The 72,089-nt window shown below is 43.3% G+C and overlaps 3 protein-coding genes across 3 annotated transcripts in view; 1 reads left to right on the top strand and 2 right to left on the bottom strand.

Moving 5' to 3' along the window:
• Window positions 1-927, top strand: part of LOC311008293 (disintegrin and metalloproteinase domain-containing protein 8-like) — a 14,534-nt gene extending 13,607 nt beyond the window's left edge. The window contains exon 23 of the mRNA XM_084001833.1: window positions 1-927. This exon is cut by the window's left edge and continues 753 nt beyond it. The gene's annotated coding sequence lies outside the window, so the exon portion shown is untranslated.
• Window positions 928-2,900: 1,973 nt separating this feature from the next.
• Window positions 2,901-17,525, bottom strand: LOC311032772 (inhibitor of nuclear factor kappa-B kinase subunit alpha-like). The gene is made up of 22 exons (XM_084039788.1): window positions 17,405-17,525; window positions 16,764-16,882; window positions 16,459-16,553; window positions 15,908-16,025; window positions 14,397-14,466; window positions 14,210-14,298; window positions 14,033-14,122; window positions 13,805-13,929; window positions 12,659-12,766; window positions 12,428-12,563; window positions 11,393-11,587; window positions 8,786-8,888; window positions 8,549-8,672; window positions 7,836-7,987; window positions 7,649-7,710; window positions 7,443-7,552; window positions 6,761-6,810; window positions 6,518-6,623; window positions 6,215-6,362; window positions 5,921-6,057; window positions 5,157-5,256; window positions 2,901-4,695 (listed from the first exon to the last, which is right to left on the bottom strand). Exons 2-22 carry the CDS (start codon window positions 16,866-16,868, stop codon window positions 4,630-4,632), a joined length of 2,289 nt encoding a protein of 762 aa, XP_083895914.1. The 5' UTR covers window positions 16,869-16,882; window positions 17,405-17,525; the 3' UTR covers window positions 2,901-4,629.
• A 3,274-nt stretch (window positions 17,526-20,799) lies between these two features.
• LOC311032770 (uncharacterized protein) lies at window positions 20,800-67,428 on the bottom strand. Its single transcript, XM_084039784.1, has 16 exons — window positions 65,392-67,428; window positions 64,937-65,054; window positions 61,388-61,925; window positions 60,676-61,143; window positions 54,155-54,349; window positions 51,895-51,975; window positions 50,914-51,026; window positions 50,628-50,686; window positions 49,806-49,895; window positions 34,618-34,661; window positions 28,225-28,430; window positions 27,405-27,475; window positions 26,620-26,777; window positions 24,884-25,028; window positions 23,542-23,685; window positions 20,800-23,462 (listed from the first exon to the last, which is right to left on the bottom strand). Exons 1-16 carry the CDS (start codon window positions 67,216-67,218, stop codon window positions 23,184-23,186), a joined length of 4,536 nt encoding a protein of 1,511 aa, XP_083895910.1. The 5' UTR covers window positions 67,219-67,428; the 3' UTR covers window positions 20,800-23,183.
• Between the last annotated feature and the right edge of the window lie 4,661 nt (window positions 67,429-72,089).

The following is a 72,089-nucleotide window of genomic DNA, read 5'->3' as shown; positions in this document are numbered from 1 at the left end:
CTCTGATTGTATGAGAAAATGACTCTACTTCTCTCTTGATTTAATATCTCAGTAAACATTGTAAACATGAGTTTATGGTCTCAATCTCTAGTTTCAAGTCTTCTTCAATCCAGCATGATGTTCATTTAGTACATTATGGTCCATTTAGAGTCCAACAGACCAGAAAGCAGGGGATGCTTTAGGGGCGGGGCTACCTGCTGATTGACAAGTCGCTACCAATGACTTTAACACTTAGCTGTGAAGTTGACCTTGAACTATGAAATTAAATTTGTTAGCAGCTTAACACCAGAATACACATGGATCCAGATCCAGTAAAGTTGCTACTCGGGGTGTGTTCATCAGATCCACTCGTCGCTCCTCCACAGTCCAAATATGGTCATATCACCATGACACGGTCCACTTCATAGTCCATAGTGGAGCCTCAGTTGTCCTCCCCACACTGATCCCTCTCATACGGTCCCTGAACTGTGTCCAAAGCCAGTCTGCCTTCTACAGGGTTCACATGTCCCCCTTCTGCTGTACTTGAAACTCTTAATGGTCCACACAGAGTTCAGATGACCTGTGGTTGAAACATTTACATGCTCCTTTGTTTGTTTCTGGTCCCGTGGGGAGGTGTGTGTTTCTGTGTGTGTGTGTGTTTTATGTGTGTGTGTGTGTGTGTGTGTGTGTGTATGTGTGTGTGTGTTTCTGTGTGTGTGTGTGCCTTGAGGAACAGTTGTTTTTCTTAACTGCAGTCACGGGGTTTTAAGTTAACAGTATATCCGTTTTGAAATCAAAGATACAGTCGCTGTGATCACATTCCGTCACGTCGGATCAATTGAATGTAAAAAACCCAAAGTGCACTTTAATCACAAAAGTGTTGCTGCATCGAAAGATTACACAAATTATCTGTTGTGTTTATTGTGAATTAAATGTTTTCTCAATGAAGTCGTTCTCTCTTTTTTTCCATCGTCGTTCCCAGAAAACTCATCTGTTAACGGTTCGTTTTACATTCATGGGTCTCCAGCGAGCAGCTGGAGGAAGCCGGTCTGAGGAGTTGGGGGTCTCACGGGGGTAGGGGGTTCCCGTCATCTGGACTTCCTGCTCAGGTTTCTCACACAGTCCGAGGGGTTAACACAGACAAACCAACAGTTTTATAAGCGAATCGGCAGCCTCACATTCGTCATCCTCAGAGGACGAACCCCACGATGTCGCTGAGCCTCTGACTCTTCCTCCGGCGCCACCGTGAGGTCGACTTTTGTGGTTTTGTGTAAAAATGTCTCGCCAACAATTGGATGGATTGACGTTCATGCTCCCCTCAGGATGAATTGTAGCCAACAGAGCATTTTAGTGTCTTTCAGCTCATTGTTTTACAGTTTAGATTCATTCCCACAGCTTGATTTGAGGACAAATACATCCTTGTGACGAAACATTTCTTTCTTCAAACGTGCAGCAGACTTCTTCTTTTCTGCTACTCGAATCCTAAAACGCCTGATAAATCCTGAGTCACAGTGTTTAATGTCAGACATCCAAATCGACCAGTGAATGGAGGGAAGGTCTGATTGGAGGGGGAGGAGGCTCTGATTCACTGTGATTCACCGTCGGAACAGCTCATAAAACAATGTTTACAATGCGGACGGCTTGTTCTGCAGCAAAGCCTCGTCTCGGCTTGTTGGTTTATTCAGCAGGAGGCGATACGAGGTGACGACGTCCGTCTTCAGAGGGATCAGGGCCTTCAGTCAGCCATCTGTGCTCTGATTCACAGTTTCAGAACAATCCACAAGACGACGGCAGTAAAACCCATTCATTTAACTTCTCTTGGCGATTTTCAGATGGATTCAAGGATCATTTATCACAACTTGAATGCACAGTGAAAAAGCAGTTTGCTACACAAAAAAAACACGACAAAAGAAGACAAAAACAATAGTGCATTTAAAAAAAGCATTAGCATGAGAAGGAATGTAAAATGGGAGCAAGAAAAATACGTGATATATAATGTTTAACTCCCCAACGACCTTCAGTAACATAACTTCGTGCTGAGAACAAATCGTTGCCACGTGTTCGTCCTCAGCTGAACCAGAAAACACTTAAAGGTGGTCGAGAAGAAAGGAGGATAATGACTCACTGGTGAAACACATTATCTCCTTTGTTTCCAGCTTCTGCTCCGATCACATGACGACGGACCAAAACCCTACTTTGTCTTCCATTATTACACAATTTGAGAAACATTCAATGTTTGACTTCTTTAATAACACGTAGTGCAGAAAGTTGCTGCTCTCTTTATACATTTTATTTCAGAGAGAGAAGATAAACGGTCTTCTGTCTGAGCAGCAAGTATTTAGACCTTTTTGAAGAGTAAAAGAAGTAATACCACGGAGTAGAAATACACGGTTACAGTGTAGGTTACAGGAAGTATTAGTGTCAAAATACACTTAAAAGTACCAAAAGTAAAAGGACACATAATGCAGAATGGACCGTTCCTGAATCATGTATATCTTATACTACTGGATCATAATAAGGATAAGAAGTGATGATATCCAGTATATATATATATATATATGTAATATGTATGTATATATACACACACACACGTATGTATGATGGCTTAACCTACAAAACTAATAACAGAACTTTAGTTTTTCAATATTTAGTATTAATATCTGAAACTGTAAAGTAAAGGTGTCAAATTAAAAATAAAATCTGAGTTTTAATCCCACAAAATGACTTCAATGCTAACATTTGCTAATTGGAAGGAAATACAGCTGTCCAAGTATTTGGACTTGAATATGGAGTGAGAGGAAAAGTTGAGGCATCAACCAGTGATAGAACATAAATATCTGAACTGCATGTAAATGATTATCATTATTATCATTATTATTTTTATTATTATAATCTGGCCTCAAAGAACAAAGTGAGCAGAATCATGCCAAAGTCATTTTATTTCATTACCAGGCGAAACATTTGATGTTTTTACAGGACATATCCAGAACTTAAACATTCAGAGACACATTTAAACCGTCGATGGAAACGAACAAGGAAAGAAAAGTGATGAATCATGTGACTTAAATACAAAAACAAATCATCTTCATCCTTTTCACTTCGACTTCATAAATACAACTTGGAGGGTAAACTTCTCTCTGCAGCACATTGAACCATCCTGGTTTCCGATCGCTCACATTGATCCGACTGATCGACGGCTGGAGACTCAGACGGCACCGCAACGTTTTATGGAAATGTAGAACGTTCATGTCATAGACGTTTGTCATCGTCGATCGATTCTTAACTCTGATTGACTGATTGATTGCTCCAGTGATTTTTCAATCAAAATTCAAAAAGAACACTTCCTGGTTGCAGCTTCTCCAATGTAATGATTTCCATGTTTTATGTAACAGGAAGTTGTACATCTTGAGGTTTCACACTGTTTATCTGAGCATACAGGAAATACCATGACATTTTATACACAAAATAATAAACCGAATTGTAGAAAAAGCCATCCGCCTCCACGCCGAGCGTTCCTACGACAATGCATCATCAAACAAAGAGCAAACTTTGATTTCAGACAATCAGGAAGAACGTCATCTACCTTCTGTACAAGATGAGCTCGACTCTGATTGGTTGACGGATGGACGTCATGATATCATTGGTTGGGACCAGCTGATGTAAGCACGTTTATTTTGTTTTCCAGGAAGAAAACAATGTTGGGTTTTGAATAAATAGATTTTTTTTGGCTCATTATTAAATGTGTGATCAATATGACCGCTATGTGAATTAAAAGGGTTAAAAGGCTTTTTTTCGTTTCAGCTCGACTTCAAACACGTAATCCAGGCTAAAATCAACACAGCTGGAAAAAATCTGGATTGAAACTTGACTGAATCACCTGAAATCCATGAACGCAGCATGAAATCAAAAACATAAATGAGGCGACAAGATGAAAAGTTTAGACGTTGTATAAACAAGATGGCCGACCGCATCCGTTACTTTATATCAGGACAAAAGACTTCTGCCTATGATACATAACTCTTTATTAAAAAAACAAACTTAAATCATTTACATATACATAGGATCTAAACCCCCGACGGTGTTTATTCAAATATATATCAAACTAATTATGAGCGACAACAACAGTTTAACTGTAAATCGGTAAATTCTGCGACAGTTTTTTGGCAGCATGGAAACGTCTCGTGTCTTTACAGAGAGGATACGTGGGAGTATCAAAGTGCTGTTTGCTTGATTGTAATTTCCTCTTTGCCCCGCCCCCATCCCCCCTCCACTTCCTGCGTTTCCCTTTATGTCTCACGGTTGAACTCGTTCCCATGTTTCTGTCCAACACTCGTCATGTGATCAATCCCAGTCAAACCTCCAATCTGGTGCTACAGTCTGCTCAGTGAAGATGAACATCCTCAGATATATTTATGGTTTTCATGTATTATTGTGCAGCAAAAGGAGAGAAAAAAGAAAGTAGAGTGACCCAGCTTCATTGTTTTCTCATATAAAAACTAGAATATTGATCCAGCGGGAGTGGACGCCACGGAGCGAATGTGAGAAGAGAAGATCCGAGTCCAGTACAACGTTTATCTGACTGTGGTGTCAGCAGCTCAGTCTTTAGTGTTACTCGGAGCGCCGGCGGGGAGGAGGGACGCGACCACAAGCTTACGCGTTCCTCTTCTTTAATTTTGTTGTCAAAGTTTCGTATTTGGTCCAGCTCCAGTCTTGGTCCTTGAGAGAGGGAGACCACCAGTGGTTAAGAGTCGATAAACCAGAACGAAACTAAAATCTTTAAATGTTTCAACATAAACACAAAAAGAAGCAACCAGATCTGTGAAAATACTATTTATGTCCTAAAAAGAAGCACTCGTATCTTGGAAGAAGACGTTTTTTGGTGAACTGTCACATGACAACATCGATCTTTAATAACTGATCCGAGAAGAGCTTTCTTATCTTAACTATATGTAAATAATGCTAATAATTAATGCTGTGGTGGGTTTAAATGGCATGGCCACTTTAGTTATATTGCTGTTTTGTTTGGCTGTTTTGTTCTAATAAATAATTGTAAAAAGTAAAGTATAAATAAAGTTATTATTATAATCAATCTAAAGGGGTGTTCACACCAAATGCAAAGTGAATTTTTTCGGTACATTAAAAAGGGTCCAGGACGAGTTAGAGACAAGTGAACTCACCACGATGCTTTTGGCCTGATCACCAGCCGCCTCCTGCATCAGGCTGGTCAGCTGACTGAGGTACTTCTGGTTCTCCTGCAGCAGGCGCGGGGCAGCATCACTGGACACACACACACACATGCGCACACACACACACACACACACACACACATACATAATCACGAGACCTGCATCACTCGTACAATGGGTTCCCTATTTTAGCAGCTACAGAAAAATGGCCCGTAGGGAGAACACACACTGACCCCCGTACGGCTGTTACGGCTGCGTACGGCTGCGTACGTAAATTAAACGCTCATTCTCACCTCACCAAACTTTGCAGTTTAATATCCACAAGTTGATTTTACAAATATTAATTATCAGTCACTTTTCTGACATGAACAACTCTTCACATCAGCATAAACTAGACAACAGAGCAGTTATAAACATTTAAAGCTGGTTGACGGCCGTCATACTAATCTAGTATATAGCAGGATGTTTTTAGTTTTGTTTAACATGAAACAGCACTTCCTGCAAACGTCCTGGAGAACAATGAGCATGTGTTGTATCTGTGATACCCAGAACTAATCATTACTACTTCCACTAAATACTGACTCCAGAGGGGCTGGACATTTAAGCAAACAATTATTATACTGTGATCAATATGTGGAGATTTTACACAGATCATTATGAATAAGGGTGGTAATTCCTTCCTTCCTTTACTGGTATCAACGGAGCACCACCAGTCACAAGCTGGTTGTGAGGGAAGCGATGAACGGGTGGTTTACCTGTCGTTGGGCCCAGGCAGGGAGGTGAGGGGATGCGGGGAGCTGACGGGTTGGGCCGACTGGGACCACTGAGAGACCTGAAGCAGGTTGGAGGACTCGGGACTCGCCGCCATTGAGCTTCGTGTGGAGTTTTGAGCCTGGAGGAGACGGGGAGAGAGATCGTTGTGATAAACGTTGTCGAGGCCGGTCGATTTCATTCATCAGTTCATTGAGAGACGTTGAAACACATAAACATGAACACCGCTGTACGTCTGTACGACTAAAGTCCATAAAAAGGGGATAAATGTCACTTACACAGGCGATCTTCAATAAATGCCAGAACTCTCGTTGCCTCTTGATCTGCATCTGCATCACCGTGTTGTCGGCGTCCTTGATGCTCTCCTGGGTTTTCTCGATTCGTGGGAACAAGTCAATGATCTTCTGTTTGCTGATCAGAATCTTACTGTGGGAGGAAGTCAGGCAGACGTTAATATTGTGGCTCTGCCAACGTATTAATAATGGTGACGAAGGAGACAAAAAGAAGTGGAAAGTGAATTTGGAGCCGTCTGGGTTTTAAAAAGACACTGAAGGTCTGTCTGAGGGGTGTCAGACTCTGACCTGAGGTGGGTGTACAGGTCTTTGAGGACCTTGTCTTGGTTCTGGACGGTCTGGATGATGGCCTTCACCATCTCGGAGCTGTCGCTGCTCACATCGGGCTCGGGTGCTGAGAGGAAAGCATCGGATTATCTACTGAACACACGTTTCAACGCCAACAAATGTCTTTTTTTTTTTTGCTACTTGAGGAACATTTCACTCGTGTAACATTTCTGAATGAATAACTTTGATTAAGACGTCTCTTACTTTTGCATTTCATCTTCAGCTGCTTGTAGAGCTCAATCGCCTTGTCTTCCCTGCAATTAAATGAATTAATCACCTTTAAACATTTATTATAGACAGTGGCCTAAACATCATAAATAACTGTGCAAATCGGTTTATCTGTGGTTAATTCCCAGATTTGGAGAAAGCAGCGTGACTTGTAAACCTTCCATGACTGTCTGGAGGGAAGTCTCATATGAAGATGGACGCGGTCGTTTAGGATATTTCTTGCCAATCTGCGTATTCGATTTTATATTGCCCATTCTTTGGACACTACAGCTTTAAGGCGTCCACATGGTATCTCTGTAGCCTCGACACTAGTTCAGTTTTGAGGATTAGTCTCAATAAACCTGGTACCTGGTCTCAGGTTCCAGGTGGTAGACCAGGATGCTTTGGTTCCTTCTAAATCAAACATTTCATGTGTAAAAGAGGCTATTTTGACCCAATAATGGTGCTTGATGAAAAGTATGTAGAAGCAGATGATTTAGCTGGGCTAATCATCTGTACACATTCTTCTTATTATTATTATTATTATTATTATTATAATATAACAAAAGAACTTCAGGCTTTACCTATATCATCACTTCTGTCTTTCAAATCAACAAACCATGTAGATGACATATTGTAGTGTGGCATCTGCTAAGGCCAGACCATAATTAACACTCACAGCTGCTCCATCTTGTCTCCTTGGCGACGAGCGTACGGGCTCCTCTGAAGTTCCACTATCTCCGAGTGCAGCGCCATGATCTCATCGTCCAAATGGCTCACTTCAGCCACCTGCAGGACAAACCAGGAGTCAAAACACCAGAAACATTTGTACTGAGACGTTTTGTTGCTTTTTACATTTTTTATATTTTTGAAAACATGCATTACCTGTGCAAAAGCAGCAGCTCGTTCCTCGTTCTCCTGCCAGGCTTTCAGCATCTTTTCAGAGGCTTTAAACAAACACACACAGCTCGTCAGAGACAAACATCTCACTGCCGTTTAAATGTTCCCACGTGTAAATGTTCTCCATTAAAGGGTCAAGTATCAAACCATCAGCTGCCAGAGAAACACTCACATATGCCGTAGTGCATCTGGTCGCTGTATTTCTCCAGGTCGTACTGGATGCTGCTTTTGAAGAAGTCCAGTTTGGCCTTCAGCTGCTGAGAGAAGCCGAACATGCTGTTCTTACACCTGGTCAGGTTGGTGTTGTAGCGCAGGAGGCTCAACCTGGAGGGCAGGAGGGAGACAGTTCAGGGTCAGGGAGGTTTGGAGGGAAGAATTATAATAGCATCATAAGCATTATAATAGAGGCTTGGGTTCAATTCCCTGGGTGCCATCCTTCTGGTGTGGCTGGTTGCCCCATCGAGCAGAACTGGGAGGGAAAGTAAGCAAAAGAAAAAAACAGAAAGCTTTCGCCGGGCTAGGCTTGCTGTGGTAATTCAGGGACGATTACATTACTTCCCCTTCATACACCAACAGAGACGCAGGAGTCAGATTATCAGGTGACGAGTAATAAATAACCTTAGTGAGGCAATCTGGAGGTAAACTATTATGAAGCTGTACGGAGGATGGAACAAACCCGGTTGGGAAACCTGGAGAGGCCGATTAAAAGAGCAAACTAAGCGCTCTACACATCTCGATTGAGCGTCATCATCTTTTCTTGTAAAAGGTCTGGTGTAATCGGTTTTGTCACAAGTTTATTAAGCCATGGGAAAGTTTCCATCTCCTACATGATTATTACAACACTTCTGGGTTGAGAAAAACACAGAAGTCTGTCATGTGACTCACATAGCGGCCCTCTGTCCTTGGAAAAGCCGGCTGTAGTCATCCTTCAGCCCGCAGATGTAGCTCACCGCCTCGCCCCAAACCTTCTTCAGCACCACCAGGGGCAGCTGCGTCTTGGCCTCTTGCACTGCAGAGTTACAACCAGACCCATGAGAGCTGCACGATTTGGTGCCGGACAAAAGTCATTTAAGAGTTTGCTTCATCCTCTCGTGATCGGCAGAGCCGCTATTAGACACTCACCTATAGTGTTGACTTTGTCGGGCAGCTGTCTGGCACTGAGGGGACCCGAGTACTTGGTGATGCTCTTGTCAAACAGGTAGACGATGTAGCTGTCCCACCCTCTCTACGCGGAGACACGAGGGAGAAAAGCACCACTTATACAGCCTGCAAGATATCCTGATTACTGATTACATGCAGCATGTATGTGGGTGTGTGTGGACCATGATACCTGCAGGAGGAGCGTGTTTTTAGTTTTTTACATGCATATTTTCAACTTCCTAGAGGTTCCAATGGGTGATACTACATCGTTTTGCTTTATTAGCAGTAAGCAACAGTGAAACGACAGTCGCCAGTGCATGATTGGTGTCTTAAACCCCTCAAACCCCAGTAAACGCCCTGATGAACTCCAACTGGAGTCATTAACAGAACATTTATGGTTTGAAATGATGCTTTCTTTCATGCAAACTAGGGATCAACCGATTTATCGGCTGACCGATACTATCGGCCGATTTTTACATATTTTGAACGTAGAAATGCAGACTGCTGTTTTGGCCGATCGTTTTTCCCCGGCATTTACAGTCAGGCGCCGCAGTCAGCTGCGTGTTGCTTGGTAGCGCTGACACGAGCCTGGACATTCCCCTCCCCCGCAGTAGTGAGAGCATGGTCTTCAAAACAACGGTGAGTTTTAAACTTTCTTTAACTGTTTAGCTGAGCTGAAATGTTGCCTTGTGCTTTGAAAGTGGAAACACTAAATGTTAAAAACATGCTCCGTTTCGCTTGAAACTATAGGGCTCTCAAGTGTTTTACTGAGTTCAGAGGGAGATTTTGGCTGAGGCTGCGGCGTAGGCGGGAAGGAGGGGGTGTTTGGCGAGTGATCGGGATCGGGACGTACTGCAGTCGGGGTGAGAGAGAAATCCGACCTGCACCCGCTGCATTTACACCGTGTCATCATTCATGGCCGTAATAAACACTGTTACTGCTTTGTACATGTTGTGGAAGTCCCGGACACACCGGGACACTAAACGCCGTCCTGCCTGAGTTTACCTTTACCGGAGCGGGACGTTTCATTCATTGTCTCTGTAAGAAGCCGTGTAATGTCGTCGCGGCGAGTTTCGAGAGACGCCGCCTCCTCCCGCAAGCTCTCGAAAAGCTTTTAAACTGAGCGTTGTCGATCTAAAATAAAGACAGATTCAGCAACTGCATAGCTTATTTCTCACCTAAAATGTTTTCAGAAACATATTTCGGGAACTATTTTCGTAAAATAAAATACACACGTCTCACAGCCATATGCGCTGACTGAAGGAGAGCTTTACCTTTGAGAGAATGTTTTTATACTTTGTTGAATATGTATCCATGTTATAAGAATTTTGTGATGACTACACAGACAAGGACTACGTGACGATGACTACTGTTAAGAATTTTGTATAACCTTGTCTTAGGTATGAATAACCTCATGTCTTAGGTATGCCTAACTGTTGTCAGGGACCTTGTGCACATGATGTCTTGGTCTACATGAAGATTCTCTGTCAATGACGCGTTATCTCCTGTGCCTTTAAAAGACTCAGGTCACAACAGTGATTTGAACAATTCCTCTGTAGCATCCTCACACGTTGTTGCATTGTAACTGCTCCTCTTGTACAAGATTACAGTCAGACGTCGACTTTACTCATGTCTCTGATCTCCTCCTTGGGTGAATTTATTCGTTTACGGGAAAATTCTTTTAACAATCCATGTTAACGTTGTGCAGTGTAGAACAGAAACAGTTTGTTGTTAATGACATCAAGTTACTTTCCTCTGCTACTTAATGTTCTGAGGTTGCTGGCAGCTTTTTTTTTGTTGCATTGTCGTTCAGACCTATTAGTGTGTTGTCTCTGCATACTAGGTGTTGCCTAGTAGCCTTAGACATGCTCATTTTATTTTGTTTGGAAAAAAAAAAACATGGCATTCTTAAATGACAAATCAAGCATTTTATTTTGATGGCTATCTTTCAGGTTTATTGTTTTCATAAACTATTAAAATGATATAAATAAAAGTCATTTAGTGATCTGATTATATCTGTTTCATAATATGTCAGCAAGCAATGCATCAAGACTGTGTTGTAGATGTGGAAGCCTTTCCTCCCTTGCAAAGTTAACCATATCCACCTTTCATATGATGCAAACATAATGTGGGTGATATGAATGTAAGATGATTGCACCAGAGATTGACACTGATATGTGCTTTTGTTTATTTTTTTTTAAGAAATGGCAGAGACTCAGAAAACCAATCCAGTGTGGCAGCATTTCAGCGAGACGACTCCTGCAGCACTGGCTGACACTTTTTCAGCACTTTACTTGTTCTACCTCACCTGTTGTTAATATTTGTTAAATATTGTTAATCTACTACTTGTTCTTGTTCTACCTCACCTTTTTTAAGTTCAATAAATGTTCCTTTTTAAATTTAGACTCGTAACATTTGTTATCAGTGTAATTTTTAACATGTAAATTGAGGGAGCAAAAGTAATATCGGCTCCAAATATCGGTCATCGGCCAAGACTGATGATCAGAAAATCGGCATCGGCCCTAAAAAATCCATATCGGTCGATCCCTAATGCAAACACTGAGCAAAGCTGCACAAGAGTGAACGTACCACGCCGTCTAGGACACACTGTGCGGCGGGCTTCCTGGGGTCCAGCGACACCCCCGTCTCCTGCAGCAGCTCCTGGTTCCCCACCTCGATCTTGGTCTCGGCCTCGATGCGCTTTTGCAGACTGTGGAGGCTTTCCTCCGGAGTCAGCTGGAAGGAGTGGACCTGAGCTGTGGTCATGTTCAGGATGTGGACGACCTGGAGAGACACAGGAGGAAAATCGGTTTGGTACAAAGTATTTGTCATCGCTCACTGAAGCGTTTGGTGTGCTTCAGGCCAAAACCCATGAAAGGAGTTTCTATTTGTTCTGCTTTAACTGATATTTCTGCAAGGTTGCAGATAAAGATCAGGCTACACTAAAATGATTAGTATGCTGTTTGTTGAATTTGATTCCACTGGAGGATTGTTCCCGACCCTGAGATCCAAGAGTCCAAAAGTCAACATTTATCAGGAAAAAAAGAAGATAAGATTGAATAAATTCGGGAAAATTCACAATATGTTTTTATCTCCTGAAGTATTCTGCCACGAACCATATTTGTTGTTGTTTAGCCTTTCATAATCATTTTCACAGCGGTTAAAAAAACTGTCTGCACACAAAGGATGCTTTTGTATTAACGGGTGGTGCAGCAGGAACAACAAGTTACATTAATTAAAGTTGATTTAATACAAAGGTTTAGGGTGATATAAAAAAAAATATGATGACAAACGTCTCATCCGAAAACCTCAACAAAGGCTTTTAATGTGCAAAAAAAAAAAGAGGTGCTAGCCTACAGCTGAAATAACGTTACAAGTTGCTCTTTTTGGAGTGAGGGATTTCAGTGGAGCGGTGAAAGCTGAGTAGAGTGCGGACCGAGTTTGAGCGGAGCGACCTGCAGCTGTTTCGAGTGAGTGGAGGGAAAAATTTGTGAGCGCTGAGCGGATATTCTCAGTTCTGGTAATAACAAGCTGGTACAAACCAAATCCAAACAAGAAAAAACACACATGTGAAATAAGCAAACGCCGTAAAGACTTTTAGAAAAACCTCTGGCGGCTGCTCACCTTCATACTGAGGATCTGCTCCAGGACTTCGAAGCACATGGGTCTCCTGGAGTCGGGGTTGACTTTGCCTCCTCTCTGGACAGGATCCCACTTTAACATCAGCTGCAGCAGAGCTTCCATCGGCTCCAACAACGCCCTAAATAATAACAGCCATATAAAAAAAAAAAAACCTTGGAACACGGAGCCACTGAAGAGGATTTGAAGTGATCTGGGTTTAGACGGGGTCCTGACCTGCTGAGGTTGTTCGGGTAGGGCAGTTGTGTGGAGAACCTCACTTCTCCATTCAGTTCCTCCACAGCCATGATGTCTTTTGGACCTTTATTCCTCACTTTGCTGGCCCTGTGGATGAGCAGAAAAGATGATAACGATGGATGGTTTGTTCCATCTTAAAATCAGACCCTTTTTATTTTCTACACAAAGCAGACAAGTGTAGCAGTAGCATTTTAAATTTGAGTTCTTTAAACCTGGGAGATGCATTTATCAGTTATTCCCAGGAAACACTGAACATTTGTAGAACCTCCAGATCTGGTTAAACTTGCTTTGTGAGTGAGAAAAAGGTTTTGAGCTGTAATAAGACAGGAATGATCGTTGAGCAACACAGCAGCTGCATCACTCGTGTTTGGTTCAACACGGTAAGCAAAGTGGGTTGTTTAAGTTGCTGTTGCCAGGCCAGATAGTTGATATGATGAGCTTGTTTTTGCACTTTGTGTCGTTTGGCTCCACCTGCTGGCCTTCTTGATTCTGCTGCTCGCCTCAGTTTTTTAAAGTCATATTACTCAAGTTTGTATTTAATTAAAAAACCCTGTTAATATCAAGAACTTCTACAAATAACACTCTCACACACAGATGACTAAATGGAGACGATCCCGTTATCAAAACAACTGACAAGAAATAAATTATGATTTATAGCTGGAGGGAAATCAAATACAGATCCCTTAATTTGGGTGTTGTACAAAGGAAATATAATGTTGCCACTGGAGCTTAGTTTTTGTTTTCTTGTTAAACCTATATTTGTTAAAATTTGGGCAAACAGGCAGCATTAAAAGTAAACCTAATTAGCTATTAGCCTGTTTTCAATGTAGCCTTAAATCAACAGATAACAATAACTTTAGCCCTCTTTGCATGAAATGTAGGTGAATTCATGTAAAATCACCCGAAAGCTGCAACTGCTGACTGTGTTGGTCAACGGCCAAATCTGCAAATATGAGAAGCATTTGGTTGTTTTCAGCAACCTTTGCCAGGTTTCACTAAACCTCTGCTTCAAACCGACAGTTAATCAAAAAACGTCTTTTTCTTTATGAGCCGACTTCAGTCAGTATGTTTTCATCTATCTGGTAAAAACAGCGTTGTGATGTTTTGCCCGTCAGGCCAACTCACCACTGCACGGGCTGAAGGTTGTGCAGGAACGGACGGAAACCACAACTGCATTCGAACACCATGGTGCCGAAGCTCCAGTAATCCACAGTAACAGTGTACGGTTTATTCTCAAACAGCTCAGGTGCCTGCAGTGAAAAAGGTGATGCAGCTATGTAATGTAGCAGAGTCATGGATTACATGAAGCTAGGTGCATCTGAGGAGGAAGAAAGAATTCCACGTTTTGCTTACCAGGTACTGAAGTGTGCCAACGAAGGAGGTACACAGACTGCCCTGGTCCAGGTCTTTAGCGTAGCCCAAGTCAATGATTTTGTGAACCAGCTGCAGGAGAATGACATATAATAATGAGAGGGTTTTCTTCAAGACATAAAATGAAAACTGAACAAAAACCACAAAGTGTCAGTTCACCTTTCCGTTGATATCCTGCAGCACTATGTTCTCGGGTTTAAGGTCTCTGTGTATGATCTTGTTTTCATGCAGATACTGGATACCAGAACCTGAAGCAGAAAACACAGTGGTTTACCCTGAAAGACGAGGCTCTCAAGAAGATGCTTCAGAGTCAAACAGGCTGCACACAGAGAAACGCTGGACGTACCGACATCGTTGAGTAACGAAAGCACTTCGCTCTCTTTCAACCCGCAGCAGTTTTCAGGTTTGCTCAGCATCTGTAACCCACACAAATGTGCAGAAAATGTACACTACATGATAGAAAGGATGGAAAATCAGCCTCACAACAACATACTACGATTGTGTGTATCTAGTATGTGATGCTGCGCTGTGATTAGTGTTCAAGACCACAGCTACAGCGCGGTACATTTAAAAGTTGAGGATACGTCCACACCAAAACACCCTAAACAATAAGAACATCTTACATCTCTTCTTCTTCAAACAAACTTGTGCATCACAGCCAACGTCTGGAGGAGACAGACGTATTGTAAGTCGCTGTGGATAAAAGCGTCTGCTAAATGCCCTAAATGTCTCCTCATGCTCTCTTGTAATTAGTTTTTAATAGAACCCAAACTCACAATTTAGTTGTTCTTATTTACATATTTTTCTGTTCCTGTAAGACACCTAACGGAGCATCGCATTTGATGACATCTATTACTATTGAGTGAATGCAGAGAGGGAGCAGCATTGGTGAGATCCAAGCAGTCAGCAGTTATGTTGCAGAGCACAAATAAACACATCCACACCCCCTCGCAGACCTGCAGGAAGGTGCCGCATCACCAGCGAATGGGCATCGTCACCCTGGTGTGCACCGGTAAAGAGACACACAGCAGAGGAGAGAGAGGAGGTGTGTGTGCGATGTAATAACCCCTTCTCATCTGTCACATGCGGTCAAAATAAATGGCAGGGTCAACAGACACCACCACACAAGTCTAGTGGATCACTGGGACTGAAAGGGATTACTTTTGTACTAGTCCACATAGTTTTCTATTCATTTCATGCATATAAAAAACACCCAGATGAACATTAACATTATTTTTGTTTTTGCTGTGTCATTGTACACAGAGAAGTGCAGGAGCAACAGCAACTTTACAACCGACTGAACCACAAAGTTTGATGGGAGTAGAGAGGCATAACGCACACGTGGAGCAGCGTGACTCATGACGGCTCTGGTGACGACCGTCAGTGAAGTCAGCTAAACTCCTCTCCTGCCGTCAGCAGTCCAACAGGACAGAGCCTCCGCGGTGCACTTGGATTTCATGACCAAGCTTTGACCAGACCTGACGTGCACTTTCACTTTCTCAGCCTGAGAGATGCTTTCACATTCCAGATAACAAGCAATGATAATAAAACAGGTAAAAAGAAAGTAGGCTGATAGAGGGGGAGTGGATAATATCATTATTGTAAATGAGTTGTATTCAAGAAAATACATCACTAAAGCTTTTTTTTTCATCTACACTAAGATGTGAGGTGGGTGTTTTTTGATCCATCCACTCAAAGAGTTTTCCAGTTAAAAAGCTCAAAATTAGGTGCAAAAAAAAATGTCTCTCTAAGTGTGAATGGACAGCCAAAAACCAGAAGGGGGGTGGAAGATGCATTTTCATATATAGCTGTCTTAATGTGAATATATTCGAAGCTTCCTTTGCAGGAGTGCCTCACCTTCCTCAGGTCTCCCCTGGAGCAGTACTCCATTGCCAACAGGGGAAGATCATTTAAGGCTATGTGCCACATTTCCTCCGGGACATCTCGGGCCGTCACAACGTTGATGTGATTCAACCTGAGTGAGACAGAGGAAGGAGTCAATACTTCGTCACTGTTTAATGATGCAGCCACTGACACTGCAGTTTCCTTTAGACAGAGATGGGAAGTAATGAGGTACAAATACGTCTGTACTTAAGTAGAATTTTCAGGTGTCTGTACTTTACTTTTACTCCTTACATTTTAAAACACACATTTGTGTACTTTCTATTCCTCACATTTCCAAAACAGGGTGGTTACTTTAGTTTTTAAATGCATTTGAGGGAATTATCGATTCCCAGAATAATCAAGCCGGTAGAAATGTCCCTCGGAGGGGTACTTTTTACTTTGACACCTCTGCCTTTAGATAATTACAATATTTGTGGTCAGGTCATCCCTGTTTAATCTAATAAAGTCTTCAAACCAACATTTAAATATACTGCAGGAGGAAAGTATATAAAAATAAGTCAAACTTTTTCATGATCTGGATTTCTCTGCTCCATCTGTCCTTATTCCTTGGTGTGAGCTCCAGACGGCACATTTTCACAGCTAGTTTTTCATTTGTTTCCTACAAAAACAGTAAACAAACAGAAATCCCACGTTTATACTCAGTGCACACAAAAAAACACACCCAGAAATATCAGTTAGTGTCCATCTATGCCCCTCATGTCTTCATTAAACATTACTTATGTGATAGCATCACATGATGACACTAGTTGTTTTACGATGCCAGTGTTTGGTGTAACATGTCTGCAGTGTCTGGGTGATCTGAACTCACATGATGCTGGTACAGGTAAACATGGGCAAACCCGCCCATCCCCAGCCTCTCTTTCAGCTCCCAGGCTCCGCAGTTCTGGTTCTGCCTGAAGGGAGGTTTCTCCATTGTTGTCACGCGAGCTGGAAGTGTAGAAATGACGTTTATGTGACTGTGAATCATGTCTGTGAGTCACGTCATCATTACATCCCCTACTTTTTACTTTGAAAGGCAATTTTAGTGGTCTCAGAACCGACTGCGACGTTTGTATTCATAGCTAGCTTGCCAAATAAATCAAACCGAGGGACTAGACTACATCCTGGAACACCTGCCCAACGCTAATGTCAGATTACATTGCACAACACCGACGTCAAAGTGACGTTTTGAGGTGATTACGGCACAAGTGGTCTTGCTCGACTGAAGATAGCAACTGAGAAAAAAACACAACTTCCAAGGCAATTTATTGGTTTATGTTGCCTATATTAGCTAACTGGCGGAGGGATGGCTAACAGGCACATCAGATTAGCCAAAACAACGGCAGCCCCGTTTACATTCCGGAAAATAGACGGCGCCATTTCGCTAGCATTAGGAAATGAAGGCTTCGACGCCAGTTACGTGACGTTTAAATGGATGTTTCTGTTGCCAAAGCGACTCTTGAGACTTACTTCGGGTTTCTATGAAAGTGTCATGGGCCGTGTTTTCGGTACAACTGCGTGCTGTCCAGTTGTTTTCCTCTCGGGTCAAGGCAGCAGCACCGTGAGAATTGTGTACTTTCCTGCGTGACGTCACCAGAATCCCCGGCTGTTTCTTGAAAACGAAACGAGGACGCGTTCAAGGACGCAAACACCTGCTGCGTTCAACAGAAGCTAAAATCGGTGATGCCACTTTGTATATAATAATATACATTTTAATCGTATTACGTACGTGTAGGTGAGTATTTCAATTGTATGCTTCGTTATACTTATAATGTACATTCCTCTTTGTGTTGTACTTTGACATAACTAAGACTATAGACGTGTAAAATAAAATACAATTAGCCACACCAGTAAATCCAATCACATTCCGAAATGGGAAAAAAGCTGCCAAATGAGCACTTTAACTTTTGGTACTCTAAGTAATTATATTAATATACTCTAAGTATATTTTGATGCTAATACTTTCATACTGTTACTCAAATATGTCAAAGGTACAGACGTTCTCTACTCAAGTACAGGTATGTGTACTCGTGTTCAAAAATACTCTGGTAAAACTATAAGTACTGATCCAACTTCTTTACTCAAGTAAAAGTGAAAAAGTACAGGCTCTGAAATGAAAGTAGAAAGTAAAAAGTATCCCTATGAAGCACATTTCTATTAGCTGTTATTTTAATAGTCATAAAAAAAAAACAATAATCAATAATCCCCCTTAAATACAATAACACTAAACTGTTAGAAAGTACAGCTATTTATTTTCTACTGTTGTACAGTATTTGTACCTTGTTACTTCCCACCTTTGTATTTACTACACTATATGCATAGCCTTCTTTTTCATTTTGAGGGTCCCAAAAGTCCCAAACCATTACCTTGTTGTTTTGTTGTGGACACAAACAGGCTGGATTACCAACCAGGCAGAACAGGAAGCTGACCTGGGGCCAAAGATCCCCCAGGGGCCCATCAAATCCACAGGCTCAAACAGTGCATCACTCGGCTTTCGATCATTTGATCACTCACAAGTTTGTAAATAAATATGTAATGTAAATGTAAATGTAAATAAAGTGCAATTTAACAAAGATAGATCCTACATCACACCGCTATTTTATTCTACTATTTCATGGGGTGTTCCAACAGGAATTTCGTTCTTTTTATAGATTAAATCTGGCCAAATTTCACATAAAATGTTAGCTTAAGACATAAGGGGTCTGGTATAGTAAGTAGAGTAGCAATACCACAGTATATGAATACTTCATTAGAAATCAAAATGAAAGTATCTTAAATGTTCATTATGCGGCAGCAGTTATATTATATATGTTATATTACATAATCGTTAGTGATATACTTTCATGTGATCAACAATTTACTGTTTAAGTAAGACTGTATAACAAAACAGTGTGTTATTTGTAAGTAAACTGTCAAAAAATATGCCTTCAACATGTGGATTGGAACTATTGGAAGTACCTTCAGAAATGTACATTCCACACAATGATGTTGGGACACAGTTAACCTTTCAAAACACTTTTATTTTCACCTTCCAGGCCTCCCAAAAGAGAAGCTCACAAACGACACGTCCTTGGTGAGTTGACAAGGCAGCGACACGTGTGTGAAGCGTTTAAATGAATGTTGTCTAAACAAAAACAAACACTTGGATAGATCAGACCAGACCTCTACATGTAAAAAAAAGGTTTGTATGAGCCAGCTCCATTCTTTAAAACACAACAGCATACAACAGCGTTAAATATGGCCGTTTCCTTCATTCACATCGAGAGAAAAAAACACACAAAAAAAAACACATGACCATGAGCTCAAGGACAGGAGAGAAAAAAAAGTTGACCTACCTTAAATATTAACCCTTCATTTAAATACTCTCACCATAATATAAATGGAAACAGGCCATAATATGTCATGCTTTATTTACACGTCACATTCAGAAATGAGGCGTTCATGGGTAGAAAATAAAAAAAGTTGGTTTTAAAACAGGGTTCACCCTGCTGCTCTATCAGAGGTATTGTACTGCTGTTACTGCGGTGAAGCAGGGCGACGGAGCCGTCACCAGGGCAACCGGCTAACCGAGGCCCTGCTGCTGCTCTCTTTGATGTGACTGGTGACAACGCAGGGAGAGCGAGGAGGCGGGGAGGAGGACCTTGGAGAGTCCGTCAAGGTGGGAGGCTCTGAAGAGCTGCCTTTCTTACCGCATCCATCCAGAGGAGCTACACCGCCGCTACGGTAATAACGTGCACTTAAACCAGAACCGTAAAACCAGCAGCAATTAAACGATGTTACCATAATAGCAGAAATAGTTCTGCCGTATTTATTCTGGTGAAATTCTGTCAACCACAGCAAAAATGATCTGCATTGTCTGTTTTTGTATCTCAGTCTCCAGTTAACCATTATCACTGGCTGAAAATCCTTTTCTCCTATAATATATGTCTTTGTCAGTTCAGTGTCAGTTGACAAAGTCCCAAAATGATCTTTGTGATTATTTTTTTATTATTGCCGATTATTTTCTCAATCGTTTAGTCTGTGAAAATGTTCAGAAATAGTGACAAAATTAATTAAATTCTGAAAGCTGAATCCGACATCTTTTGCCCGACGCTCCAAAAATCCAAATAGATTTAATTGACTTTGTCAAAGAAAAGCAGCAAATCTTCACATTTGACAGAGTTGCAGATGAGTTGATCAACTGAAAGTTTCTCATGTTCATTCTTGAACTTGGAAACAACAAAACAATAAAAAAGGGAAAGTTAACTCTGCATCCTGAGGAAGATCGCGTGATCCGATCAAAAGCTCTGGAATAGCTACTAGAATGTCGCTGAATGTTTGAGTTGTAACATATGGCACAGTTAGGGAGGCTCCACGTGTAACATCACATGATCATAATGTACACAAAGGTTACTTTCAGTCGGAAATTAATGTAAATGATAAAAACTGAAGTTTGGAATAAAAATATATATATAAAGATTCTGAGAAGTGCCTTTAAAATGATGAATTATTGGTATTTATCTGGTAACCAAATTAATCGCAACTCGCCGTCGTTCCCTGAATGGCACTCGACATGAATTATTATAAGCGGTCGAGTCAAACGCTATTAATAAATGCTGAGCTGTAACGTTATATAACTGGTGAAAGGTACAAAATGTCGCTATGGCAACAATATCCACATAAACCTTTAAAAACCACCTGACAGAAAAAGATATCAGTGAGATGATGAGGACAAGAGGAGGTGTAGATGAAAAACAAAAACAAGCAAACTTGTGATCCTTTTCATTAACGATTAATCGTTTGGTCAACAACATATCAGAAAGTACTTTTACCAAAGTACTATCACACAAAACAAAGAAAAGGAGGAAATACTCATAATCAAGCTGAAACTTTGAAACATTTATACTTTTTTGCTTGACAAACCACTAATGTAACTTCCTGTCAATCGACTAATCGTCTCTGCTCTGAAACCGCAGGCAGAACGTGACTGAGAGGCCAAACGCTTAAAATACGTGAAAATCAACTCATATGTTCCAAAAACAATTTCACATTCAGAGCGAACGACATGGTGGCCGACGCTGGTCGGAACAAGAAGAAGAAGTGCCAGACGACATTCGCAACCGGCAGTCGCAGCATGCACACGCCGACATCCACCGACAAGACGCACACTCCAACAGACTCCACATCACAGTTAATACAAACGGGTGTTGTGTCATTTTCAGCCCTGTTACCCCCCCCCCCCCCCCCCCCCTCCCGGTGGGTGATGTCATGCATATTCACTGCAGGTGCAGCAGGTGTGATTATGGCTCTAAAAACAAAACAGCGACAGCTCTCCCTGCTGGTTGGATGCCGGCACTGCAGCCACTTCAGATGTCATTTAAAAGCCTGAGTAGAGAATGGCTCTGATGCTATGAGGCGTTTATGGTGACCAAAACTTGCTGCCCATCACCCTCCGTCCCTTCTATTTAATACATTCTCCACTTTGATTCATGCATCTCCAACAACGACCCCGGTACCTTTAAAATCATGCTATTAGCTCATAGCCGACCATGCGCTGTCTTTGGACGACCTCCCACGGCAGCTGAACGCCTCACACATGTGTGTGTTTAATCCCGTCACTAAACACCCTCTGATCACTTACTAATCATTGATAGGTACATAGACATCACTATAATACTCATATTGTGCTGAATTATTATCATCGTGTCAGAAAAAAACCCAAACGTGATTATCGTGTAGCGCTGCTAGGACTTGAGAAACTCTGATTGCACCTAATGCGTAATCACAATAGTGAATATATTGTAAATATACCGTCATATATCCTACAATATAAGCTGATGGTGCGTTGTGTGTGTGCGTATATATATATATATATATATATATACATATATACATATATACATACACACACATATATGTGTGTGTGCGTATATATATATATATATATATATATATATACATATATACATACACACACATATATGTGTATATACACAACGCATCCTGTATGTTTACAAAGAGTGCGGATAGCATATTTTACCTATTACATTTTTCAATATCATATACACTTGACATACACAGGAGGAATAGGTTCAACATCAACAAACGACTGTAAAATATTGTAAAAATATTGAAAAAACAAGAACATTCAGGGTCTGCCCGGTGAGTGTTAAAATAGGGTTTATAAATGAGAGGCTATAAGTACAGACGGAGGTAACACATGTCGGGTATGGCACTAGCATGAGGAGAAAAGACCTAAATGACCCCGGAGAACAACGTTTTGCTGCCCTCAATTTAGTAAAAGGCCTAAAAAGAAGCAGTGCTGGATGCAGGCATGCAGATCACTGAAGAAAACGACATTCAGCCAAGAAGTAGAAAGAGAACAGAAGCGCACCACGGGACAGAAGCCAAAGCAACTGGGGAAAAGATCTCCTGTTCAAGTAAAGCAAAAACAAACAAACAAACAAACAAACAGAAAAGACTTCTCTAGATGCAGTTGCTGCACGTCAGCAGCATTGCAAAGTCCTGCTGGCGTCGCCGCCGCTCGCCAGCAGCGAGAGAAAAGAGGAGCTGCACCATGACGTGCTGCAGCCTCAACACTTCACTACTGTGCCTCGAGAAACGGTCCGTAGGTTCATCTCGACGCCACCTTCAGAGAAACAGTAGCTAAAAGCTGCGACGTCCAGCCCCCCATGTGGAATGTGAACGCACCACGGCGGAAAACAAGGAGCTGGAATGCACACGGCTCCGTGACACCCGGTGAGAGGTCCACCAGGCCTAAAACGTGATGCTTTAGAAAGTTTGGTCCCAAACCGGTTTGAGAGAACAAAGCTGGGAGAAGGTGGCCGTGGAGGTGTTTCAAACTAAAGGGGAGAAAAGCAAAGGATGCTGGATGATCGTCTGTCACTGCATGTTCGATCTATAAGTGCTTCTCTTGATCTCATGGTTCAGTGTGCTGCGGCGCCCAGCCTACGTTCTCAAAGTCCCCTCCTCTCTGCAGACCTGTGACCTCCCAGACCTCCTGCACAAACACCCCGCTGGTGTTTCTCAGCCATGCTGCCAGTCACAGTATCTGCACCTCCTCTGTTCGATGAGAAGGTTGGGGTGCCGGGGAGGGCGTCATGGTTTGGGGGAGGGCGGACCCTCACTCCTGCTCCCCCTTCAAGCAGAGCTCCAAACCCTCCTGGATCTCAAATAAAAACCTATGCAGGGAGACAGCCTAAAGCTGGCAGTGCAACGCTGTGCCGCTCCCGGCGCCCCCCGCCCCGTCTCACTTTTTGACAGCCTGCCGGTAGCTGTGTCTCTGGCCTTCCTGCCGTGGCTTGCTGCTGCTGCTGCAGCCGCTGGCTTTGCTGCTGTTGCCACCGTCCCTGGTGCTGCTGGACTGGCTGATCTGGCTGATCTGGCTGGCGTCCTGCAGCGTGGGGCTGGAGTGAGCCCTCTGCAGCCCGTTGTCCTCCAGGAGCTGGGACTCGAACAGAGACAGGTCCTCCTCACCGCTCCGGATTTTAGCTCGCAGCAGCATGACGTAAGTCCCGTACCGTGTTTTCTGTAGACAGAGAGAGAGGGAGTTACAGTACTGTACTAATGATGTGATGCTTCACTGCCTTTCTCTGAGTCCAGCTCACCTCAAACTCCAGATACTCGTCTCGCTGCCGGTACTCTTCCAGCTCGCGCCCTTTGACCTTGCGGTCGGGCGGGTAGGAGCGCAGCTCAGCCAGTTCGGTGGAGAGGGCTCTGAATCGGGCTTCATGGGACCGGATCTGCTCCTCCTGTAAGACCAAGGTCAACGCTGACATCAGGAGGGAGTTGAAGGAGAACATGAACACATGCCTTCTTTAACTGACGGTTTTCCCACCAGATAAGTGTCGACTTGTGTTTTCTATGTTAGGGACCCAGTTCCTTCTATCTAAGAGACCCAATTTACAGAAAGGCAAAGGAGTAATGGTCTAAATGGGATGCATACGTCACTGACAAATTATAGAAAATAAACTACATTAAATGCAAATGTTATTAGCATGTTATATATGAATGTGCTATTTTGCCACTAATGACTCCAGACTTAGACTTTCCAATCTAAGCGTTGGAGGACCAGATCCTGCTCTTATTAAAAATACTTTGATAAGTTAATACAAGGCTTCAAAGGTCGGACTGAAGTTATCGTCTTTAGCACCAAACTCCCTCTTCGTGCTGCTATCTCGGCTCCGAAGTGCAGCACAGAAACACAAAGACGAGATTTGGGAGACTAAAAGACCAAAAAAACGTTCAGCTCGTTGTTCTAATTCAGACTTCCAAAGCCTCAAATTAACTTCAGATGAACTTTGTTTTTTCCCCACAGTACAGAGACTTTGGATTCACACTGGAAGCATGTTAGGAAGTGATCATTTCATGTCCAGTATTCACAGGAAGGAACAATCACATGAGGCAAAGACAGGTTTTTTCCCTCTCATGTCAAGGTTTCAGTGCCACTGTGACAATAAATAACAGCATTCAATTATAACAAGACACATTTGGGACATTTGGCCTTCATTCAAAGTTGGACTGCAGCGAGGCGGCTGGGAATGACATGCAATAAACTTCCCCTGCAGGACGCGTCGATTACAGTACGCGGCATACGTCTTAAGCACAGGGCCACCGTGACACGCCATCAATAATCTCCTCCTGAGAAGAAAGATGTCAAACTCGGGCTGTGAAACATCTCGAACGGATCGACCGAATGAAAATTGCGACGACTGATTAATTACGTCTGCGTTGAGCAGCGTGTTTATTCATGAACATTTAATTCTAATTACTATTAGCCAATAGGTTGTGAAAAATCACTCATCAACTCCTTTTGAAAATCGCCTCACAGAGCCGGTCATTATTCTACCATTGAAAGATTTGCATGGGCTTTGGGCTGATTTACAGGATCCTGGTCCCGACTCAGGTACGGTCCCCCTCTGCAGGACTAGAAACAGCCCTTCACATTACCTCGGAGAACTTCGACGTCGTCCCCGGCAGTAGCGGCCGGCTGAACTTCTTCTGGGAGCCGATGGCTGCTGGGAAAGGAGGCGCCGAGAACATGGCGGCCACCGTGTTGATGCGCGTGATCCAGGACTGCATCTGCTCCGCGTTCCTGCCACGGAACAATTACAAACAGATCTGAGACACGAGGTAGGAACCTACTTATCAGCTCCTCTCCGTGCTCCCTTCAGCATGTGGCCGGCTTACAGCATCAAAGGGATAATTATCGGAGAGCGAGCAGCCTCGCTGTTGACAAAGAAATTATTTTGGAGCCAATTAATGCACGAGAGAAAAAGGGCCTGTTTTACACTAACAGACCCATTAGGGGCCCATGAGAAATATCAGATCGAATCAGACAGCCTGGCTTAAATCCCCCAGGAGGGAGGGAGAGAGAGAGAGAGAGAGAGAGAGAGAGAGAGAGAGAGAGAGAGAGAGAGAGAGAGGGGTAGAGTATCTGGGACAAATGCGAGCTGCAACTGGAGCACAGAGCGAGTCCTCCTGGGGGCCGAAACATGTGGCCACTCATGTGCCACTTCCTGGATCCTGATAACACACACATGCACACCTCCACCTGTCCTCTTAACATCCGTATAAATATAAATATGTACATCTATATGTGTGTGTGTGTTTCATCAGACCGCGTGCTCTCTGCATGTGGGCTGCTCACCATATGCACCATGTGCACAGCTGGCACCGCATGTCGTTAGCCGAGGTTGGGCGCTCAGCTGTGATTAGCCAGCCGCAGCCATAATGCACGGGAGGAAGTATGTGGACGGCACAGTGTTACACCCACATGTGGCCATGAGCCAGAATTTTAGTTTACCACATTAAAAAAATGGGTTCTGTGTACATTTTGTTGATGGGATTAAATAAAAAGAAAAGTGGCAGAAATGGGAATATGTTTTTATTTTGCCACATGCTCGTCTCCCGGCAGGTCTTCTCGTGGAGGGGTCGATGCAACAAACACACAAGTGCTTTTCCCCCTCCGTTTCTGCCACTTTGGATTGAATCCATAAACAAAACACACATGGACCGCACCTCCTCCAGTTAGTGGCAGAGCAAACACAAAGATGGCAGAAGAAGATCAAACATTTCTTTATGGAGCCGGCTTTGTGCTTCATTGTCTAATGAAACAGGAGATGATCTTCATCAAATTGGTGCCACAAAGCTGAAAAAACACTGTTGTTTAAAAGTGTGGCTACATGCACTTCAGTGCTACCTGATTCATTAATCTACATGGAAACATAAGACTGGACTACGGTTTTGACGGCATTTTGGCCTTCGCCATGTTGTATTTTTGCAACCAAGGAAGTGACCATATTTGGACTGTGGAGGAGCGACGGGTGGATCTGATGAACACAAGCAGCAGAGCAGCAACCTTACTGGATCTGGATCCATGTGGATTCTGGTGTGAAGCTGCAAACAAAATTAACCTTAATGATTCAAGGTCAACTTTACAGCTAAGTGTTAAAGTCATCTTAGTAGCTAACTGCATTGGTAGCGTGATAGCGACCTGTCAATCAGCGTGTAGCCCCGCCCCTAAAGCATCACCTGCTTTCTGGTCTGTTGGACTCTAAATGGATTATAATGAAGAATCGAAGAAAATAGAAACACTTCTATCCAAAGTCTGATTAAAAGGGAGCTCATACACAATTGTGGTGACGTTATTGCAGCTCAGCGAGGAAGCATAAAACAGGACTCACGGCGCCTGGAAGAGGTACACCCTCCAGTCGGCGGTACGCAGGTAGAAGACGTTGGGCCTCTTGCTGTAGTCCGAAGCCTTCATGGCCAGAGAGTGGTGGATGGACACAGCGTTTTTTAGGTCGTCCTCAGACAGCTGTTTATCAGGCCTGTACTCCCCCTGGCACGGCAGTAACAAATAAGCAATGAAAACTGTGATTAACACCAAGGGGTCCCAACCCTTATTAAAGTTGGGAGAGCTGACGAGGAACATATTTGCATTTGAGGAGCGGTGAGAGAGCACAAAGGGCTATTAAAGGTGTCTGCACCAAAACAACACATTTCCTGATACCGTCATCGATGTTGAAAAATGTAAGCATTAAAAAAAAGTTGCTTTCATGATTCGCAATAACACAATTCATTTTTCAAACTTTACTTTAAACAATATATGTTGTTTTATTTAACAAAAGAAGACACTAAAAAAACAGAGATTTGATACGGTGCTACAGACGCAGTTTGGTCTGTCCAACGCAGGAAACAGGTTTAGTAAAGTGGCTTCATTTGAATGTGAAGCGCTTTGGTTGATTTGTGGACTGTAAGCAGGTGACATGATGCACAAAAAGAACATTATGGATCTCCACCGTGAGAATAAGATTCACCTCCGGTTAAATGTACTGCTGCCGTGAAAGTAAAACCGGATGTTCAAAAGTTGAATAATGAATATAAAGTAGCAGCTGTTAAAAATGGCTTCATTTACTGACACAAAGTAGTATATATACATAAAATATACTGTGTGATAATGACTTACTTTTTGCAGATAGAGAATGAGCCCTTTGAGGATGGCATAGAAGGTCTTCCAGCCTCTCTTCCCTCTCGGTGCTGTGAGGAACAGAAACATGTTAATATTTCACCTGGAGTTACGGTTTAAAGCCGCAGGATCTTTCCTCAGGGACCAGGAACCGTACAGGAACCAGTAGAAGAGGAGCGTTTCTATTAAAGTCTAAATTACGTTCTGGGGACATTTTACCCCCGCACAATTTGAAGTGTATTTAATGTACTTTTATGTGCAAAACTTGAACAACTTCAAGTATACTTAGTACACTTAAGCACATGGCTGTGTATGTACAAATATACACCCATGATCAATGAAATTAAAGTTTGCTTTGTTTGTGTTATGACTACCTTAAAATGCATTTAATGTCTTGATAATATATAAGCATGTACCATTAATATATTCTTATTTCTGGCATATTCCAATTAATTCATGAATTTTTAAAATGCTTACAGTGCATTGGTACAATAATCACTTTGAGCATACATTTAAAAACATATTTAACAACCAAGTTGACATAAGTACACTTTAGTAATATTTTTTTCTATATATATATTATTGTACTATAGTGCAATTATTTTAAAGCATGTTAGAAGTAGTATTATGAAGATTTCCAGATATTTCATTGTTAATATATTTGCAATACAGTCTTGGAAATGTAAATATATTTGAAATATATTATTTTCCACCTGGGTGCTCTTAGTTTGCTGATTACTTTCCCGTTTTTTAGGACTCATCCCTTCGGCTCTCTTTGTGCATCGTGAAACGTAACAGAAAAGGGTCTGAGGCCTCGTACTTCTCTTGCCGTCCGAGTCGGCGTGGACTTTGCGGACCAGGAAACCGTTCTTGTACAGCAGCGATCTGGACGGATGCGTCTCGTCCGCCAGGGGCTTCTCGCCTCCGCCACCTCCGCCGCCCTCCCCCTTCACCGATCTGGAGGCGGTGGAGTCACACAGGCTGTCCCCGAGCTCCGAAAACGACTTCCGCAGCTCTTCCTCGTCGCTATGGAGACAAAGATAAATAAATAAATAACAGATCTCCGTGGTGATCGACACTTATGTGTCACGTCTCGTTAGCGGCGCAGATCAACACATCTTTCGCTCTGTGCTCATTACAGCAGAGGACTAGCAGGTCCAGAGATCTCACACACTCAGCGGGAAACTTTCCCTTTCAACCAGAACACAGTAACATCCAACAGCCACTGCTGGTGACTTGGAAGAGCTGTTTGTTGCACAAGTCACTGACGAAGCCTTGTGTATCTCGGGGGGGAAGCTGAGTGAATGAGGCTGCCTTCAAAGCAGTAACTGTGTGTTTCCTGCTGCGGTTCTCCTGAGAAGAGGAAGAGGAGGAAGTAGAAGAGGAAGAAGAAGAAGAAGAAGAGGAAGTCTCCACTCTCCTTGATCACTGAGCACCGCGGCCAAATAGTGACAACAGCTTTCTTGTTCCAGCTTTGAGGTGAAACTCTTCCTCCTCTTGAAGAGGTGAGTAAGAGTTTTCAGAGGCTTTACAGTCTTATAAACTCTTAAGCTCTGAACCAACGTGGATGAGAAGTCATTAAAAACATTGCCTCCATCCGGGGAGGAAGACTGTGATGTCATCAAAAGCCTCACAATAATATTAACAACATATCATAAGTAATCTATTAGATCTGCCTCATTTGTAGTTATTTTTCTCGTTTATATTCTCAATATTTTACTGTTTACTTTTGTGTTTTTTAATGTTTTTGTATTACAATTCAAATGCATCAAGATATTGTTGTACAGCTGACCTAAATACATAGTAGGTTAGTCCCATGGTTTTGGACTAGGATCATATTGTTATATTTTGGATGGGGTTTGTTTGGTCTGTGATATTCTGTTAACTTTGAACCCCATTTTATGACTTTTTTATATAGTTATTTTAATTCTGTTGTAATTGCGTTTGCTTACTATTCCCTGGTTTTCTTACATCCACTTCCCACAGCTTCTTTACATGCTCCTACATATTATGTAAAAGAATAACCACCGTTAAATAATAAAAATGCTATACCTGCCAAGGTAATTAGTAAGTTACCTAAAGTGTTTGTCCAATAAACTACTTAAAGTGACAGTGTCATAAGTTACATTGACAAAGCTAAAGAACTGACACATACTTTAATTGTAACTAATTGTTTTGAACATATTACCGTGGGAACCGGTCTCAGAGTACAGTATAATATATCAGACTCTGATCCTTATTGAAGCGTGTTTTCATGCTGAGAGTTGTTGCTGCTGGATGTGAAGTTTCTGTGCACGTCGCTCATTAGAAACGGGCCTCGAGGAGCCGTCTCCGAAATGAGTTCTGGCCGACTGCAGCTTAGTTTCTGTCTAACAACTCTCGTGTGAGTGTGTGTTTGTGTAGTTTTCCTGCAAAACAAGTCTCTTTATGTTCGTCTCGACTCTGTTCTTCTTCTTCTTTATGTTTTTGTTTAGATGATGAAATATTTTTGTTGTAATCAGGGTTTGTTACCCAATTTAATTATGATTTTTTAATAGAAATTATTGTCTAATAGCTCCTTTTTATTTTTGTATTACTTTCATTAACATTACTTTAGAAAATGTGGTCCATTTAAAAAAAAAAATCTTAATTCATATTCTTGTCATGTGGTCCTTCTTTCATTTCTTATGTGTATTATTTAATCTTTTACTGTTTAATTACAATTTTAAAACATTTTAAAATATGTTTTTGTTTTTATATTGCTGCTCCACTAGCCTATTTTTGAATCAATTACTGTTTTAGAACCATTTTTGACTGCAGCACTGCTAATCCCGCTCTCCTTTAGATAACCCGTCACAACGTGCCGTGTTTTTAAAGGGATTTGTCACATTAGGACATAATACATGCTTTAGGCGACAACGCCGAGTGTCTCTGCGTCCACCCAGTGAGGTAACACCACCGCAATTCCACTTGTTACCTCACCAGGCGGCACCCATGTAAAAGTTCAGCCCGAAAATAGAAAAATATAGACCCCCCCCACGAGACTACACTATGAGTAACCAACAGTACATAACAGCAGTTAACCCCGTGAAGGAGCCGGAGAAAAGAGAGGCAGGGACAGAGCCAATGAGCATCTAGCCTGTTGCCTGGTAACTGCTGGCCTGCCTGAATCCCATTCTACACAGAGACAAAGTGAGAGGAGATGGAGAAGAGAGGGGGGAGGATGGAGGAGAGATAGAGGGGTGAGGAGACAGAGACAAAGCTGATCCCTCTCTCATGGCAGAACATCATCACACAATAATAGGAGTGAGGAGACGAGACAGGGAAGGAAATAAGAGATTAAGACAAGAAAAGACAAAGAAAGTAAAGAGAAATGAAAAGATGAAGAAGAACAGAAGGAAGGAAATGAAGATGTAGAAAGAACAAGTGGAAGAAAAAAAACAAATAAAAGGGAGAGGGGGAGGAGAGTACATGAGAAAAAATGAAAGGAAATAAGAGAAGAGGAAAAGATGGAAAGAAAAAGAAAGGAAAGGAAGAAGTAGAAGAAGAAAGATAAGAAAAGGGGAGAGATGAAAACACACACAGGAATGAATTCAACAAATTAAATAAAAAGAAACACAAAACACAATAGGAGAGGTAAAGAGAAATGTAAAGAAAGAGAGGGGGGCTGAGGAAAAGAAAAGGAAACAAAGGAAACAAAAGAAAAGGAATGGAAAACACGATAAAGGAAAGGAAAGAAAGGAGAGGAAGCAAAAGAAAAGAACAGAGAAAGGACAGACGAGCAAATTGAGGTGAACTAAAACTGAAAAGAAGAGAGAAAACAGGAAATAAAAGGTTTGTTGATGCGACGCCAAAAAATGACGGCTGAACGAGTCGACCGGTTGTTGTAACAGTATTTTTACAGTTTTACTGTATTAATACTTTGACTTCTTTAAATCAATTAACACAGTAGTGACGTTTACTGTGACACGAAGAGAAAAGACGGACACGCATCCTGCAGCCACCGAACAGGGATTAGCAGAATGAAAGGAATAACAGAGCAGATTGGGTCTTGTCTGTTCCGCTCCCTGTCGCCCATTTCCTATTTGGTTCGCCACGCTGCACTCATCGACCGCTGCTGAAAGTTATGTGGTATAATAATGACAAGTGCAACAAGTGAGAAAATCCTCTAAAAAGGTGGACGGGAGCAGTGGTGAATGAGTCAATCAATCACAGGACTTTCAGAGAGGAGACAGCTGTTCAAGTCCCGTGTGAGACCGAAAGTGAACCTTGACTTTATGCTTGTTAAGTAAAGGTATAACAGAGCATTTCCTACTTTGTTGTCCACGCTGCACTCGTTATATCATATGGTCATATTCTGCCATTTACACCCTGTTTCTATCCACGTCCCAGCGTCTCCCACTTGTTGCGTCTCTTTCAGTGCATGATGTGTTGTACAGGTCTGAGTTTGTGTGCGAGCGAGGACCGTCCAACTGCAGCGTTCACAGAGTGGCCGTGTCTTTTCTCTGCGGGGGCGTGAAAATAACATCCATCGCCGTGTTTTGTGTTTGTGTTAAAATACCGCGTGCCCACACAAAGACACCTGTGGTGAGATGGACACGTAGATTTATGAAATATACAATTTGTATTCATGTGATAACACCTCGATAACAGGAGGCCTGTACTGGAGAGGGTTTTTTAAAGCACGATCTATATATAGAATGGAAAGTATTTCTGGTTATGTAATGTTACACTGGCGAAACACTTTGTAAACACAATTCTGATTTCATTTTTATTCCATTTTGGATTGTTTACATTCTATTTTATTTAAATATTTTAATATATGTAAGCCAGGAAAACATCTGGGCATTATTTAACGTATTCCAGTGACAGGTGATGGATGAGTCAAACTATCACATGACTTTCACCAAGGAGACCACTGTCCAAGTCCTGTCAAGCTACATTGTTAGGCTACGATAACAGACTACGATGTCAGGCTACGATGTCAGGCTACGATGTCAGGCTATTATTAAGCTACTTTATGACTCTATATGACGCTACATTATGTCAGTATGACATTACATTGGTTGATCAGTTATGTTGTAGCATTACTATTATAACACAAACCATGACTTTTTTCAAAAAGTTTGAACCAATCGTGTCACAGCATTAGCCACTTGCGTTTCTACAAGCATGACGTGAGGCTTACATATTTAAAACATTTATTTTTGGTTGATACGTTCAACATGTCCTGTGGTTTGCAGAGAAATACCAACATTTCCATAACTGCATTTCATTGTATGATTCTGTATTGTATTGTATGTATGACGACTGTGGATATTGTTCTATATCCATGATGATGAAATCCATTCTATTTTAACAGAATATTCTGACATAATCTATATTATATTTTTGATTCTTGACTTTTGCAGTATGCACGTGATTACAGTCTGCAAATTGCAAACGCACAAAACCAACATTTCCTGACATAAGGTGCACAAGGACAAAGACAAGCAGCGTTTGCAGCCACAGAAAGAATCCACATAAGGAGTCTGTCCTTGATCTTGGTCACAGTCGACGAGTTAGCAAGTGAAAAAATGTCCCTCTGTGCGATGAAAGATGCGTCAACTAAACAAGTAGTGTGTGAAGCGGGTGGCAAAAGTGACACCGTGCTCAGCTCCCCAAAAGCAGAGCCAGAATACACTCTATGATCTCGGCCAGCTGAAATATCAAAAAATAAAAAAAATACACTCTCGGCTGGCAAAATCCGTGAAAGCTCAGACTGCTGTGGGCCGAATCTCTCAATCTGTAATTTGGTTATTTGTTTGGAGGTGGATTGTCTTTGCTCGGCGGTGTTTACGCGTGTCTAAAAATGACATCTCTTCTGTCCCCCGCTTGGTCTGTGCTGCGGTGGCCGTGTTTAAATAGCCAACTATATGTCAGCGGAGATGTTTGAACTGGATTGCCTGGCTCTCTGTGGATCTCCTACTCGATGCTCCTCTGACCACTTTTTTTTGCCTGGCTGCTTCGGGAGCTGCTGCAGCTATTTTTGGAGAGGTGGTGGGAGGCTGTGGTCACACCTTTGTACAGGATGCAGGTAAAGAGCCATTCAAAATGAGTCTCACTCTCTCTTAGTCAATGTCCCTGTTTTTGTTTTTTCCTCACAGTCACATGTACCGAAGATAACACACATACAAATACATTTCCTGTGTATATTTGTGCATACAGTACAATCCATCTGTTCCCGAGTGTGTGTGTTTGCGGCTGAGAGAACACAGGGAGGAAAGAGCATTGCGGTAGCTATGGAGTCGTATCCATGGTCCCGTAACTATGGCAACAAAGCTTGGAAAGCTAGTGACTTAATTGGCATCTCTGAGGCGCTCTGGAACTGTGATCCAGAATAGCAACCCTTGACACACTAATGTTTCCTTCACATGCCAAGACGAGACTCACGTCATTAATGAGGATGCTAACAAGTTAATCAATATCCCTGATTGTTTCCTGCCCTTCAGGACAATGTGTGTGTGTGTGTGTGTGTGTATTTCAGTTCATACATGACGGCTTAAAGGACAGAAAAAAGTCATAGAGGAGGAGAAAATGATATGAATGCTGTTTAAGGAGAGACACTTCAAGAAACATTACATGCACTGGATAAATTTGAGAGCTTTCATTTAGACGATTGTAAAGAAAAACATCCAAAATAAACATTATTATACTACTTTGTCTATTTGCGTCCGTACAATTGTCCTAAATTCACCAAAGGTTACCATTAGATAATGCCTCATTTGTATATTTAAAACAGAAAACTTGAAAATAGAATTGTCTAAATTGGGGAAGATTCATGCTGATATCTATTATTGAATCTAGTTTGTTGTGCCTTTATCATTCATAGCCTGATTTATACAACATTTTAATACTAAATGGCTGTTGACAGTATAATAGGGTGATAAAAGAGATATTCCCTCGGTATAAACCTCATGTCAACAAGGATTTTGAGCCTGGCTTCATCCGATGTTCAGATCTCTGATCCGGAGAAGTGTGCAAATGAACACATATTAAATAAGAAAAAAGCTGTCTTATTGTAAGTAATCAACTGCGTGGCAGCTTCATGAAGAGATTTTCACCTGCAGTGCGTCTCCTAAATGTGAATTTGGTTAATCGCTGACGAGCAAAAGGACAGAAACTGAGTCACAGTGGAGGAGAAAATCTGAATAAATGCAGTTTAAGGTGAATAACATCGAAGTGAATGACTTACAGCGTCCACTGCAGCTTCTGGTTCTTGATTGAGTTGTAGAGAGCCTGCAGAGAAACACAAGAAAATCACATTTTCAGACAAACATGACGAGCTGCATCTACGCTCCAATCGTTTGATCAAATGTTACAGAGGCAGGTGTGGTTTCTGTGAAAGCCGCACACTAAGCAAACCGGCTTCATTCAATAAATTGTACTCGGAGAAATGTCATCCCTTTTCACTGCTGCTCAAACTGCCCTTTGCCTGAGCTTATCTCATTTTCTTTTTGCCAAACAATCCATCAATCATCCAATGAGTCAACCGCCGCAACCGCCATTACACGGCGAGGGCCCAGCGCGGCGATGGATGGACGAGACAATCAATGGGCCCGATAAATAATTTAGACTCCGATGCATCAACCGGCGTGAAACTAAAATTAAGTTACAGCTTAGGAACATGAACAAACACACACACAACAAATCGAAACGTTAAACGAAAACCTGAGTGAAAACACAGCTTCCTTTTACAAGTGACCCGACCTCGCCCGATGCAGCCATTCGACCCGGCCGCGAAAATGAATAAAGACAAAATGATACCCGACCCGCTTTCACGCACTGACTGTGTCCGTTCTCTACTCACGCAGGTATCTGTGGTCAGATTAGAGTCATTCTGCCAATGATGTTTTAGAAAAGAATTATTACCTAAATATTTATATGAAGCTTTAGGTAATATTTGACTAATGCATACATTTAATTTGAAATTACCTGCCTGCAAATTACCCGAATATCATTAAAAATAATTTTTGTTTGGCTTGTAACTGCAGGTGATGTTGTAGAGCTAGTCAATCAGTTGATTAATTAACTAGTCAAGAAGAAGAAGAAGAAGAAGAGATCAATTCAAGATTTGCTGTTTTCCCTCAGTTTCATGTTAGTTGTTAATGGAGTGTTAATGGAGTGCAAGTAAGTTAAAAAAAAGACACTTTATTGATCAATTAATCGATGGATTAATCAATTAGATGTAGCTAGGAGCAGCACTGCAGGATCTGTTACTTCAGTAAAAGCAATAATATGTTGTAAAAATACTGGAGAAAAAAATGTTTATCGAGGTTATCAAGACGTTTCCGTCCCGTTTGTGATCGGACTCTCTGTCACTTCTTTGCAGCAGGGTCATTTTCCTCCACTTTTGACTTTCTTTCACTTTCATTATCATCACAATTCATCAACACAAAAACAAAATAGAAGCAAGGAGAATAAAACAGAGTCTACTGAGGGAGCCGGTCTGAGAGGCTTCGGAAAAATGCAACACATTTGGCTTCAACTTCCTTAAAAATCAGTAGCAACGATGAAGACGTGCGGATGGTTTCCAGCATGAAGCCATCACACCATCAGGAAGCAGCTGATGGACAGCAGTGACAGCAGAGGTGATGGAGAGGACACTCAAAGGCACTCCATCACACCTCGTTCACCTCTGAATTCCTCGTAGACCAGCAACAACCAGCACCATAATTGCCATGTGAGAGGGGATGGGGGGGTAAAATCGATAATTTCCCATTACATTGCTTTGATTAAAGAGCTGCTGCTAACGGTCCTCCCTTGGATTCTGCTTGTTTTAGACTTCCAACCTATTAATAATAAGATTTTGTTGCATTGTGACTTTTATTCAAATGAAATTGGATTTATAATGGGGGCAGTTTGATTCGACGTGCCTACTTAGGTTATTCCCAGAGTTTTCTAATCAGGAATACGTCCATGAATATTAACGACCATCCAGCCTGGATTTAGTTCTAGCTTCCAACTCACGCTCCACGTTAAGATTCTTAGCATTTACAATAAAACGTGCTCATACATTTTAATAATCACACAGACTGAGAAATACGGCCGAGCATCCCAGAGTCGACCCGTTTTAAAGTGGAAGACAAACTGCTTCTGTGGCACAAATCTGGGCAACATCAAATATTAATGGTGACTTTGTAAGCTGTAAAAAGTTTTAACAGCAACATACATTCTGTCTACGGAAGTTATTTATGTGTAAGAGAACTAACTTCAGAGTTTATAAAATGTTCAGTAGAGAAAATTGCCTAAAAGGTGACGCTATGAAACTGCTCTTTCACAATGTCCCTCTTGGGCTTCTTCACCCATCTGCGTCATTATTAGATGGTCACAGCAACCGAGAATGAGCCTTTATGTCCATGTGGGACAGGAGGAGAGGATGGGCTTCCTGTTAATGTGGTAGTTTAGTTGTTCCAGAGATCTTTTCCTTCCTCTGTTCAAGTGAATGAGCCTGAGAAGGAGGCCAGGCGGAGGGCGGGGCTAAAGGAAAAGCTAGTGCGCTTGCTCTATGGCTCCATGGAAGCAGCAGATCGCCAGAGGAAAATCCATTTTATACTCCGATATTGAACGTTTAAGCTTAGTGTGAGTGAAACTGTGTTCCAGCTCAAGTTTGAAAATCTATCTTTTGTGTGAAAAAGAAAACAGCTTCCTGTAAATCCTTAGGGACCACAACAGTATCAACAGCAGAGAGACTGTGGATTTAAAGACTTAAGTGGGAGGTAAGTAAAAAATAAAAAATAAATAAATAAATAGATAAAAGGTAGATGGATGGAAGTGGAGTATAAAGTGGGAGACGTTCTGTCTGGGGGCTCGTTGAGACAAGGATGGATGTTCGTCACCTTCACCTACTTGCTCCATCAACGTCACCGAGTGCCGGTAAATGAGGGCCATTAGCCTTGAGTTGTGGCTTTACATAACACGCAGTACTGAGCTGGCAGTAAACCGGTCTCATTCATCAAACGCTCTACTCTCCAGACGTGGACGCGTACAAAGCGCTTAAGACGGTAAATCAATAATAAAGACAGTAATAAAATGGCTCCGGTATTGGCGATGCAATGATGGTTTGTTGGATGAGGACAATAAGTGATTACTCTTTGCATTTTGGTGATTAGATTTGAAGATGTGCACTTTTGTGATGATGAGCGACGTGTCAGAATGACTTGTACAAGTAAAAATGAAGTATGTCCGGTACCTTCCTCCTCTTTCTGGCCTGCGGGTGATTCTGTCCGTCCTGAGCCTTCCCCAGCAGGTCTGGAAACACCAGGGGTTTGAGTGAGCGTGAGCGCGGCGTTCTGGGATAGCGAAACGGGTCCATCATCCGGAAGTCCCTTCCGTACCGCACAGTGCAAAGGGAGCGTGAGCGTAGGCGCCCCGCCGAGTGCAGGCTGTTAACACCGATCATGCTATAAAAAAAAAAAAATGCTGGGAATTCACAAAAACTGCCCAGATGATGAAGTCTTTATTTTTTAAGTATTGCAGAAAATAAGTTGATTAAAAAGAAGAAGTGGAAAATGAGGTTCGTCTGATCTGGATGCCGTCCAGTAGACGCTGATGTGCCGACAGACAGCTGGAAGTGAATTCAGCTGTTACTGGAAGCAGCCGGCGATCAGCGGAGACGGCAGGGGGAGGCGACACATCAGCAGACTGCTGTCAGCAGGCATCGAACCCCAACAGTCTCGCCCCTGAGAGTCTTGATCAACGCCCACCAGGCAACGTCGGGGTGCCCACATGACGCTAAATTATTAACAGAGCCGCCATGAATTATACATGGACAGGAACGACTCCTTTGCCGCTACTCGGGAAGGTGAGACTTTCTCCTGCAGGCTGCCAAGACGACACTTTGCCTGCAACGTTTTAAACGGCAAATGAGCTGTAGTTTCGAAGCGGTCGGATGTGTAATTTCTCCAGGTGACTGTGTGCCGAGGTCTCAGCAGGATACGAGCCTCTGCCAAGTCACCCAAAGGTGACACTTGTCCAGCTGCCACCTTTTAGCGAAAAAAAAAAAGCAAGTGACAAACGCACAACGGAGACGTAGCGTTAAACCTGCACACACACACACACACACACACACAGAGGGACGGAAGTGGACACTCTCACAGATGGTATGAAACACTGGCGGAGGTGTCAACGGACAGCCAGCGTGAAACAGATGGCTGCAAAAATGCGGAAATCAAGAGGTAAAAACAGACACACACACAATAAGCTTTTTATGCTTTTACGAACACACACACAAAAAAACCCACACACACAATAGAGGGAGATACAGAGAGGTGGGAGGGAAGGACAGCCGCCTTCGGACTTCGGAGAAGAGAATCCAAAGAGCGAGCTTGATTTCGTCACAAGCCCAAAAATATGATGTAAATCAAAGAGAAGAAAATGCCCCCCCCCCCCCCCCCAAAAAAAGGGGGAAAAAAAAGAGGCGAGTGAAGAAGAGATTTAGCACTCAGCGTTCCTGTTGCTCCCACTGTAAAATGGATCCCATCAGCTTTGACAGTCACAGCACTGCTAGATTATCTCACTTCTCCGTCGTCCTGCTCTCTGTCCATGTGTGGAGGTCCACTGTCATCGCTCGCCCCCCCTCCTCTGTGATCCACTTCTCTCACTCAGTATTTTCTCTCAGACTCTCTCTGCTCCCCCCCCCCATCGTACGTTCAGCCGGAGTCGCTGTTTTTCGGGGGATGAAATGCCGCTGATGTCTTTCATGCCTTCCTCATCTTCGCGTCCCTGCCTGGTTTATCTATCTGTTGCAATCTTTTTTTTACGTCCGATCCAGTGCTCGTGCTGCTTCTGAGGAGGAGGAGGAGGAGGAGAGGAAAGGAGAGCTGGCCGCCTGAATCGCAGAGCGAAAAAAAAACAAGCTGATAGGGACGGTGCTCTGCCTCTCTCTGCCTCCCTCAGCCTTCGCTTTGTCAATGCGTACCTCCCTCCTTCCCTCCCTCCTTCTCTCAGTCATCGCCAGCAAATCACAGCCTGCCTCTTCCACACACACGGTTACACACACACACACACGCTCTGTTGAAAATATACTTGCAATGGCAAATTAGTATTCAGTGGTGGTTTTTGTGGGAGAGGCTGGTAAGGTGAGAGGAGGAAGCATAGGGACAGTAAGACAAGGTGTGTGTACGACCAGGTGAGTATATTAAAGCAGATCAGACGGGCTATAGTTATTATATTTGTTTATATATTATATTTGTTGTGACAAGTGTCATCAAATATAGTAGAACATAATTATCAGTCCTCAGGTTTCTGGGATTCATTTTGAAGATGCATCGGCAGCACTTCTGTGATGATGAGCGACTCCTCTGGTTGTAAACAGAAGTCAGATTGCATACGGTTTCGTTGGACTGTGGAGGAGCAACAGGTGGGTCTGATGAACACGCAGAGCGGCACCCCAAGCAGCGACCTTACTGGATCTGGATTTTGGTGTGAAGCTGCTAATAAAGTTAGCTTCATGATTCAAGGTCAACTTTACAGCTAAGTGTTAAAGTCATCTTAGTAGCTAACTGCATTGGTAGCGTGGTAACGACCTGTCAATCAGCAGGTAGCCCCGCCCCTAAAGCATCCCCTGCTTTCTGGTCTGGTGGACTCTAAATGGATTATAATGTACTAAATGAACATCATGCTGGATTGAAGAAGACTTGAAACGAGAGATTGAGAACATAAACTCATGTTTACAATGTTTAGTAGACTCATTTTATCATAGACTTCTATACAACCAGAGGAGTCGCCCCCTGGTGGCCAGCAGAGAGAATGCATTAACATTACAGAACCAGAGGTTGCTGCCTGATATTATATAAGGTACATCAGTGAGTTGTTGCATCAAAAGAGTCAAATGGTGCACGTGTCGCATTTTGTTGCAAAACTGCCATTTTTAAAAAGGATTGTTAGGATTTGATTGTACTTTCATATTGACACAAGCTGAGATGTTTTTCTTCAAGTCTCATGTGTGTAGACTTTTGACAAAATTAACCAAATTCCACAACAATAAGCAAAACAACTCGTTTTGGTTACCTCAGTTTTCCCATCTGCCGTGAGTCTCTCCTCCTGCTCAATATTTCACATCCTGTCTAAATGTGTCCCTCCGTCCGTCAGTCCAGACAGCTCGGGGAGAAGGGGAGACTATCTACTGCCTCGTGCCTCTGCTGACCTCAGCAGATGTCTCTTCTTCACACTCACTACGCCTCTCTCTCTCTCTGCCCTTTCCCTTAAATAGCACTACTTTTTTATTTTTGTAGGAGATTTGTGTCTCAATCAGTGACTGTTTTAGCTGCTGCCATGAAGTGTTTGTTGTTCAAAATTCAATTATTTTAGAGGAGATATCCAGATTTAAAGCTTTTTCTTTGTTGGTTCTTACAGCTTGACAAACAGCTGATCGGCATGTTAAAGGTATTGAAACATAAATAAATTGGGATCAATATGTGAATATGTTCTTTACAGGACAATGTGTGTATTTCTATACGTCTCTGTGTACAACCTTCCTCACCTGTCTACCACAGTATTATACCATATGAATACATTTTGCAGTTCAACTATTCTTAAATATATATCTGTCGGCGTTGAGTTGTATATATATTAATTAATACATATATATTCATATTATATTGCTATTTATATTTCCTCCCAGTCTTATATTTATAAGAAATTTTTTTTTCCAAACATTAAAATTGGCTTCTTATTTCATATTTAAAGGATACGGCTGCAGATATTTCTTATCGTCAAACAAACTCCGTACTGACCAGCCAATAATGCTGCAATATGTCTCTCTGCTTTCCAACTTCTCCAACCCAGAAAAGCAGGTCACTGCAGTTATTAACAAACTCGAATCAAACAGGAGGACATAGTGCATTAGTTGGGGACTATTGTCAGTGGCGGGTTAATTCCAAATTTGGAGCTTGAGTGAGTGTTGGTGGCAGCAGGATGGTGTGTGTGTACGTATGGTTGGGTCACAATAAACTACAGTGTGTGTGTGTGTGTGTGTGTGGTGATGAAGGAACATGTCAGCTATTTAAAAAGTACAATATTTCCTTCGGCAATGTAGTTGAGGGAGGGTATAAAGCGGCTTCAGATGAAAATACTCAAGTACAAGTACCTCAAATTTGTACTGAAGTACAGTACTTCAGCCCTAAAGTAAATTTCAGTTAGTGACTCTTCACACCAATGCTGCAAGAATTTAGTAAAAAAAAACAGCAGTTTGAACTGCGATATATATCCTCCTTGTACACACTGAATGAGTAAATCATATTAGAAATGAGTACAAAGTCCTCAGAGGTGACCTGCTCGTCCGGGCTGAAGAGACACAGACACATTCGCAGCTGCTGCCACACCGACACATTTGGGAATGATTCCTTGTCCCTCACAAAAACACACAAGTCATCCATCTTTCCCCCTAGACATCGACGTCGTTAAGCAATCGATAGCATCGGTGCACCTCATTACAGTTTGAGGAGCGCGGTTCGGAGCGTCTTGATTGAGCTGTACAACATTTTCATTTCAGCAGAATTTGTTCCCCAGCTCTACTGCGGGCTGGTAACCTACTTCACTGCCTCATTAGCTCCCACTTCAAGCTTTAAGCCCTGAGCTGCGCTGAAGAGAGAGAGAGAGAGAGAGAGAGAAGGAGTGAAAACCTCACAACAAAGAGGGAAGTTTCCTCCAAAAGCAGCAGCTTGGGCGGGCAGCCAGAGCTTCAGTCTCTGCAGGGAGCTGCAGAAGTTGCACAGCAGCTATGTTTCCCCTGCAAGCCGGCGTAGAAGACCATGAAGTGGTTCTGCAGGCTTAAAAGCTTATCGTGGCGTTGGGACCGCAGCTCTTAATCATTTACTTTTGTGGTAATTGGCCAAACAGCGAGCCACTTGTCAGCTATGGACACACGAGGCTTGAACACTGCAGTGCTGAAAAAAAAACAGCTGACTGACAGAAATGAGTAAGGCACCAAATAAATAAACAAGCAGAATCTCACTGTAGATGAATTACACAGATTTATCTGGCTCACAAAATTACACTTGATGATTTTTTTTCACTATTTTGAAATCCAATTTTTTAACAAATAGTTATAATAGTAATATGAGAAGATTGATGCCACTCATATATATGTTGGTTAAATATTAAAGTTTGTTAGCTTAGCAAAAGACTGGAAATGGGGGGAAACAGCTAATCTGGCTCAGTCCAAAAGTATTCTACATAACAGCCCCTCTAAATTAACACATTATATCTTGTTTCAAACCAGTCACTGGTAATAATTCCTCGTTGCACACAATAAGTTTGGCTAACCTGCATGGGTATCTGGCCAGTTTGAAGTTAACAACGTTGACAATTAACAATGTCACTTCGTTCCCAGATTAGTTCATATAATGTTGTGTCAAAATATACAAATTATTTACTTTGCATATAGTTTATTTGTGATTAGAATGCCGCGTTGTTGACTGGCTAATGTTTCCTAGATTATAAGCAGCATGTCACATCTCCGCTGACGGACAGTCTGCTGTGGGTAACTGCCAGAGGAAATATCCTCTAGAGTGCATTAAAATAGTTTATTGCCTCATTATGAATCCTGGAACGAGAACACGGTGATTGAGACAAACAAGCATCGGTGCACTGCGTTGTATGTACAGTACACTCTGTACAACCTCCATCGGTCATGTTACTGCACACCTGCAGCTCTGCACAATTACATCATCATTTTCATATTTTATGATTATTTAATTCAATTTAAATTAATATAAAACCCCCAATCTCTGCAATCAATTTTCAAACAAGTTACAGAGACATATGGCTGGAAAATAATACGTGAATAACGCTGCTCAGCTTAGGGTCTCAACAAAAGAAAAGAAAAGTACACACAGTATATATGCAAACATAACAGTATTATTAAGTATTACTATTTTTTTTTCTTCAGATTTGTGCCGCGATTAAAAGCATCAACCAATTATGTTGTACAAAACACACTTTTTTGAAAAATATAGCATACAACAACATGGAGGCTCCGTAGTCTGAACCAAGACGGCAAACTTTATTACTCCACAGAGCAAATCCACTCCTTCTGTCTTAAGGCGAGTCCACACCGGACCGAAAATCGGCGTCTTTGAGAGAGTCGGCGTCCGTGACATGAGTCTCCTTGGTGTGGTCGCTCGAATCGGCCCACGTCGGCGTTCATTTCAGCCGACTCAAATGTATAATCCGCCATTCGAGTCGGTCATTCTTTTACCATTCTGATTGGTGGAGGCTAGCAGCTTGACTAGCGAATCAGTGAAGCCCGGAAGTGACGATGGTAAACATACCGAATAAACAGTGGAATCGAAGAAGGTGTCGACACACTCTCTCGGCTACTTCCGGTTTTCGTGTTTTTTGGCCCACAACACAGATTAGCGCCGCCTGTTGTTTTGGAGACATTACATCTCGCGCAAGCGCGAAACGTATGGCGTCGGCTGTAATTCCGTAGGTGTGAACCGCCCATGTCGTTGTTCGAGTCGGCCATATTAAGTAGCCCGACTTCATTTAGCGACGCGAGTCGGCCAGTTCTTCCGGTGTGGACTCGCCTTTACCTTTTACAATCAAAGCCCCAGAAATACACACTGTAAATCCTCCCGGGAGCTATAAACATACCTGCAAACTCATGAGGGTTGAAAAAGGTGTAAATATGCAAGACGAATCAAAAGTTCCCCTAGTTGTTTTGATGCATCGAGCTAATCAGATTTCGGACGCTCATTGAAGAGTCCATAGACGAGACCGCGAGACGTCTCACTCGTTCCGTGCTATCTAAAATGCACTGCAAACAAAGTTTTATCTGAACGCTCTGGTTTGCAGCATATTTTAAATGGCCAATTTCACCGGAAGGTGACTCGTTTGCAGGTATGTATAAAACAGTTTAGCTCAGACAACAGGATCCTGGTGGTTGGTCCTCTGCCAGCGCAAATCTATCAAACATTGCATCACTGCAATATTCGCAGTATTTCACATTTTCTAGACATTTTGTAATCAATATTTTTTTAGCAACGCAAATTTATCAAATGTGCGATTGTGAGAGGAGTCGCTCTATCCACAGATAATCATCACCAGCGTTTTACTTCACATTTACCTTTACGCTCTTGTAGCTGGTTTCAGGTTAAATACCACGTTCACCACCTGCCCAGCAACACACGATGTAGACGTAAAAAGTTTAGTCTTTCTGGGTATTACGGCATTTAGAGCTAAAGCTTCACACGCTCAGTTCAGGAGGTAACTCCATTCTGCTGCTCCATTGTGGTGGTAATTGGAAACATATCATGAGGTTTAATCAAAGGAAGCTGAGAGAGGGAATGATCGAGAGAGGAAGAATGGGCAAGTTACTGGAGCAACAAAAAGGCAGAAAACAAGAAAAATGAAATCCAGAAAGAAAGGAACTAACTGAAGGTAAAGGACCTGTGGGATGGAGGCGGCAGGAGGAGGTACGGGGGTGCATAGCTTATTCTGTTGTAGCTCCAGGGGTCGTTGGTGTTTCCTGTCCCTCAGAGGAACGGCTTCAATACACGGCACAATCTTAAATAACCACATCGCAGTGTACGTTAAAGCTATCGTCTACATTCTGAAAATCAGTTGAGCCTCTGAGACAGATTTGAAAAAAGCATCCCACCCCCCCTCAACCAAACCCCTCCCCTCGGTGTTCCACGATTCAACGAGGCGGGATGACGAGGAGCAGGGGAGACGAGGGGATTGGATGGAGGGTACGATCCAATGGGAGCCTTCCAGAGCAATGGCTCCCATTGGTCAATTTCTATGCAGGTCTACGGCTGATAGACTGAATGGATTTTTTTTTATTCCAAATCGTAGACCATAGATTTAATGCACACCCTTGACCTTCATCCCACCGGAATATACGTGAATATTTCAACCCTTAGTGGATGTCTGAAATCTTTACATTTGTATTTTTTTATGAAAATACTTTAAAAATATATGAAAATATATTTTAAAACACCATTAAACGTTAACAATATGTCAACCAAAGTTGTAAAATCGTTTCAGGGAGTGCCAATATTTTCTGACTCTGAGGGGAATGGTATGGTATGGTTTGGCAGGTATTTGGTAATAAATCAAAGTATTGAAGCAAAGTTGGTACTTCTGAGGGGGACATGAATATGAATCAATTCATAGACATGTTGGCGGTGCTTCAGAATAAAAGATCTCGTCATTCATTCACTCTGTATCATAATTATTCTGAACCAAATTTATTGGAAGTCCATCCGGTGGTAGTTGAGATATTTGACTCGCTGGAGGATCACCAAAGTCACGAGGGTTCATCTTCTGATGTCTGAACAAGCCGTTGTAACAACAACCCAATTAAAAGGAGCCACGCCAATGATGCTAGCATTATTAAAAACAAAAATGTGCAACATTTGCAGCTGTGTGATCTAGTAGTGATAAATATCTGATCAGGGTACTCCTCAAGAGGTGACCACCAATCAATGACATGTTTCTCATTGTGTAGACTATATATTTACTATCCATGTTTCTTTCATTGCTGTGGAATATGTTGATGGAAAAATATCCTATCAAATACCCAGTTACACACTACAGAAATTACAAAAATACATTTCTGGTAAGTAAGTGCTTTACGTGGATGGAAATAAACCACTTCAAACTGGGAGATAAAGGAAGGAAAGAGGGACAGAAGGACGGTTGGGTCGCCAATGTGTGAGATAGAGAGTCCATGTGAGTGTGTCACTGTGCAGCGGCAAAATAAGAGTGAGGGATTTCTGGTGCTCACTCCTAATGTATTTACAGCAAATACAGACAACAGATACCAGACACGAAAGGGGAAATGAGAAAGATAGAGAATAAACAGAGGAAATTAAGATGATGGGGGGGGGGATGATGATGAAGAGATAACAGAGAGAAAGGGAGAGCAGAGGCAAAGATATTCACACTTAGAATTATAATACCTCTTCCCTAAATGTTAAATAATCTTAAATAAAGACCAGAGGATCAATCTGATACCAATGTTTAACTGAAAGAAGCTTTTTGTTTTCAATAAATGTTTTATTCACACATATTTTTACTTTGGAACATTATTTTGGTCCTGTAAATAAAATAAGCCTACTTTATATTGTAATAAAATAATAATTATAATTGAGGAATTTCACTTCCCTCTGCCATTTCCAGATTTTCAACTCGCTACGTAAAATTTGGGTGTGTGAAACGACTCACTCCAAACATCATGGCGTGATTCGCGTCGACTCAGGAGAGGAAGATTTTCGGCGCCGCTCACATAAATGTCTCGCTCAGAGAATTCTTACGTTTATTCTTCCGTGATGTTTTTTATTGTAGTTAATTGGAAAACCAGTTAATCCTGACATCCCTAGACAGTAGGGGTGTGAATCTTTGGCTTCACAGCGATTCGATTCGATTAACGATACAGTAGTTGGCGATTCGATTCAAGGACGATTTATTTGTTGTTGTAACGATTCGATTCGATTCTGTAAGCCATGATTCAATTCAGTAACTTGTAACCAAAATTCTATATCCATGAAATAAACATGCAATAATGCGAGTGAGACTATCTGTATTCTTCTGACAGGTGAAAAAATAACATTTATTCTATAAAAAGTAAACCTGCATAATATTTTATGCTGAATACAAAAATGTAATTAGAATATGCTCAGTTATTTTTAGGGATGCACGATATTGATTTTTTGAAGCCGATACCGATATCGATAACTTTCTGCTCCTCGGGACCGATACCGATACCGATAACCGATAATATTGTTATTCGTTTTTGAATGTATATTCAGATCAAATTCAGGTCAAAAACACTAATGACTAAGCTTAGGTAGATTTAGCATAGCTTTGCCTTTTACCAAACACCTAACCAGATGTATCACAGTGACATGATAATTATTACTATGAACAAAAGAAAGCCAAGAACAGTTTTGACTCTTCAATAAAATGACAATATTTATTTTTTTCAAATAAATATGTAAGTGAGTCAGTCAGTCAGTCAATGACAACTTTCCCTGAGCAGCATGGGATATGCACACACAAGTGCTGCTACATTAAACTGTTGGTCCTGATCCACACAGAAATGTAAACTACGGTAATAGGCAGAAATATCAGCAAAGCAACAGCCACTACTGCGGATGTGATCCCCTCCATTCAAGCGCTGACGCGACTGCTAAAACAAACGTTACCAACAGACCACGGAGTGAAAACATCAAAGGAAACCCCGTTAAAAGCAGTGGAAACGCGTTTTGGTGACATCGAGGAAAAGCCACTGTATTATCTCTCAACTATATTGGACCCGAGGTACAAGGACCGCTACTTCACCCGTGCATCAAAACGCTAAGCTACGGGCTCGCTGCTTCTTTAGCGGCGCCGGCGTCTTCATACGCTTTTAACACACCGTCGTAGCGATGGTGATGTGCGAGGTGACTTTTAAGGTTGGATGTATTAAAGCTCGATGCCTTTTTCCCTCCTCTTGGAACTTCTGCATTGCATTTGTTACAAATGGCAAGCGATTCAGTTTCCTCAGAAACTTTGAAGTAGTCCCACAGTACAGACGCCATGCGTGTTTGTTTACTAGTCTTCCTCCTCTACTCGCTCGCAGCCTCTACGTCACAGCCAGGCATGAGAAGGGAGCGCTCGATTTGTGGATTAACTCCCTCCTCCGAAACCTGTGATACCACAGTAACCACATCACATGCTAAACGGGAGGCGCCTAGAAAAAAACTAACGTCCCTCATCCCAATCCACCCGTATGACTGTTTTAACACAAACATCCTATCGTCGGATTATCGGAGGTATTAATAATTGTATCGGATTTATCGGGTTGACGTCATAATTCCTATTATCGGGCCGATAATTATCGGTCCGATAATTATCGTGCATCCCTAGTTATTTTTAACATTTTCAATAGACTACATGCTGGCAGGGGAGAGAGTGTCTTAAATGTATTAAAACATTAATCATAAGTAAGAATCATGATTAATCCGATTAAATGCATTTATATCGATTATTGGTGAAGCCAAAACGATTCATTCTATTTATTTATTTTAGCAGATCGATTTAGTAGAATCTATAGGACTGACAATCGATTCATCGATTAATCGAATGAATCGTTACAACTCTACTAGACAGGAAAAGATGTCACAGAAAAAACAACTAAATATTGTCAAACACAGTCAGTCCAATGCTGCTTGCAATCAGAGCAGTGATAGTAACAGTAATGGCAGCTCACTTCAGCTGAACTTTGTACGGAACGAGGACTCGCTCACAACCTGATTTAGCAAATCACTTGTTTGAAACCGGCCAGAAAAGACAACGCTTGGACTTACTAAAGGATTTATGAACAGCTGGTACGACACAATCCTGGGAAGAGAAGAGAGGAGAGCAAGGGGGCAAGAGAGCTTTGGGAGGGAGCAGAGACAAGAGGGGAGGGAGTCGGGGAGGAGGTGAAGGAGCGCAGATAGAAGGTGACAACGAGAGACACAGTCTGGAGATGGAGATTAAACCGCACGGGAGCTTAACGCGGTCGAGATAAGGAGCTGGTGAGAGAGAGGGTGGGCCGGCCGGACATTTAGAGGAGCAGGGAGAAAAGAGAGTGTAGCTCGAGGATGAGGAGAGAGAGAATAAAAGAGCTGGTGGGAGAGAAGTGGAAAGTCATGATTAAAAAGGCTGTTCCTGAATCTGTACGAGCATTAATAAAACAGCTAATGCACGACTGTGGGACCGGTTCTTTCTCTCGCTGCCTCGCTTCGCTTGCGGCCACATGGCTGCAGCATGGATACTATCTGGCCTTAATAGCAGCTTTTCATTTCAGCAGACGGACACGGCCTCTCTCTCTCTCTCATGCATTATAAATACCCCATTACAACTTGTTGACTTGCACTCCGGGGCTCTGTGGCATGTTGAAGGACCACTCTGCAGACAAAACTAATCAGCGGCATCATCATTAGGTCCACCAATGGCCAGGCAGTCTGCCCTGATTGGGTTACCTCGCCACATCGTGGGGCCCCAGGCCTCCGTCTGAACCCCATCTGACGGCTCAACATCTATTGCAACCGAACTCAACTGGGTTAAGCTAACAGCCTGATCTAATGCTGCTGAAGTCACGCACAGATACCCCGAGGGGGCGGCTATGTCTCCTTGCCTCCAGAACCACGTAACAATTAGTCTTCCAGCATGCACCGTAGCTGGAGTATACCAGGAAGTGGCAGGCCCAGGCAGGCCTCTGATTGGAGGCCTCTGGAGATGAGGCGATGCCAGCTGGCAGCGAGCGCAGGCCAGACAGCCTCAGATCTGAGGGACAATACAACAACACTGGCACACACACACACACAGACAGACTGCTCGCTCTCATTTCAGATGTGTGTCTGTGCATGGGTGTGTGTGTGTGTGCTATTTTAGACTCTGGCTTACTTTGAGCAGATCCTTGTGAAAGTCTTGGCCGTCGTTCAGTCCTTCCAGGTTGCAGATGAACTGCGTGCATGACATCCTCTTACCAATGTTCTGGAAAAAAGACACACATTTATTTCTGTTTCATACTAAAACTTTCACACAACTTAGTTACTAATGTAGTTACATATTCAGATTATTAATATAAAATATAAATCAAATGAATAAATTCTGATGTATTGTTTTATGGATTAATCAAGATTAACAAATTCATTCATTACTCAAGAGAATTCAATTGATTAATCAGACTGAACATTTGCACGTTCACGCTTCTCAAAAGCGGGGATTTGTTGTTTTTTGCTATTATTTTATCTTAGATATTTTAAATTGAACATTATACTGTCGGTCGGTAGAAAACGTCAATTTGAATATGCAATATTAGGCTCAATAATAATAGGTTGGAAATTGTCAAATTATTAGTTAATTGTAGATTGTGGATTAATCTAGATGTTTAAAAAATCCCGGCCTTTGTAAATATGATGAGGATGGTTAGTGACAATGATCACAGTCACAAATTCAACTACCTGCAGAGCTGCTTCATCACTGAGAGAAGAGCGGCAAAGGGAGGCTGTGACTATAAAGTAGCACATTAATGCCGAGTTAAAGAAGCTCAGCAGCAGACCTGCAGATCAGCTGCTGATCAGGCTCATGCTCCCCAAACTCCAGAGTTAATCAAAAGAGAATGCAGCTCTTAAAGCTTCATCTCTTCCCCGTTTATCCTTTGCCTGACTACGATGCCTGCAACCTCATTACCTGTCGCTTAGATTTAGACCTGATGTCACTCACCTGGCCATGTAGATCAGAATTCAGCAGCATTAGGGCACAGGTGAGAGTGTGAACTGCGTCTAAAAGGATGAGCACAGTGAGTTAGCTCCGTCTGATAAATGACACATCCTCACTTACAGTTACATAAATGCATGTTATTGTGGCACTCTTTTTAATTGGATTAGCTGAAAACAAGTAACCAATGCCATTTTCATATATGCCATTCTCTTTTACTAGCCTAGCACTGCCTTCATATGCACTACATATGTAGTAAGGCATGGTAGTAAGGCATCTCAACAGCACTCACCTTCTGATGGAAGGACTTTTGTGTTGCAGTCCAAGTAACGCTTGGAAAAGTGTGACAACACCCTCTCCCTCTCCTGAGTCTCCCCCATCAGAGCAAACTGCTTGAGGAAAGTCCTGCAGCAACAAACACAAACACGTAGCAGTTCTGATCCATTACAACTATTAAAATCACATAAATACATATAGAGCGGAGACAGAGAGCCAGGCCTTCCCGTCCAACATCAGTGTGTGGCCTCACAAATACGCTTCTGGAAGAATGGTCAAAAAGTCCCATAAACACCCTCCTAAACCTTGTGGAAAGCCTTCCAGAAGAGTTGAAGCTGTTATAGCTGCAAAAGGTGGACCGATGTCATATTAAACCCAATGGATTAAGAATGGGATGTCACTTCATTGCAATTCAACGTATTGTGAGTGTTTTTTAAACGTTAAAGTCTAATATCGTGACATCTTGAATTACGCTCCACTTGATTGTGTTTAACAAAGTGTCGGGGATGCTCGGTACGAGTTGTATCTGAGTAAATAAAAAGTGAAACAAAAAGGAATAAAACTCCTTTCAACGTGCACCGATTGCATATGTTTACTTTTACTTTAAACACTATTCAAAGTGTCATTTCACTCTAAATGCAACAACAAAGCTGCCCTCTAGAGAGCGCTGTTCAACAGAGAAGAGTATCTATTGACAACAAAGATATTGAAAATATCTGCAGCTTTTCTTCTACTGAGGCCAAATCAAAGCACTAGTCTCATAAAAAAAAAACATGTGAAGGGAAGATAACACACGTAGAAAACAATGTCATAACTGCAAATGTAAATTCTTCATTCTTTAATCAACAATGTTGAAATAGTTTCTCGACATACATTTAGCAACTATTTCAATAATAAACAAATTGGCAGGAATATTTTACTACCTTGTCTCCACTTTACATCAGAAATATATTATATATTATGTTATATATTATGCATAATTATACTGTGTTCTCACCGTAACGCCTGGTCCAGAGAGAGGCCTGTGAAGTTGAAAAAGCTCAGATACTCTTGAGCAACCATACGACTGAAGTCATTACTGTGGAGAGACAGATGACACAACACATAAAGAATGAACACAGCGATCGAAAGAAAACAAACAACAAAAGCATTGGCACAAATTGTCAGTGAAGCTTTCAAACTGTAGCTTTTCTCAGTTTGGGGCCGTCAGTCGATTTGAGATGGAGATGCAGAGACCGGAGGCCAGAAAACAAAACAAAAGAAGGAGGAGATTCCCGGGGTGCACGCGTTGGAGGGTGAGGAAACCCTTTAATCCCTACATTTTCTTTCTCATCAGCGTGAGCAAGCAGCTGAAAGACTGATGGCTGATTGAGCCGTGCTGCAAGAATGCAGATGTAGGAAAACACAGCGCTTCGTAGGCAGAACGAACAGAAAGTTAATGTGCAGGAATGGGCATTAAATTAAATAAGACACAAGATGCAGTAGAGAGGAGCTACAGTTTTAATATATATAGAGTACCGGTATTTAACATTTTGGTTAAGAGGGGTACATTATAGCTTCTTATTGATTAAGCAGTGATATTGGTAACTACTATTCCTAATTATATAACAGATGGTAGTAGCAGAAGTTGTTGTTGTAGATCTATTAACAATGACAGGCTAATGGGAAACGTGTTGCCCTTGATCTCTACAGAGCTCTAGAATTTTTGAGGAGTTTCAAGAACAATTTAATCCAACCTATAACAAGGATTTCTAGAGCTATTTACAGCTGACAAGTGGCGATCGGTCTGTTTTTGGACTGAAGAGGGAGGAGGAAAAAGAGAATAAAGTTCAAGTGTTTCTGAATTCTCCTCATGCTCGACACTGCCCACAGACTGTATGTAAGAGGACACAGTCACCGTGACGACTCATTGGTTTGTGGACCGCCGTTTTGAAACCTTGTGTTGGCTGTTTTGGCACAGAAGTGAAACTTGAGAGTGGAGCCGAGTACAACCGAACATTTTCATTTGATAAGGATGTTACAGTTAAGTTTCGTGAAGTGTCAAAACACTGAAGGATTAAAGCTGTAAGACGTAAACACTGCCAACGCCGTGGTAGCAACTTATTAATCAGCAGGTAGCCCCTGTTTGACTCTAAATGGACCATAATGTACTAAATGAACATCATGCTGGATTGAAGAAGACTTGAAACTAGAGATTGAGACCATAAACTCATGTTTACAATGTTTACTGAGGTAATAAATCAGGTGAGAAGTAGGCATTTTCTCATAGATTTCTATACAATCAGACCAGAGGAGTTGCACCTTGATGGCCATTACACATAATAATGTCAATATTTTATTTAAAAAAAAAAAAAAATCAAACTAGAATGCGTGAAAGCCTGAGACTAATCAATGTTAAATGTGTCTTTGATATACTGATCTCAGTAGTGAGATTCAGGAAGACTTGTAGCAGGGTGGGATATAAAAATGTGTTGAGCTACAAGGGATTCAAGAAGTATAGAGGTGTTATTTCACACCCCTGAAACTATTTAAAATGGTCTGGGACAATAAGTATTGGAAATGTAACAAAGAAGTGGGCAAATCTGTTCCCGCCTTACTGTAGCCAATTTAAAAAAACGTCCCGAGCAAAACTAGCCAAATCTGGAAATTGATTTAGGTTTAAATAGAGGTGCAATCTCTCAGAGAAGCAACAGGATGTGTATGTTCATATATGCATATACTGTTTTCGTCGACTGTGAATCCTCTTACATCCTCTGAAGCATCTGCTTCATGCATATGTTCGTAAAAGTTAATGTTAAAATGAACACAACTTAAATGGCAAAACAAATAATCAATGATAAAAGTACACGGTAGAAACAACTAGAACATGTGTTTGATGCTTGTCTGTGTCGTTGTTAGCAAGACGTTAGCTACCTCTTAGAATGGTTAGCTAATGTGTTTTGCTACCCGTTGAGAAGCTGCTAATGGTCGAGTGTGTAGCAGGGGAATGCTAAATAGTTGCTAATGATTTACAGGTGTTTCCTACGTGCTAGGTAGCGTTAGCAGTGGTTGCTAATAGGCTTACAGGCGGTTAACCCTACAGCCTTGTGACGGCTAACGATAAGCTAGCTAACGTTCCCTCATAGCAACCAGTCGGTAATGATCGTCTGACGAGAAGTAACTAATTATTACTATTATTACGCCGCATTACATTATACTTATTAATGATTTGTAGATATTTAAGCTACAACAAGAACAAAAACCGTCGAATGGCTCACTTCTTGCTGAGGTGACGCGCCACGTCGGACTTCCTGAAGCCGTCCAAGGTGAAGAGCCGCTTCGCCAGACGTCTGGCGGCGTCCACGTCCGCTCGGTGGCTGCCGTTGGTGAGGGTGTCGCTGCTGCCCAGACCCAGACGGTCACTGAGGTCCTGGTCCAGCTCCGAGTCCGTCGCCAGCCGGGCCTTGTCCCTGCTGGGAGGTGGAGGGTGGAGGCAGAAAGACAGGGCAGAAATAGTGATTCAAGTCAAGTCAATAATGCTTTATTGTCACTATACAGCGAAATATCATGAATCATGAATCATTCATTTCATGAATTACATCCCCCCCGGAATACTTTAACGCCCAGTCCCAATGTCCTCCGACCCTAAACCCTGATCCCTCAGGGACTTAACTGACGTCACCTGGTAAATGGGTGAGTGTGAAAGGCCTGAAATGATTTTAATATAAACGGGACAGCACTTGACATGTCACATTACTTTGATGACACAAAATCATGTTATCTACAACTGTGCATTTTTATTTTATATCTTTTTACGTGTTGCACTGCCTGATTTGAACATCTTCCAGACTTGTCATCCAGGAATATATTAATTTAGTTAAAATAAATGGAAGCCAATTATGCAAATAAATATAGCCCATTTCTCTGATTCCAACTGTTTTAATCCATATTAAATCCTTAATGTTAATGTTTCTATTTAAAAAGTAATATCTCAGTCTGAACACTCATGTGTTGTCCTTTTTTATTTTTAGTTCCTCCTGGCTTCCCGTCTGGTTCTTCCCATCACAACACTATGAATTGTGGGTAATTCCCTCAGGCAAAGTCTGCATAGATGTTGTCTTACGGAAAGTGGGCATAAAGGGCTCAGAAAGTCCCAGAGCAAACCCTCGTGCACTTTTTTTGACAGTGGGACAGCCCTCAAGGACTAACCGGGAATGTGCATTAAAGTCTGTGAGTCGATGAACCTAACACTCGATTCTCGAAGCGCTTCTCTGAAACCATTAACACTAGTGCATTTATGAGCGTCCCAAACTGAATGTGTGTTCTCTGCTTGCAATTTAATAAAACACATCCAGCAAAACTGTAAACTGTCTCAACATTTACCTTTCCAACTCGGCACGTGTGAAAACACTTTCACATTTCAGACTTTCAGTTAACTGAATCTTGCATCATATTAATAATTTAAAAAAATGCATTGATAACTCCCCTCGAATCCTTTTAAACTGAAGATACAAGCCGGTTTTGTAAATGTGAGGAGTGCAAAGTAGACATATTTGTTTTAAAATGTAGGGAGGAAATATTATTTTTGCTGGTTTGGACTTAAGTGTGGAGAGTTTTTGCAAAATTAGCCTATAATTCAAACACAGACGGGCAGAAAAGTGTACGGAGGAGAAGGGAAAACTGGGTAATGTGGAGCGTTTTGGCTCCAGGAGGGGAAAGTGGGACATATTTCTAAATAATTGAAAAGGAAATGAGAGAAAATGGTAATAAAAAGCAGGAACAAAGAATAATTGGGATATAATAATAAAACTAATAACTCTGCTATATCAATAATTTAACACTAATATCTGATCTGTGCGGTGCTGATCTAAAATCAGAGTTTGCGGCTGTACAAGATGTTTTAAGATGAGAAGAGGCTGATCAAAGAGAAAGTAGCTTAAAAGGAAGATGAATGTATGTTAAATGAAACAGAATTAAAAAAGATTTACAGACATATGGAGGGGGGTGAGGGCAGAATACATGCAGCAGTAAACAAAGCCCACATTTTACATTCATTCAGTACAACACAACGTGTGCAAATCATTTTATAATCAAACCCCGAATGTGTGGCATGATTATACACTTTACAAATCTCCTCCTTTGCCAGCTTTCTCCTTATCGCTTCCTGATTAAGCCCCACCTAAGCTTTCGCCAATTCAGAAGTTATTAATCTAAAAATTTGAGCATGTCACATAGCTGAAAGAGAAATATTTTTTTCTGGTTTCCAGATGACACAAATGAGGTCTCTAAGTTCAGTTACTTAGGATTCGACATCATGATGCTGACTTTCAAGAGCCGGGTGACAATTCTAGTCACGCCGGTAACGGTTCAACAGCTGAGAGTTGTAGTCCAGAAAAGTAGAAACACTTCCTGAACAATTTGGACGAATGAGCAAGAAAACCCACAATCCCTGGGCTTTTCTCTCCTTGCACTGTAAGTGAGTCAGGTGAAATCACACCAGAGCAAACAGTGTACTAACACTGGCCGGCCGGGTGGGAAAGCTATGAGGGTTCAACGGTCAACTCTGGGTTTCAGAGTACACAGGAGAACAATGACTGAGTCTGCAGAACGCCACAGCACCAGGCTACACTGAATAACATGCTAACACGCTGATGTTTAGCAGGTCTAATGTTTACCATCTTAGTTTAGTGTGTTAGTGTGCTGCTAATTAGCACGAAACACAAGGTACAACTGAGGCTGATGGGAAGATATTTGGCAGGCTGCAACCTCCGGTTCTGAAAAGTGAAGCCAAGGCTAAAGCGCCTTAAACTGCCATTTGTGTTTTTTAACCCGTTGCTCCTCCACAGTCCAAATATGGTCACTTTCTTCACAGGTTGCTAAAATCCAAGATGGCAACGGCCAAAATGCTGAAATCTGGCTTCAAACAACTACATCTACTTCTTATAAACAGTCTATAAGTATTACAAAAATGACATTTTTGATGTGATGATGACACTAGAGGAAAGGTCAGTAGATCACCAAAGTTATCCTGCGTGGGACATGAATGTGTGCGCCCAATTTTGTGGCAATCCATCAAAGATTTCTTGAAACCATTAAAGGCAACCTGCTGGTGGCGCTAGATGAAAAGTTATAAGAATAGATCATCTGGGTGTCATGAATATCTCCACCAAATTTCATGGCAATACATAAAAAAACAATAATCTGGGCATCATATTGACTGAAAAAATACACAAACATCATGGAGGCGCTAAGGTAAGGTCAGAGGATCATGAAAGTCACGAGGCTCCTCTGGGACCATGAATGGCTGTACAGCATGCTGGAAAACACACAAATTAAGCGTACTGCAGCTTAAACAGAGATGATCCTTCAAGACTGTATTAAAACAGGCTTGTAAAACTCAGCACGGCTCCTGGCGCAGACAAAGACCGTTTTGAAGTTCCCTGCTGACCAACTTTTATAATCAAGTCCTCTGGTTACATGCACAGACAGGTATGATGGGGAGGTGAGACAGGTTGCTGCGTGGGAGACCTACCTGTGGCAAGACCGCCGCATGGACAGATACCTGTCCTCGCCGCCTGCAGCTGAACCGTGGCAACAGAAGACGGACGGCGTCCTCATGGCCGCCCCCTGACCGCCGCCTCGCCTCAGACCCCTCGCCCTGCTGACCCCTCCTCCCCTCGCAGCCTCGCAACCCGAACGCATCGCCGTCGCAGAGGATCACCTGGAGTCTCTCCCAGGCAGGCTTTGACATTCCTCTCCTCAGGTCTTTGAGTCAAACTGAGAACTTCATGCTCTTTCTCCCTCTCCCTCTGTGTTTGCTGTCATTCGATCCTCACAGCAAGCTTCCTTCTCCCCCCCCCCCCCCCCCCTAAAAAAGTAAAAGAGCTGTTTGTCCTGCAATGCCTCTCCTTCTCTACCGTTCTTTCCCCTTCTGAGTCTGTTTGCTGTTGTTTCTCTTCCTTCTCTTCACTCCTCCCTGCCTCCCTCCCTCTCATTCTCCCTCCCTAATCCACTGTGTAAACTCTCTGTCCCCCGCTGACCTTGGATTCGAAGCATGGCATGAAACTCAGCTTGTCTGCTGCCTAAAAAGAAGGAAAAAAAATCCCTCCTCGCTTACATTTTCTACCCTCCATTCATTCTTCTCTGCATCTCCAATTACACACAGACATCCATCATTTGTGTGTCGTACAAATTCTGGTCTGCCTTGTTTTTGGTGCGAGCTGTTAGCAAAACACATGAAGAGTCAGGTTTATATTTATATGTACAGTATATATATATATATATATATATATACATTTAGCACATAGCTGCCCAGCAGGGTAATAGGTGGCCCTTTATGTCCACGCCCGAATCCATTGTGGAGTCTGTTTACAGCATACAGCTGCATCATCAGGGGCCTGCTGGATTGTTGACAATCATAAGATGAAGGCGGTGTTGGCGGTTTAGGGCTCCGCCACCTGTTTGCATTGTCTCGTTGAGAGCCGAGAGGTCCTGAGAGAATTCATGGTGTCATTCCTCTCGCTTTAATGGCATAATTGCCCCCCCCCCCCCCCCCTCTCAGTCCACCGGGCGGCCCTGCACAATGAGCCACTGTCTGATGGTGCGGACCATCTGAAAAGGGTGATGGGAGGGAAAGAAGGAGGGTGAGGAAGAGGAGGGGAGTGAAATTCCAACTTTGGACTTCAGAAATATTTGTCTCCCTCCTGGATTCTTGGCTCGAGGGCTGCCAGTCGGGCCGGTTATAAAAGTGTGATAAGATCTCTCACATGTAGAGTTTTTACAGGAAGTTGGGAGAAAAATGTGGAATAACAAAAAATCAACCTGCTATGTGGTTTCTAATCTTTCAGGGCGTATTTCTGCTTTAAACTTGAGACGTTAGGCACACCTCTGTACCTGCCTCATCAAAACAAAACAAAAAGCACCTGACAGCATGAATACTATCCTCTCCTGCCATCTAGTGGTGGAAGCAACAAGGTGACGCGGTGCAGTCACTCGTACCTCTGCAGTGCTGTCACAGTAAGTTAGGGTGACGTTCACAAAGCAGCTCTGCCTCACCACGGGTATCACTCCCCAGATAAGAGAGACAGACCCAGATGTCTGGCAGTAAGAAGGATGTTAAGACGCATTCAGGTTTCTGTATTCCTGTGAAGGAATATTCTGGAAACAACACAAAGACAAAGGGGGTAGGAAATAAAGAGATGCAAGTGAGAGTCTGTGGAGGGTTAAAACACGAGTCTTTGGGGCTGTGAGAGTCAAGGTGAGTCCCTCACTGCTGCAGCAGCCATCTGCCTCTGTCACACACACACACACACACAAGCACACACACACACACACACACATACACTCTCGCCTGGTTGGCAGACAGCAGGGGGACCACAGGCAGCCTTGTAGCGACCTTCACTTTGAAGCTACCCGGCTCCAGAACAGCACTGCAGCACCGAGACATGTTCGAGATCTGCCGAGATCTGGAGTTTGTTAACGAGGGACCAGCCTTGAAGAGTCTTGATTATGTGATTAACACTAAATCCCCACGTACTTTCAAATAAATATGCTGCTGTTGCCCTATTTCAGCGGAGAGCGGAGATAAACAGAAAACAGAGGATGATAAGAAACAACAAACATGACCCAGATTCATTGTCACTCACTGACGAACCGGTTGTCTGCATTTCAGTTTTCAACACTGTTAGATGCTATTTAACAAGGCCGGATAATAATGTGTGGACGCCTGAACGTTACACCCATACATCTCTTTATAAAACCTTTAAGGTCACAGACTGTATAGGAAGTAGATGTAGTCATGGCGATGTCCCCCTTTGGTTTGTGACCTCGAGTTCTGCATTTTGGCCGTCACCATCTTAGATCTTTAGCAACCAGTGAAGGAAGTGACCATATTTGGACTATGGAGGAGTGACGGGTGGATCTGATCCAATCAAGCAGCAGAGCGGCGTTCCTGAGCAGCAACCTTACTGGATCTGGATCCATCTGGATTCTGGTGTGAAGCTGCTAACAAAGTTAACTTCATAATTCAAGGTCAACTACAGCTAAGTGTTAAAGTCATCTTAGTAGGTCTTTCTGGTCTGTTTGACTCTAAATGGACCATAATGTACTAAATGAACATCATGCAGGATTGAAGAAGACTTGAAACTAGAGATTGAGACCATAAACTCATGTTTACAATGTTTACTGAGATAATACATCAAGAGAGAAGTAGGCTCATGTTGGAACTGTTGCTGCAGATTTGAACCTGCAGCTGCAAAGTCTCACTAGAGGCCAAAGTGTCACCCTCGCTACCTGAGCTAGTGGGAGGCTTTTGCTCAAAACCTAAGACTGAATAAGTTGATTGATGACAAAATGTCACTTTATTTCCAGAAGACAAAATGTTTTGGGTACAGCATACTAAAGCATGGTGGTGCAGTTGTTAGCACTGTTGCCTCACAATGAGCAGGTCGTGGGTTTGGATCTGGGTTCAGGTCAGTTGCATTTTCTCAGCTTTTAGCATCTTTCAGCTCGTCGTTTTGGGTTTTATGATGTGTAACTTTACTGTTTTACTCTTTTCAAAACTCTTTACCGCCCAACAACACAGACACAGTTATGGACCAGCTGGTGAACACAGTGGAGTTTCTAGCAGCTAAAGAGACAGATATTACAGCTGGTAGAGACCAAAAACAAGCTAAAACTGAGAATACTGGATGAGTGACTGAACCCTTATGTTGCTATGCTGGACATAAATAAGCAACTGCCTGTACCAACTTTATATGGTTAACAGTCATTATGACGAGCTGACATGCTGCTTACTCACCTTGGCAATGAGAAAGTCGGGTTGCTGTACCAGCTGCTGCCCAGCTGTGAACAGCCTCGTCCTCTGGGCGGCGTGTCGTCTGAACCGCTGCTCAGCCTCTCGCTGGAGGGCGCTCTGGTGGCATCCGAGTCCCCGGTCACGGTGAAGATGGAGTCGGAGATACTGGGCCTCTCGTCGTGGGCCAGCGGGGCGAAGCTCAGCTGGACGATCTGCCTGGCGCTCTGGCAGACCGGCCCGTGGATGGCAGGCGTCAGCGTGGGCAGGTCAAAGGTCAGCACGGTTTGGGTGCTGGAGGTCAGCAGCTCCTCGCTGTCCAGGCTGTTGTACGACGTGCCTTTGGCCCGGTGAGACTCCATGATGCTCTCGAAGTGGCGGCTGAAGGTGTCCTCCGCGGCGCAGCGAGGACCGGAGACCAGGATCGGGGATTTCAAGGCTGGGTGGTGGTTGTCGAAAAACGTCTCCACTGGTCTGGACAGAGAGGGAGGAACAAAACAGCTGATGTTTAGACAGAAAAGCCTAAATGTGCAACAAAGCATTGAGACAAAGGGACTCCCAACTGTATGAGGTCTGTCTGCCTGAGATGTTAGAGACCCCCAAACCGGTCTACTTGAAGAAACGGGTTATGAGTGATCCAGATTCAGTTTAAATGCAGATCAGGGGGATCCTGCTCCACCAGCGTGTTCGTGAACTTGTGTGTGTGTTTTGTGTTCACCTCTTCAGGTGTCCGAACACCTCCGGCTCCTCCTGAGCTGCATACTGCTGCTTCCTGGTGTCTCCTTGCATCCTCACACTGGCCCAGCTCACCATTTCTTCCTCTTCCTCCTCCTCATCGTCTTCCTCCTCCTCCCTTCCCCCTCTTCTCGCCTCCACCTCCGTCCCATCCGTCCGCCCGTAAGCCAGATCCCCCAGCGGGCTGCTGCCGGTCCCCGAGGTGCCCTGGACACTGCGGTTGCTCCCGAACGCCGAGTCAGCGTCGTCCAGCTCTGCCAGCAGCACCTCGTCTATGTCCGTCTCCCTGTAGCAGCGCAGGGGGACGGCGTCCAGGTCGGTTTCCGAGTACTTCAGCGTGCGGCGAATGATGCCTGTTTTGGGTGAAGTCCCGATGATGGTCGGAGGAGGCGTGACCAGCTCCACCTCCACGTGTTGCACCTCGTGATTGGCAGAGAGCAGAGGGAGGGAGGACGGGGGAGTCGGCGTGGGCGACTCGCTGGAGTTCCCGCTGGGAGGAGCTGTGGACGTTTCCAGAGAATCTGCACACGGAGGGAGTTAAACGCAAAAAATCAATGATTGAAAACAATGTGATTGGTTATATTTGCTAATTCCTAGTAGTAACTGCACAGAAAACACATTTAGATCATCTTATTACGAACCATTAAGAAAGGCTGAGTATGAAACCTCAATGATATTTTCTTCCTAACTGAAATGTGTCCACAAGGTTCGATGTGCTTTAATGCCTCATTAAATGTCTCATTACGGTTTTGATTTTAAAAGATTCTTTTTTAGGTAATTTCTTCTTTATTGGACACTTGACAGTGGAGAAGACTGGGAGCATAAATATTCAGCAACATCAACTCCTCACTCGTTATGAATCAGCCCTCTGAGGGTCGACAGAAGGAAAATAAAACTAACAATGGAGGGATTTAAACCAACAACCTTCAGACTGCAGAGCAAATTCTCTCCCAGCTGAGCTATAAGGAGTCAGAGAAGTTTACATGCTTTTCAGTCAACAAATCAGTCAACAACAGTCAAAATTCAAGGGTTGCTTTGTTTTTGCAGGTGTTCACAACCTGCTTAAGTTAATTCATGTCATGTTTTGAGTTTTGAACCAACAACCTTCTGTGTGAGATGCAGCTTCTCAACAAGTTGCGTTCATGTTGCGTGCGTTCATCGAATTTTGATTTCTAGCTAAATGTGTGTGTTGCAGTCGTCTGCTGATCAGCTGACTGCAGGTAATGGAGCAGCTGATCATGTGACCTTCACCTGTTTAATGAACGGTAAACTGCCTTATTAAGGCTTCTGAATGCATCATCTGCCCACTTTTAGTTAAAATGTGTACACATGAATGGATGACACCAACAGAACAGAACATATTCTAAAATGTAAAAGCCCTAAAAAGAGGTCACTATACCTTTGTTTAAACTTTAAAGGACGTTTTTGATTAAGATCATTATGAGGATAAATTGATGGATAAAGAATGGATTGATTCATATAATTGATGATTTGCTCTTTTTATTTAAATTTCTTCTTTTTTTAATTTGAGTTAACACTCCCTAATAATTTTTTTTTTTTAATGTCCATACATTTCCAAAAAATCCCTAAAACAGGTTGGCATTGTAGTTTTTAAAAAATGTTACTCAAACAGGAGGAAATAGTGCTTTTGTCGGGACTATTTTTAGTGGCGGATAATCCATATTTTGAGCTCTGGTGAGTATTTTGGGCAGCAGAACTGTGTACGTGAGATTCAAAATCCACTTCACAGTGGCTGAGAGGATGGCTTTCAAATGATTTGCACTATGACTCAACTAGCTTCTTAATCCGCTTTAGATCCCACTAAACTATATATATATATATATACACTCAACAAAAATATAAACGCAACACTTGTTTTTGCTCCCATTTTTCATGAGATGGACTTAAAGATCTAAAATTCATTCCAGATACACAATATTACCATTTCTCTCAAACATTGTTCACAAATCAGTCTAAATGTGTGATAGTGAGCACTTCTGCTTTGCTGAGATAATCCATCCCACCTCACAGGTGTGCCACATCAAGATGCTGATCTGACATCATGATTAGTGCACAGGTGTACCTTATACTGCCCACAATAAAAGTCCACTCTGAAATGTGCATTTTTTTGCTTTATTGGGGGTCTGGGGACTCAGAACCAGTCAGTATCTGGTGTGACCACCATTTGCCTCATGCAGTGCAACACATCTTCTTCGCATAGAGTTTATCAGATTGTCAATTGTGGCCTGTGGAATGTTGGTCCACTCCTCTTCAATGGCTGTGCGAAGTTGCTGGATATTAGTGGGAACTGGTACACGCTGTCGTATACGCCGGTCAAGCACATCCCAAACATGCTCAATGGGTGACATGTCCGGTGAGTATGCTGGCCATGCAAGAACTGGGACATTTTCAGCTTCCAAGAATTGTGTACAGATCCTTGCAACATGGGGCCGTGCATTATCTTGCTGAAACATGAGGTGATGTTCATGGATGTATGGCACAACAATGGGCCTCAGGATCTCATCACGGTATCTCTGTGCATTCAAAATGCCATCAATAAAATGCACCTGTGTTCTTCGTCCATAACAGATGCCTGCCCATACCATAACCCCACCACCACCATGGGCCACTCGATCCACAACATTGACATCAGCAAAGCGCTCACCCACACGACGCCACACACGCTGTCTGCCATCTGCCCTGAACAATGTAAACCGAGATTCATCCGTGAAGAGAACACCTCTCCAACGTGCCAGACGCCATCGAATGTGAGCATTTGCCCACTCAAGTCTGTTACGGCGACGAGCTGGAGTCAGGTCAAGACCCCGATGAGGACGACGAGCATGCAGTTGAGCTTCCCTGAGACGGTTTCTGACAGTTTGTGCAGAAATTGTTTGGTTATGCAAACCAATTGTTTCAGCAGCTGTCTGAGTGGCTGGTCTCAGTAGATCTTGGAGGTGAACCTGCTGGATGTGGAGGTCCTGGGCTGGTGTGGTTACACGTGGTCTGCGGTTGTGAGGCCGGTTGGATGTACTGCCATATTCTCTGAAACGCCTTTGGAGATGGCTTATGGTGGAGAAATGAACATTCAATGCATGAGCAACAGATCTGGTTGACATTCCATGCCAATTGCACGCTCCCTCAATGCTTGTGGCATCTGTGGCATTTTGCTGTGAGACAAAACTGCACATTTCAGAGTGGCCTTTTATTGTGGGCAGTATAAGGTACACCTGTGCACTAATCATGATGTCAGATCAGCATCTTGATGTGGCACACCTGTGAGGTGGGATGGATTATCTCAGCAAAGCAGAAGTGCTCACTATCACACATTTAGACAGATTTGTGAACAATGTTTGAGAGAAATGGTAATATTGTGTATCTGGAATTAATTTTAGATCTTTAAGTCCATCTCATGAAAAATGGGAGCAAAAACAAAAGTGTTGCGTTTATATTTTTGTTGAGTGTATATATATATATAATCATCATCAACATCTCAACATCCTAAATGAAATTGAGGAGGATATGCTCTCACTTTTCTCCCCCCTGCTAGCAGCCTCCTCAGCAGGGGTCCCGAATAAAAACTCCCACTTGGCACGAGCAATCCTCTGACAATGGAGCGAGGGGACGGGTCCGGCACAGCCACTGTCCGTCTGAAAGACACACAGACACCAGCTTATGTGCTAGCTCTGCAGAGCAGCATTAGAGGGATAATACAGCATTTTGGGAAATAAGCTTTTTTTTGCAGAGAGTAACACAAGGTCAGTAGCACTCTCGTGTCTGTGAACATGAAGCCTGGTTAATTAGCTTAGCATAAAGCCTGGAAGCAGGAATACTTGTTTGTGGTGTCAATATTCTCATCTTCCTCTCGACAAAAGTGAATATTGCCTAAAATGTCAGACTATTCCTTTAAAAGTCTCTAAATTATATAGACAATACGTAGTTATGAAAACGAATAGTGTTATTAGTAGTTTTGGTTCAGTGTCCTACCTGTATCCCTGATGTGGCGGCCCCGGTCTCGTTGCTCTGGTGACTGGACTGACTGGACTCTGGGGACACACAGTCCCGGTCCCCCAAGCTGCCCGTCACCCCGCTGGAGCTCCGCGACGACGACCCTCCCATCGCCCCGTTCTGCTCCGCCTCCGGAGGCTCCTCTGCCCTCTGCTGCTCCGCCTCGTACCCCTCCATCTCATTGGCCGTCGGCCCTTCCTCGTCACAGCCCTCGTCCTCCTCTGGAGAGTCCAGCGCCACCGGTCCCAGAAGGAGGATCTCTCTCCTCCGCTGCTCCGCTCGTTTCTGCTGGGCTGTTGGACTGAGTGGCCTACGTCGGAGGCCGGATTGCTGGTCAGTAGTTTGGTTGTCGATGGACCCAAATCTGGCTTCGGGGCTCCCCGTCGGGCTTTTCTCTGCTCGGTCCCCCCACTGCTGCCGGGATGTCCAGCTAACCGGCGCCTCCTCAACACTCTGGTTGATGAAGAGCCTGCGAGCGAGCTCAGTGCAGTCCCCTCTCTCGAAACAGCTCAGGTCTCCTCTCTTGTCTGGGTTGGTGGACCAGGAGTCCCTGGCATACCGCGGCAGCTGGCGGCGATGCAACGTTGGGGTGTCTGGCGCTCGGAGCTCAGTTTGGAAGACCCGGGGGTCCCTCATGGGTGAGCCGAGCTCCGTGGGAGGGTGAGAGGGACGGAGGACGCGTGAAGGAATGGCGGGGGAGCTCAAAGCGGAGCTCTGATGCCGGGACTTCTGAACGCAGTCCTCCTGGTGCGTTCGATAAACAGGGCGGGAGTTTGTTTCGCGTGACTGCGAGATCGAATGTTCGGGCTGGTGAGAGTCTGTGTTGTCGGTTGCTGGCGTGTGGTGGTCGTTTAAAGGGATGTTCATCTTGAGCGTTTGCTTAGACTGTTGTGCGTTTGGAGACGAGTTGTGAAGTTCTCCAGCAGGATCACCTAAAGCGTTGTGCAACGAGGACCTTCTGGCCTCCGCGAGAGGAGAAGGTACTTTGGTAGCATCCTCCGCTAGCCGGCGGGCCACTTCGGGGCTCTGAGCCGGGGAGGAGGATTTACTGTCACTTAACTGGTTCAAGCCCTCAACTACATTATTGCCAAGTTGGTGGATCGCTCCCTGTGGTGAGGTGCTCCTGTTGCAGGACCGGGGGACATGTCTCTTCACGGCTGGACTGGCGGTCGCCGTTCTGTCCTCTCCCGCCCAGTGACGAGGGCTCTGGGTCTTGACACAGGACTGTGAGGAAAGCTGGTCTAGAGCCGGGCTCCGAGGCAGCCCACAAACAGCCTGACTCCCATCTGTGAAGTGGTCTTTGAGGTTCACGCTGATGTTCTGTCGCTGAACAGGAGACCCGGCCCATGACTGACAGCGCGGATTTTGGCTGTAGCGTGAGGACGCGGCTTGCTCCAGCGCGTGGGCAAGTTTAATCCTCAGGAGAGGGGAGCCGAACTCCTTCACGGCCCTCTGGCTAGCTGCCCTGCCGATGGGGTCCAAGGCTGGTTGGCGAAGGCTGGGAGTCTGCTGATGACTTCCTGGGGATCGGAAGGTCAGCTTGGGACTGGAGCTGCACGATGAACTGGGGCTCCCGACCCAAACCGGGTCGCTGAGCCTTTTACGAAAGTGGCATGGTGTGGATCTGTCCTCTCTGGTCCCCCTCTCGCACACGGAGTGGCGTGGACTGTCCACGGTCTTCACGTTGGACTTCTCAATGTAACTAAAGGTGACCACAGACCGCTTACCATCACAGACCTCCTCCTCCGTAAACCTCCGGCAGTTGGGAGGCGTGTGAGGGACGGAGACCTTTCCGGACGAGGGCATCGTTGGCACCGAGTGGACGGCGGACGCTCCATCACATGGTGCACTCCAGCGCTTGGTGACCGCGGGGGAGGAGCTGCCAGCCTGCTGGCGGCGTGCACAGTCCTGAACCAGGCGGCGAGCCACGGAGGACTTGCTGGCGGCGGTCTGGCTCGCTAGCTGAGACAGGAGCTCCGCTGGGCTTTCCTGAACCGAGCGGCCCGGAGCGATCCCTTCCTTCCCTCCGCTCTGATCCGGGGCGGACCTCACTTCCACGTACAAATGGAGGACTTTTCCAGACTGGGACATGACCTCCTCTCAGCCCGTAATGAGGACACAGAAACAGAAGTGGGGGGCGGGGACAGATTGACAGATACAAAGGAAAAGGCTGAAGCTCTTTTTTTGTGTTGTCTTGTATTCGTTGGTTTGTTTCTCTGCTGGTGTCAGTTTATTTTTAGACCGTCTTTCTTCTCCCTTCGTCTGTGTGCAGAGCAGAGACACACAGGATGGAAGGACAGAGGACAAACATGCCTGCGAGATATCTCCGACAGCTGCCTTTCCTTCATACCTGTGAAATAAAAACACAATAAAAAAGGAGGATCGTTAGTTTTTGTGTCCTCAAGAGACACGCACACAACGACATTCCAGTATTTGTGATGCAAGCATCTACTTGTTAGTGCTGCTACCAGTTTCTCTTCAGGCCTTCACACACCGGAGGCGTTTTTTTTGTGTTGTTCAGTAGTTTCACTCGCAGGGACAGTAGTAATTTGGTGGCCCGAAACAAGAAGTGTGGCCCCAAAACACTCCCAGCGCAACCACCGAACTGCCAGACACTGGCTTCATTGTAGGCTCTCTCTCTCTCTCTCTCTATATATATATATATATATATATATACACTCAACAAAAATATAAACGCAACACTTTTGTTTTTGCTCCCATTTTTCATGAGATGGACTTAAAGATCTAAAATTCATTCCAGATACACAATATTACCATTTCTCTCAAACATTGTTCACAAATCTGTCTAAATGTGTGATAGTGAGCACTTCTGCTTTGCTGAGATAATCCATCCCACCTCACAGGTGTGCCACATCAAGATGCTGATCTGACATCATGATTAGTGCACAGGTGTACCTTATACTGCCCACAATAAAAGGCCACTCTGAAATGTGCAGTTTTGTCTCACAGCAAAATGCCACAGATGCCACAAGCATTGAGGGAGCCTGCAATTGGCATGCTGACAGCAGGAATGTCAACCAGATCTGTTGCTCGTGCATTGAATGTTCATTTCTCCACCATAAGCCGTCTCCAAAGGCGTTTCAGAGAATATGGCAGTACATCCAACCGGCCTCACAACCGCAGACCACGTGTAACCACACCAGCCCAGGACCTCCACATCCAGCAGGTTCACCTCCAAGATCGTCTGAGACCAGCCATTCAGACAGCTCCTGAAACAATTGGTTTGCATAATAACCAAACAATTTCTGCACAAACTGTCAGAAACCGTCTCAGGGAAGCTCAACTGCATGCTCGTCGTCCTCATCGGGGTCTTGACCTGACTCCAGCTCGTCGCCGTAACAGACTTGAGTGGGCAAATGCTCACATTCGATGGCGTCTGGCACGTTGGAGAGGTGTTCTCTTCACGGATGAATCTCGGTTTACATTGTTCAGGGCAGATGGCAGACAGCGTGTGTGGCGTCGTGTGGGTGAGCGCTTTGCTGATGTCAATGTTGTGGATCGAGTGGCCCATGGTGGTGGTGGGGTTATGGTATGGGCAGGCATCTGTTATGGACGAAGAACACAGGTGCATTTTATTGATGGCATTTTGAATGCACAGAGATACCGTGATGAGATCCTGAGGCCCATTGTTGTGCCATACATCCATGAACATCACCTCATGTTTCAGCAAGATAATGCACGGCCCCATGTTGCAAGGATCTGTACACAATTCTTGGAAGCTGAAAATGTCCCAGTTCTTGCATGGCCAGCATACTCACCGGACATGTCACCCATTGAGCATGTTTGGGATGTGCTTGACCGGCGTATACGACAGCGTGTACCAGTTCCCACTAATATCCAGCAACTTCGCACAGCCATTGAAGAGGAGTGGACCAACATTCCACAGGCCACAATTGACAATCTGATAAACTCTATGCGAAGAAGATGTGTTGCACTGCATGAGGCAAATGGTGGTCACACCAGATACTGACTGGTTCTGAGTCCCCAGACCCCCAATAAAGCAAAAAAATGCACATTTCAGGGTGGCCTTTTATTGTGGACAGTCTAAGGCACACCTGTGCACTAATCATGATGTCAGATCAGCATCTTGATGTGGCACACCTGTGAGGTGGGATGGATTATCTCAGCAAAGCAGAAGTGCTCACTATCACACATTTAGACTGATTTGTGAACAATGTTTGAGAGAAATGGTAATATTGTGTATCTGGAATGAATTTTAGATCTTTAAGTCCATCTCATGAAAAATGGGAGCAAAAACAAAAGTGTTGCGTTTATATTTTTGTTGAGTGTATATATATATATATGAATATATATGAAGCCCCGCCCCCTAAAGCATCCCCTGCTTTCTGGTCTGTTTGACTCTAAATGGACCATAATGTACTAAATGAACATCATGCTGGATTGAAGAAGACTTGAAACTAGAGATTGAGACTCGTCTCACATATTTACATGACTCTTCAACCGCAAGTGAAGTTCCTGTGCATCATAAACATGTCGGTGCTTAAAACGACGGCCTCGTACGAGCAACTACCGGCATTTAATCTTCTTCAGATCTACGCTTTAAGCTTGTTAAATCCGCCAGCGGCGTGTCGCCCTGGTAACGCGTCTTCACTACGTTGCGTCTTTTCCACCTCGGGTGCTCGGAGTGTTTAGATAGAACGTTGTCTTGTTAGCCTCTGATGCCGCTCTGTGACAACCTCCGTTGGTGTAATATTCCGCCTCGGCGAGCGTTTAGACTGACAACGGTGGGGAATAATGAAAGGCAGTCTAAAAGGGGTTATAGACTTCTATAAAAGCTGAGAGGAGCCGCCCCCTGGTGGCCAGCAGAGAAAATTACATTTTAAAGCACTTCAGCATTGGCTTCACTGTTGAGAACCAGACGTTGCTGCTTGATTGTGATGGATATCAAGTTTGGAGGAATTCAGCTCACAACCTTCTCCAGATATGTTCAGAGCCAAAAATGCAGAGTGATGGATGGATGTCATGATATTATTAGTCTGATCTGAAAACTTCCTCCAGCACCGCTGACGGGTCAAACATCAGATCCAGAACACCAAACTCTCATCTAGAAACGTCTTTATTATTCCGTGTGAGTCGGAGCCTCTCTTTCTCTTTTGTTGAGCTGAATCTCAACTCGACTCGATGAAGCTGAATTCGTTCCAAATCGCCGCCGCAACTTTCCACGCCAACACCGCCACGGACAACAGAACTCTTGTGTGAAAAAAAAGAGGGAAAAAAACCCCTGAGAGGAGGATGATGAGCTGCAGCCTGCTGCCAGCAGCGACAGATTGGAGCAGCCGTATGGTGGCGGTGGGAGAGAACGTGTGTTGAAAAATGGCCGACGATGGAACAAAGAGAACTTGTGAGAGAGTTGGCGAAGTGATGCGAGCGGCTTTACCTCCTCGACCCCAACTGACGGTTCTGTCGTTGACTTTTCAGCCTCCCAAATTCTAAATTTAGCCTTAAAATGACCTTTCTTCTTATCCATCCATGCCCTTTTCTTCATCCATCGTGGATAAAGAAAGTAAAAATGTTTCTTTTGCAACTTTTACCGCCTCTCCATTTGTCACACTCTTATCTTTCTGGTGTTTTCACACCACCGGAGCTGCTCTTCCCACAGCTTCACCATTCACAGAAAATAAAGGCTTTTGTCCAGTTGTTGCTGGCTCCACAGGGTTTCCATTGTCTGTAAAGGTGTGAGGAAGACAACGTGGCTCCTGGGCTGACTGACGATTTGGAGGCCTCAAGGGGACCGCGAGTGTTAAAACTCCTTAAATAAACCATGATCGGGGAGTTAACAGAAATAAAAGGTCAAAAAGAACACAGACGAACGAGGGGCAGCGGGAACGTTAGGTGTTATTAAAATGATCTGGGCTTTAGATTCAAATGTCTGGAATTAAAAATATATTTTAATAATAAGTAAATAATCCTGCAAAAATCATAACAAACATTAAGTGCTGAATGATTGCATAATATATCTGAATATGCATGTATAGACATAAAGGTCATAAATAGTAAAAAAATATATATAGTAAAAAAACAAAAACCCTTGAAAGGTCCTGGTTCAGGGTTGAAACCATCGGTCTGATTTGTAGATATCGTTTGTCATCTACAACGCATCTTTTCCTCTCCATTTCATCCACAATAAGCAGAGCGTTTCAAACACTTGTAGGAAGGTAAACAAAGAAGGTTGACAGAAAAGTTGTTGGTAACAGAGGAAACTGGGGCTGTTTTCTGTTGCTGAGGTGTTTTGGCACGGACTGAAATCAATAAGAAAATGGCCGAGTGTGGTGCATCACTCTTGGCCACGCCATTAATGTGACGAAGCTGGTCGAGGGGCGGACCCACGGGGTTAATCATTGGATGTGATTTCTCATCTTTGTTGCCATCAAGACAGGAAGTCTTTCCGGACTACGTTATCGATTCTGGGAGCTGACGATGGGCCTGAACTCCATCTGATCCATTCATTCCCCTGAGGATCGGTGCTGATAGGAGCAGCTGAGATGAACCGGTGAGAGAAAAGCAAGAGAGATGGATGAACACCAGGAAGTATCAAGTATGACAACGGAGAAAGGAAAGCAGGAGGAAGGGCGTCATGTACGTGAAGGAGAGAGCTGCTGGCAGACAGCCAGAGTGATGGCGGTGTAGAGTTACAG

This window comes from Eutrigla gurnardus (genome assembly GCF_963514095.1).
Source record: "Eutrigla gurnardus genome assembly, chromosome: 22".
In the NCBI taxonomy this organism is placed as follows: Eukaryota; Metazoa; Chordata; class Actinopteri; order Perciformes; family Triglidae; genus Eutrigla; species Eutrigla gurnardus.
The sequence above is the reverse complement of the archived record's forward strand: the minus strand, read 5'-3'. Positions and strand labels throughout refer to the sequence as shown.

Coding starts and splice junctions, on each gene's coding strand:
- LOC311032770 (XM_084039784.1), bottom strand. CDS start 67,218: ATGCCCTCGTCCGGAAAGGTCTCCGTCCCTCACACGCCTCCCAACTGC. Junction 65,055..65,391: donor CCGCCACATCAGGGATACAG/GTAGGACACTGA, acceptor TGTGTCTTTCAG/ACGGACAGTGGCTGTGCCGG. Junction 50,687..50,913: donor AAAAGTCCTTCCATCAGAAG/GTGAGTGCTGTT, acceptor TCATCCTTTTAG/ACGCAGTTCACACTCTCACC.
- LOC311032772 (XM_084039788.1), bottom strand. CDS start 16,868: ATGGAGAAACCTCCCTTCAGGCAGAACCAGAACTGCGGAGCCTGGGAG. Junction 12,767..13,804: donor AACCTTCAGCCCGTGCAGTG/GTGAGTTGGCCT, acceptor GCTCATCCACAG/GGCCAGCAAAGTGAGGAATA. Junction 12,564..12,658: donor TACCCGAACAACCTCAGCAG/GTCAGGACCCCG, acceptor GTTATTATTTAG/GGCGTTGTTGGAGCCGATGG.